This window comes from Chenopodium quinoa, unplaced genomic scaffold (genome assembly GCF_001683475.1).
Source record: "Chenopodium quinoa cultivar QQ74 unplaced genomic scaffold, ASM168347v1, whole genome shotgun sequence".
Taxonomy (NCBI): Eukaryota; Viridiplantae; Streptophyta; class Magnoliopsida; order Caryophyllales; family Amaranthaceae; genus Chenopodium; species Chenopodium quinoa.
In genome coordinates, this window is record NW_018743591.1 from 763,162 (window position 1) to 835,250 (window position 72,089).

Genomic DNA, 72,089 nt, shown 5'->3' on the forward strand with positions numbered 1-72,089 from the left:
ATCTAGAAAGAGTATTAGAATTAAAAATTTAGGTAGTCAACAGATGTAAAATATGAATAATGCTAGTGGTGAGATGTATGCTTGACAAAAGTAATTAAATCACAAAGCATAACACGTATACTATTTGAAGAACTTGCAAAAGTAATTAAATTGGTGTGTCATATTCCGCTGTGAAAACTGACGGAGTTGATCAATTAAACATTGTCTTGTAAACGGGAAATTGAGCTGAGGTTAATAACTTCTTGACTGTCAAATATTAAGTATGACTCAAAAAAAAAATAGTTTTTAACTGTCATTTGGATACAGGTTCATGCTCTTGCTAAGCAATCTGTTGCATTTACGATCTACAATTGATAATCAGCTTTGCTAACATTTCTTTTAGTATTATCTGATAATTTCCTTTTTTATTTAATTTTTTTTCATTCTGCATAGGAAGACCAAGAATGTGAATAGCCAATACAACTCAGACTTGCAAGTTATAGAATTTATGATACCTTTTGTAGAATGGTGATCCTAGACTTGCATTTTCAGATTGATGAAGAAAAAAGGAACAAAAATAGTTTCAGCACCAACCTTGCCTACACTCCTTTAGAGTATCTTAGAATTGGTAATCATTTTTTTGTTCTGGTCTTAACAACTGATTTTGAAGTTGCTGATGTTGTCTTTGCTCATTTTATTATTGTCAACTTTATATACACTAGCCTACTAGCTCAAGAGGTAGAGCATTGTGCAAATGCACAAAAGATGTGGGTTCGAATCCCACGTAGGTTCATTTGTATTTACTTTAAGAGATATTTTATTTACTTCAAACTCAAGCTACACTTATCCAAGAATTAAAGGTATGACAGAAGGTTCTATCACTTCTACTAGATATTTAAGCATTCATAGCAATTAGAGATTGTCAATAAGCATTTATTCATAGCAATTTCCTTATTTTAGAAGTAGAGAAGGTGAATTTCATTTCTATTTACTTTAATAAATATTTTATTTACTTTAACTTATTTTGTATCTACTTTTATTACTAGAAACTCAAGGTCACTTATCTAAGGATTAAAGATATAAACATGTTGGTAAACTAATACCCTGCTTTTTCTTTTTAGCAATGTGCACCCTAGACTGAATAGTTGTGAGTAGATATAATTTACTTTTAAGTAAACACTATTTACTTTTGAGTTAATATTATTTACTTTCAAGTAAATACTATTTACTTTTAAGTAAATACTATTTACTTTTGATTTACTTTTAGCTATTTTGATATACTTTTGAGATGTTTAGAATTACTTTAGAATGTTTTGTATTTACTTTTAAAGGTAACTTGTGTAGGAATCGAACATACATTTCTATGCATCCGCATAGTGCTCTACCACTTGAGCTAATAGGTTTACTTTATAGTCTTTTACTCGTCTTATAAGGATATAAAAGTCTATGATTCTGAATTTTTGTGCTACAACAAATTAAATTTTCTTTAGTCATTTATCATTTCAAGATAATTTATTATTCATATACTTTAAAGCTGATTTGATTTACTTTAATGATATTTTGATTTAGTTGTTAGCATTATTTGTTTACTTCAGAGTAATTATGATTTACTTTTGACATATACTGTATTAATTTACATTTTTTAGTTTTTCTACTTTTGAGATATTTTGATTTACTTTTGAGATGTTTTGATTTACTTTTGAGATACTCCCTCCGTTAATTTTTATTTGCAACTTGGGGGAGTTTTGCGGTTCACGAGGCAAAATTTAAGGGGCAAACATTAGTGGGAGTAAATGAAAGTGATTAAAGTGTTTGAAGAGAGAAAGTTGGCCCACCCACTAGCAAATGAAAGTGATTAAAGTGTTTGGAGAGAGAAAGTTGGCCCACCCACTAGTAAAATTATTAAAATCAGAATTTTTAATTAAGGGTAAATTTGTAATTTTCAGGGTTTTGTGTACTAAAAATAGAAATAAAATAGAAAGTTGCAAATAATGATTAGCGGACTAAAATGGCAAAAGTTGCAAATAAAAATTAACGGAGGAAGTATATTGAATAACTTTAGACTATTTTGTAATTACTTTTTAAGATAACCTATGTAGGAATCGAACCTACACCCCTATGCATGCGCATAGTGCTCTACCACTTGAGCTAATAGGTTTACTTTAAAGTCTTTTTATTTACTTTTTTCACACCAAAAATCGCATGAGCTAATCTGATGTGTTTGGATAAAGTAAAATGTATGGAACCTTAACCGATCCCTGTTGATTTTTTAGTTTCTATCTTGTCATTGTTCCTTTCTGTGATATTCTTTTCGATATCTGATAGCTTCATCTGAAATCTTTCGAATGCAGCAATTGGTTCAGCATTAAAAGTCCACTCAGGGGTATCCCTCTGTCCAAGGTAGATCTCATCTGTGGAGTAACGCAACAAAATTTCAATTAATGAAACTCCGAGGAGTGTCTGAAATTGAGCTGTTATTGTTTTCACAAAGGCTCTTTCAGGATCAGACTCGATCTCAACGTATTCTGCAGTGTCTGAGGCATAAGTATCTTTGTTAGGATCAAACTGGTTGTAATCTCGGGTCCCCAAGGTCCAAATTATTGCAGAGGAAGAACCTGAAAACTTGGCAAAGATGCTTTGGTACTGCACACATAATATCAAAATTGTCAATGTATTCAAAAGTTTAAAGAACTGATAAGTGCATACAAGCACCCAATAGAAGGTGAAAGAGTGAATCTTGAAGGAGCAAAGGCGATATACATAGCACGAAAGCGACGAAGTATCTTACTTCAAAGATGTCAAAGTTACTAGTTGCAAGCTATGCTCTCACCAGTTTTCATACTTCTCAGAACAGTAATTAACAGATAATTAGAACACTAAGCGCTTATTATAATATGGCAAGATGACTGTGATGATCCCATTAAAATGCCAAAAACTGCTCCGTGTTAACAGGCTATCTTCCTCTTTTCCCTTGAGTGACAATAATTTAAAATATTGGCATTCTAAAGCTGCCCTGTCCTAAAATCCTAAATGGCCTAGACTAGGGATCCAATTTGTAAATTACAACCATCCTAATATACAAACAATTCATCATAGAAGCCTCCCGGTACTTTGTGACTAGACCTATTTTTGGAGCTTACAAGCTGACTCAAGATCCCCATTACCCCTCTTTCTGAAAAGCAGTTTCACCACACAGGTTCAACTTTTAAATTTCAACACATAACTGCCTCACATTTTACAGTGGCCAAGTAAATACCTTCGTTTTTGTGTTTTACCAACATCATAAATTTAGAAATGTATATAAGCAAAAGCAGTCTATGACGAGGTTTATTGGGCATTTTAATAGAAACAAGCAACTCAGAGAACAAGAGATATTGATTGAACTGTAATGCATAGAACCATCTAAAAAAGCAGCAGAAAAAAGACATACATTTCTTCTGGCTCTTGGACATCGATCAGTTGTGCTGTTTCTGTGAAATTAGGATCTTGAAGTTTCTCATTCAACTCACTTGGTTGAACTTCACCAAGCAACGCCCCTTCCCTAGAGCAATATTGCCAATAAAAAGGTACAGAATCAAGAAGTAAATCAGTTACCTTTCAGGCCTTAAATAAACAAGTAAATCTGAAATGAACTAACCTCTCGGATACGACTTGAAGCAAGTGCCATCCAAACTTTGTTTTACATCTTACAATTTTGTTTAATGGTGCAGAAAATGCAGCCTCTTCAATTTCTGGTACCTGGTATGAGAATGATGCTTCAAATCAGCTCACTTTCAGATACATAAAAAGCTTTCTCCAAACAAGAACATTCGGAAACATAGAAAGCTTTATCCAAACTAAAACATCCGAAAACATGAATTTTTTTCTTCAAATAGAAAAGTACCAATGACTTTCAAACAACACAGGGTGATAATAGGGCTGAGGAGACAATTTTGAATTTCTTGAGCAAGATATATAACATCCTATCACAACAAATTGAAAACAATCCAAGAAACAAGTGCCTAAAGAACCAGCATACCATTTGTCCTTTTCTGACCCAGCCATGCACCCCGCCCTCTTCTTTTGATAGGCATATAGAGTATTCCACAGCAGCAAGATCACTCAAATCCTCCCCTGACATTGAACAACAGAAATTAGCATAAACCCATCAATCATGTCTGCATACACCATCACTTGATACAATTTCAGCAAAAGTATTCCTCCTGCAACCCTTTTTTGAAGCTCCACTAAAAGGTTCAGATCATTTTCTTTGACAAGCAGGTGCTGCACCAGTATTTCCCCATCACCTCCAGAGCTACTTCCAGTTGTAAATGCTGTGTTAAATGCATTAAAAATCACTAACTTCAATCAATTCAAATTACATCAGATAAACTATACTGTGTAGCCAAAGTAGGATCCAAATATATATAGTTTACTTTTGCACAATTTTAGTTTACTTTAACACATTTTAATCTAATTGAATTGCAATTGATTTAAAATTAAAGAAAAACCAGAAATAGTAAAATCAAACATCAGAAACTGCTTCAATGGAGTATCAAAATTGGACAATCAAACACACAAATCAATAATTTCAAGTATTTATCGAGGCTTTGAGTTTAAAATTAGTTTACAACATTTTTATGTATTCACAATAAAACATCCACAAGATAAGAAAAGATTTGCTTTGGGGCATTTTATCAAACAGTTAGTGTGCATTCACTTGATTTTGCTTAAATTCAGATGAAATTAAGCACAAATCGCCAAATTTCGAGCAAAAATTATCAGAATCGAGCCTTAAATTTCTGCAAATAAAACCCAAAAAAAAGAATCGGGCCTTAAATTGAAAAAACAAAATCCAAAGAGAAGGAATTATAACGTTGAATTGAAATCATTATCAAATTATACCTAATTCAAGCACAATAAACTTCAAACATTATCAAATTTTATAAATCCAGATAAAAAGAACCCTAAATTGACAAAAAACAATTAACGATAAAACCAATGAAAGTGAAATTCATGATTTAATTTTTTTAAAAAAAATAAAGAAAAAAACAAACATTTTACCTCAGAAGCTGCTTCATTGGAGTAGAGAATGATCGAAAGCCGCTTCAATGGAGAATTCAGAGGACTCGTTGCAATAGAGGAGAAAGAAAATGCTTGAGGAGAGAGAAAATCGCGGAGGAGAGGAGAGAGTAGCTCATGAAAGTGAAAATCGCTGATTTAATTTGGGACGTTAGATAGCGCTTTTGGTGTTAGATACGACGGTCTAGATTAGTTCCTAGTTTTTATTATATGATTGGTTCTCATTATAACCGGGTTATATATATATATATATATATATATATATATATATATATATATATATATATATAAGGAAATGAATTATGTGAAAACTAGTCTAAGACTGAAAACTAAAAACAAGCAATTCCATACACTCCCTTGCTTCTTTCTCAGTTTCTCCTTCACGCATTTTCTCTCTCTAAAATTTCAAGCAATTCTCTCTCTCTTCATGTTTTTGATGGAAATTCTATCATCAAATTGGTAAGTTTATGATACAGTACAACTCTGTAGCAGCACACAGAGGTACTACACTGAAGTTATCTCACTGGATCTTCAATGAGTATTTAAGTGATGAAATAGTATTTAAGAGAATGAGAGAAAAGAATAGAGAGAGAGAGAGATAGATAGATAGAGAAAGGAGAATTGTTTTTCGTCTATATTCAGTGATATTCCTTACATCAGCTTAAGTAGTAGCCAATGATTAATTACAGCCATAAGCATAAAACAGAAAATATTCCCTTAATAACAACTTTGCGAGAAAAAGGAACAACTAAGCAAAAAGATTCTAACAGAAAAAGCTTCTAGAAACTTAAAATATTTTCTGATCACATTATTCTTCCTGTATCATACCCTCTCCCTTTTAAAAGACTTGACCTCAAGGCTGTAAAGGAAAACCCGGGAATCGGGCTATGAAATCATCCTTAGGCAGCTAGGTTGCATCATGAACAGGGATATTCTGCCATTGCACTAGGAACTCTTCTGTAGGAAATTGTGTATCTTGCATAAGCCTTGTGTCAAGGATCGCAGCAGGGTGAAGAGTAGTAGCCGTATTTGTAGTAGGCTCATCAGGTAAGGTAGCAGCTATTGGGAGTTGACCATAGAAAGGTTTTAATAGGGAAACATGAAAGACTGGGTGAATTTTAGCATGAGAAGGGAGGTGAAGCTTGTATGCAACTTGACCAATTCTCTCAGTCACCTTGAAAGGTCCAAAGAATTTTGCAACAAGTTTGTTATTGGACCTGTGCTTGACTGATTGCTTCTTAACTTTGCAACTTCAACCAAACCCAATCACCAACAGAGAAGGATCTTTCGGATCTTCTTTTATCAGCCAAGACCTTCATTCTATTCTGTGCTTGCTGTAAATTAAACTTCAGAACAGCTAGCATATTCTCTTTGTTTTGCATACTTCTGTCCACAGCTTCAATGCTGGATTCACCAGGCAAGTAGGGTAAGTAGATAGGAGGGGGCTGGTTGTAAACCACTTCATACGGAGTCAATCCTACTGAATTATGGTAGTGAGTGTTGTACCACCACTCTGCAGTAGGGAGGTATTTACACCATTCCTTGGGCCTGTCACTAGTCATGCACCTTAGGTATGCTTCAAGACATCTGTTGACCACCTCAGTTTGGCCATCAGTCTCAGGATGGTATGCTGAGGATAAAAGGAACTCAATCCCATGTAAAGAAAACAGTCCCTTCCAGAATTGACTGAGAAATACTGAGTCTCTATCACTTACAATGCTTCTGGGCCAGCCATGTAATTTAAACACATGGTCCAAATAATCATGAGTTACGTCTATGGCAGAATAAGGATGCTTGAGTGCCATGAAGTGTGCATATTTGCTCAACCTGTCAACGACCACAAAAATGACAGTCATGCCCATAGACTTTGGCAGCCCAGTGATGAAATCCATCGAAATGTCTGACCATACCAGGTCTGGTATTGGCAGAGGTTGCAGTGTTCCTGGTTTTGCACAAGTCTCATATTTCGAGGCTTGACATGTAGTGCATTTTCAGACAAAGTGGCTAACATCCTTTGCTAAGCCCTTCCAATAGAAAAGTCTTTGCATTCTTTTCAATGTGTGATCTCTGCTTGAGTGCCCTGCCTCTAATGAAGCATGTTGCCAGTTCATTAACCTATTTCGCAATCTTTCATCAGGTCCTATGACAATCCTGCCCTTTTTTCTCAATAGCCCTTCTTATAAAATCAGTCCAGAGGCATTGCTTCCCCCACCAGACAGTGTAGTAAAAATAGCCTTGAAAGGAATGGCGTCCTTCCAACAAGTGTATTCTTCCGATAGAGGGTTCAGAATTATTACAGAGCTAATTCTTCAGTAAGGTCAAGTGATCGGAATGCCTAGGTGGAGGCCGCTTCCGATCAGTAATATCGAGGTACAATTGATATTACAGCTTAATCTTAACTGAACCCTTCGGGTCGAACCCAATCGAATCACCGATCCGAGACGACGAATTAATCCGAAAGGATTTAATGAGTCGATAGAGTTTTACGAATTCAGACGTCGGAAATCGAGCCTAGGGCGTCGAGACCGAGCGTCGCAAAATCACAAGCAACAAGTATGAGCGTAGCCGTAGCTAGGCTAGGCTTGCTCATCGCATGCATAGGCGCACCATGTGTGTGCTAGGCGCACCATGGTGTGTTAGGCACTATCGCACCCTAGGCGTGCCATGGCAGCCCATCGCAAGCTAGCAGCATGCTAGCATGGGTGCCTGGGTGCGCATGGCAGCTATCGCAAGCTCCACAAGCACCAGGCAGCCCATCGCAGCTAGCAGCGTGCTAGCTTGGGTGCTTGGGTGCATGTGGCAGGCCATCGCAGCACGCAAGCTCAAGGCCAGGCACCATCGCAAAGCCAAGGGCTTGCGTGTGTGCCTCGCAGCCTAGCCTTGCATCCTCGCACAGCAGTAGCAATGATGCGTGTGGGCTGGTGCGTGTGTGCGTGCCTCGCACCAAGCATAGCAGTGCTAGGCACTGGCTGATGAGTGTGCGAGGGATGCATGGTGCGCAGCGTGGATGGTGCGAAGGAAGGGGCCAGCATGCGTGGCTCGCTAGCAGCACGCATGTTAGCTGTGCTAGCAATGAGATGCGAGGGAGATGCTGCGAGAGAGATGCATGTGCGTGCGATAGGCAGTGCTAGGCAACCAGCAGCACCAGCGCCTAGCACTAGCCAGCGCCTAGCACAGCCTAGCACCAGGCATGCGAGGCTGCTGGGTAGGCACGTGCTAGCTGGCTGGGCTGGCCAGCACCATGCTAGCTGGCAGCAGCCCAACACCCCTCTTAGGTGAGGTGGTTTTGTGAGGGTGGGGACCAAGGCTTTGGGAAAGCCTTGGGGAGCAAGGCAATGGTCCCCCCACCCCTCCATGGTCCTCACCTAACCTTCTCTCTCCCTTTGACACTTGTTGCATTGTGATTAGATTTATTTATTAATTTATTTTAGAAATAAATTAATTAGCAAATTATACATTCTCCCACATTGGTTGGGGAATGAAATGCAAGGGTTCATTTCCCTATAAATACCAAGCTTGGGTATTGGAAAATGAACAACCTTGAGTGGAATTAAAAAGGCAACTCTAAGAAAGAGTAAACCTTTGATTCGTAAAACTCATAGTTATTTTTTTCGGGTCTTGACTAACCTTCAAGACTTAGCACACTCGGGTCGGGTCGAGGGTACGATCCGTCGGAGATCTCGTCTTTTCGGGATTTTGAAGTAAGAGCTCTTTGGGAGCGAAGCACGCGTCAAAGGTATAATTCTTGTTCTTAATCTTATTTGATTAATTTTATTATGCTTGTTAATTGCTTTAATTAAGGGGCGGGTCTTGGTGGGTTTCCTTCCGCGTAGTGTCAGGTCACTACGAAACCCTACAAGCCTGAGTATTGTCATCAAGTGCATAGCTAGCCTTAATGCTTGCAGCCAAGTTAGAATCGACTAGGGAGATAGCCAAGCAGAATATATCAGAATTTTTTACCCTTGACAAAGCATCAGCTGCCACATTTTCCTTTCCTGCCCTATATTGGATTTCATAGTCAAATCCCATAAGTTTGGACAACCAGAACTGCTGAAATGGTGTTGAAATTTTTTGCTCAAGAAGCCATTTTAAAATTTTCTGATCAGTTTTGATCACAAAATGTGATCCAAGCAAGTATTGCTCCCATTTTTGCACAGCAAATACCATGGCTAGGAGCTCCTTCTCATAAACTGATAATTTTTGCCACTTAGGCCCCAATGACTTGCTGATGAAAGCCAGAGGGTGGTGGGCTTGAGTCAGAACTGCCCCAATACCATATTTTGAAGCATCAGTTTCCACTATAAATGTTTTAGTGAAATCTGGAAGAGCCAAAACAGGTGCAGTAGTTAATGCCACTTGCCCCAATACCATATTTTGAAGCATCAGTTTCCACTATAAATGTTTTAGTGAAATCTGGAAGAGCCAAAACAGGTGCAGTAGTTAATGCCACTTTCAGTTTCTCAAATGCAGTCTGCGCTTCATCAGTCCATTCAAAGGCCCCTTTCTTAAGTAAGGTAGTCAATGGCTTGCTAATGATTGCATAATCTTTGACAAACCTCCTATAGTAGCCTGTGAGACCCAGGAAACTTCTCAAGTCTTTTACTGTTGTTGGACTAGGCCAAGACTTGACTGCATCGATTTTCCTTGGATCAGTTTCGACCCCTTTTCCAGATATGAAGTGCCCTAAGTATTCGACCCTTTTTGTCACAAAGTTGCACTTACTTGGCTTGGCATAAAGAGAGTGCTGCTGCATGATGTCAAAGACTGTAGCCAAGTGCTGCCAATGTTCTGTGAGGAACCTGTTGTACACCAAAATGTCATCAAAAAAGACTAGGACAAATCTTCTGAGCACTGATTTGAAAACTTCATTCATCCACCCTTGAAATGAAGCAGGGGCATTGGTCAAGCCAAAAGGCATAACCAAGAATTCAAAATGTCCGAAGTGAGTCTTGAATGCAGTTTTAAATACATCACTAGGATGTATCCTCAATTGATGGTACCCAGCTCTCAAGTCTAATTTGCTGAAAACTTCAGATCCAGCTAGCTCATCAATCAATTCTTCCAAAACTGGAATAGGAAACTTGTTTTTAATAGTGTTTTTGTTGAGCTCTCTGTAATCCACACATAACCTCCACGTCCCATCCTTTTTGCCCACCAAAACAACAGGGGACGCAAAGGGGCTAGCACTTGGTTGCACAATACCTCTTTCTAGCATTTCCTGGACTAGCTGTTCGATAATGTCTTTTTGTTTTAAGGGGTATCTATAGGGTCTGATATTAACAGCCCTGCTACCAGCCTCTAGAGGGATCCTGTGATCAAAGACACCTCTGCTGGGAGGTAGCTCAGTTGGTTCTTCAAAGATACTGGCATATTGGTGCTTCAATTGCATCAATTCTTCAGGTTCATCCACCCCATCAGACAACTGAAATAAGGCAGCAGCTTCTATTTCATCTACTTGAGACACTTGAATAATGCATATCTGGGCTGCTTCTTGAAATAGCTTGGCAGAAGGGCTCTTGTCACACACTTTTAGTTTCCTGCTAGGCATTCCCTTTAACTCCACCCATTTCTGGTCAGCACAAAACCTCATGGTGAGCTGCCTAAAATTCTAGGTAATAGACCCCAAAGTGCTCAGCCATTGTACTCCCAGCACCATATCACAACTGCCTAGGGGTATGAGCAATACATCAGCCACAAAAGAATGGCCCCCTAGTGTCCATGCAAAACTCTTGCAAGTAGAGTCACACAGTAGATGATTTTCATCTGCTACTGTGACTGCTTGACTAGGAATTTGCTCAATCTTACAACCTAATTCCTCAGCCAGATGACTGTTCAAGAAATTATGTGTGCTTCCTGAGTCTATGAGGACTTGCAACTTCTTTCCTTGGGTTGTGGTCTGCACCCTCATAGTGTGAAATGTCTGATTACCAGACAATGCACTCAGAGAAATATGTGGATCAATTTCAGTATGGGCAAGAGATTCAGCCTGTGCTATGGCTGTTAACTCCTCCTCATCCAGGCAGGGTATTTCCACAGTAAATAGTTGGGCCTCTTTAAAATGGCACTGGTGATTCCTGTTATACGGTGCATCACAGTAGTAACACAACCCTTTGGCCATTTTCTCTGCTCTCGCTACTGCAGGTATGTATTTAGGCTGTTGGGTTGGTTGGATGTGATGTTTTTGTAAGGTTTTAGTGTTTGGAAAAGGGAGGAGAGGTGGTTTGAGGGAGTTTGGGTTGGTTATAGGTTTGAATGTCCTTGAGGGTGAGTATTTTGGCTGGTCAGGGGGGGCAATGTTGATTGTTTCATGCTGATATCTGGCATACTCTATGGCAGATGAAATGGTTTGAGGCTTAAATGCCTTGGCAAAGGGTCTTAGTGCAGGTTTTAATCCACCAATAAAGCTATCAAGCAAATATATCTTCGGCAAAATATGGCCAACTTGGATCATGATGGACCTAAGGTTCTCAAAGTCATCTACATACTCCTCAATGCTACCCTTTTGTTGTAGTGTATTAAATTCCTCGACAACATTAATACCCTTTTCATCCCTGAATCTAGCAGTAACATCCATAACAAAATCTTGCCAGTCTACACTCCCTCTAGTAGATAAATAGCTAGAAACCCAGTTCTCAGCCTTATCCACCATGTATAGAGAGGCTAAATCAACTTTCTGTTCATCAGGTATTTTACAAAGGCCAAAATACTTGCAGCATTTTTTAATCCACAATCTAACATTATTGCCATCGAACTTAGGAAATTCAAGTTTAGGATTATACCCAAGTTTTTGAGTGTTGTTACACTCCTCATGCCTGCTGATCCTTGGATCCACCATACTCTCTTTGAGCTCTTGCATCATCTGCAGAATTTCATCAAACCTCTGGGTAGAAGAGAGATTCTGAGCTTCAAACTTTTGTTCCAAAGCAGCTAGCTGGGCTTCCATGGTATTGACACGATAGGTTACCGTGGGTGCCAGTATTCCCAAATCAGAGTGAGGGCACAGTTTGGCTCTGATACTACTGATACAGTACAACTCTGTAGCAGCACACAGAGGTACTACACTGAAGTGGATCTTCAATGAGTATTTAAGTGATGAAATAGTATTTAAGAGAATGAGAGAAAAGAATAGAGAGAGAGAGAGATAGATAGATAGAGAAAGGAGAATTGTTTTTCGTCTATATTCAGTGATATTCCTTACATCAGCTTAAGTAGTAGCCAATGATTAATTACAGCCATAAGCATAAAACAGAAAATATTCCCTTAATAACAACTTTGCGAGAAAAAGGAACAACTAAGCAAAAAGGACAACTAAGCAAAAAGATTCTAATAGAAAAAGCTTCTAGAAACTTAAAATATTTTATCATCACATTATTCTTCCTGTATCAGTTTATCAAGTTCATCATCAATTTCTTCGATTGTTTAAATGTATATGTTCAATTTATTTTATTATTTTATTTTTTTCGGTTTAATTTCTTCAATTATGGTTCGATTTTTCGGCTTTAGTTTTCACTTTTTGTTCGATTTTACAGCTTAATTTGTTCAGTTGTGTTAGATTTTTTGTGCTAAGTTTTATTAGTTTGATTTCGATTATTTCAACTTAAATTTATCAGTTTTTTGCTCAATTGTGTTAAATTTATTTTACTGTATGATTTTTTCGATTTTTTTTTGGGGATTTCGGTGGTGGTCTAGGTTCGGGGGTTTTGGTGGTGTTGATGGTTGTGGTGGTGTTGATGGTTGTTGGTGGTTTCGGTGATTTTCGGTGGGTTTGTGGGTGGATTCGGTATTTTTGGTGGGTGTCGGTGGTTGTGTTGGTCTGGGTTTGGGGCTTTGGTGGTGTCGGTGGTGGTGGTGGTGGTCTTGGTTTGGGGGTTTTCAATCATATAACAACGTTCATGCTTTTCTATGCTTGTATAACTTCATATTCTATTGCCTCTTTATTTATTGAATTCTAAGTTCTATTTTCTCAGGTTGTATGATTGATTATTTGATGTAATTAATTGAAAACTATCTTTAATAAAGAATACCCATTTGATATTTATTGGTGTTTTAGCTCAAAATTTTGTGCTTTCTTCTTGCCCATTTTGATTTGCGCTTGCATTGACTGTATTTTTTTGTTATAATCTTTGAAGTTGTTTAATTTTTGTTGTCAAATGTATGTGTTAATTCTTTTGATTGGCCTTGTTATAGTGCTTCATAGCCAATTAATGAAGAAAAGAGCAGATCATTGGGCCGAAAAGCTGTATCGACTGCTCTGCTTTGTCTTACTATGGGTGTTGCTTTGAGTGCCATTGATGACCTTGCTATCTACCAGGAATGTAGCAGGTATGATGCAGCTCATTATTCGTTTATTCATGGCCGGTTTGTTGAATTTAGAATTAGAAATGGAGTGAAATTGACTTGTACATGATATTGTACTATATAACAATGTGTGATTCATTTATATGTTTCATTGATTTGGACATTGACATTTCTAGATTGTTAGTTGTTAGAATTCACAAAGAAGAAACTCCTTAGAAATTAATCCTATTAATCAACCCGATACAAAAGTCATCTTTTGTCAATTCTACATTTCTACATACAACATTTTTTTTTTTTTTTTTTTTTTTTTTGTGTGTGTGTGAAAGGTTATTGTAAAATCTCAAACATAAATTTAAAATTTGTGTTGGTTTTAAGCCTCTACGTTTTTGGCACGTTGAAAGCCTATTAGCTCAATTGGTCGAGCACCGTGTAATCACGGGATGTAGGTTCGAATCCTACATAGACTTTTTTTTAATACCCTTTATTTTTATATTTAGTGACCTCTGGATAAATGGTGTCAAATTGATATAATTACTCGAAATTTATATACAGTTATCTTATTTTCGTATATAATGACCTTAGAATCATGGAAATGTTGTAAATTTTGTTTCAGTCACCTTATATTTATATATAGTGACCTTTATTTTTGTATATTGTGACCTTTATGTAAATGATGTCAAAAACGCAGTTGATATAGTTACCTTATTTTTGTATATAGTGACCTTAATGTAAATGTTGTAAAAATTGATATAGTTACCCTATTTTTGTATATAGTGACTTCTGTTTTTAGTTTTCACCATAAGCCCTGTTTTCAGCAGAACCTCCCCGTATATATATATATATATATTGCACATCATTATCACATATAAAATTATGTTTATTGATACTGGGTAGATGTTAGATTACACATAATTTTTATATTATCTTTCTCATATTAAATAATTCAATGTGAAATAAATCATCTTTTAAATACTTTAACAAAAATTTTCTAAAAAAAAAATTAAATTAACTAGGGTCAATGGACCCCATAACTTTGACCAACTTTGACCTTAGATTCGCCCTGCCACCACTAAACGCTAATCTATAAAGAGTTGCAAAAAAATCCACGAATTGAACGTGAAATGCAGGTTAAAAATCTCATCCTCAAATTAAAAAAATCATTATAAAGATTAATCGCAACACTTTCATTTTAGATTCGTTTCATAATAATCACAATACTTTCATTTTACATTTTTTTCATAATAATTGCAACACTTTCTTATTTGGTAAGGACCCACTTATATTTCATTATTTCTCTCTCCTACCAACCCCACTTACATAATTTATCTTTCCTATTAACAACTAAAAACACCTATTGTTTACACAAATTTCGAGTCTAGATAAATAAAGACGAGAAATAAAGTAACAAATGAATTTATATTAATACTTGATTTGGTACAATCTTTGTATAACAGTTTATGATATAATAAATTAAGTCCTCTGATTTTGTTCCGCACCATGATGATGACACGTGTGTGACACTTGTAGGATGACGTTGACTTGAGTTTGAATGTAAGATGACGTTTGATGATGTTAACCTTGTAGGGTTTCGTAGTGACCCGACACTACGCGGAAGGAAACCCACCAAGACCCGCCCCTTAATTAAAACAATTAACAAGCATATTAAACTTAATCAAACAAGATTAAGAACAAGAATTATACCTTTGACGTGTGCTTCGCTCCCAAAGAGCTCTTACTTCAAAATCCCGAAAACACGAGATCTCCGACAGATCGTACCCTCGGCCCGACCCGAGCGTCCTAAGTGTTGAAGGTTAGTCAAGACCCGGACAAAATAACTATGAGTTTTACGAATCAAAGGTTTACTCTTACTTAGAGTTGCCTTTTTAATTCCACTCAAGGTTGTACATTCCCAAATACCCAAGCTTGGTATTTATAGGGAAATGATCCCTTGATTTCCAATCTCCCATCAATGTGGGAGAGTTGGTAAAATGATAATTATTTAATTCCAAAATTAAATGATTAATCAATTCAATCACAAATCGACACATGGCACAATAATAGAGAAAGCCAAGTGAGGACCAAGGCTTGGGGGGACCAGTGCCTTGATCCCTAAGGCCATGATTTGGTCCCCACACTCTATGCACAAAACCGGGTCAAGGAGGGGGCTAGCTGGCTGCCAGCTAGCGTGCCAGCTAGGGCTGCCAGCTAGCAGTGCCTTGCTGCCCAGCACCCAGCCAGCCAGCCAGTGCGTGCTGCTGCTGGGCTGGTGCTTGTGTGCTGGCGCTGGGCGCTACTAGCACATAGTGCTGGCACTGGCCCCCAACAGCCCACGCACACTCTCCTTGCGCGCCATTGCTAGCACAGCCAGCATGCGTGCTGCTAGCGAGCCACGCATGCTGGCCCTTCCCTCGCATTATCCTACGCACCACGCACGTAGCACCCTACGCGCCATGCACCACGCAACGGTCGCACACGCATCAGCCAGTGCCTAGCACTGCTATGCTTGGCGCGAGGCACGCACACACATAGGTGCGCTGTGCTTGGTGCGTGGCCTGCGATGGTGCCCACACACGCAAGGCCAGCGTTGCTTGCTAGCTCGCTGTGCTTGGTGCTGCCATGCGAAGGCACGCACACAAGCACACAGCTGCGTGCTGCTGGGCGATGGTGCACACGCACACGCACACACGCATGTGCCTAACACTGCGATGGTGTTGTGCGTGGTGCTATGGTGCTGCGATAGCCTGCCATACGCACCCAGGCACCCAGGCTAGCACGCTGCTAGTTGCGATAGGCTGCCTTGGGCTTGTGGTGCTTTGTGATAGGCTGCCATGTGCACGCCTAGGTTGCGATGGTGCGCCTAGCCATGCTAGGTGCATTCTAGCTCGAACTAGCCTAGCATCCACATGGTTAGACCATTGTGGTGCTACGGCTACACTCGTACTTGTCGCTTGTGATTTTGCGACGCTCGGTCTCGACGCCCTAGGCTCGATTTCCGACATCTGTATTCGTAAAACTCTGCTGACTCATTAAATCCTTTCGGATTAATTCGTCGTCTCGGATTGGTGGTTCGATTGGGTTTGACCCGAAGAGTTCAGTTAAGATTAAGCTGTAACATCAATTGTACATTGATATTACTTATCGGAAGTGGCCTCCACCTAGGCATTTCGATCACTTGACCTTACTGAAGAATTAACTCCGTAATAATTCTGAACCCTCTATCGGAAGAATACACTTGTTGGAAGGACACCATTCCTTTCAGGAAGGACACCATTCCTTTCAAACCCGTATTCAAGGGCTTTGTTTGAATACACCTGAATGAGAGCTTATGAAGCTTAATCACGTGCAAATGTGGTTGAGTGTATCTAAACTAGTCGGCACGAATTTGATGTGCTTTTTGACTTATTTCAGAGAGAATTCCGGTTGAGTTTTTTGAGCTCTTGGGAATAATGATTTCTAGGTTTCCTCTACTAAAGGAGAAAGGGTGTATTTATAGGAGATTAGAACCCCTTAAGTGGACTTAGTAGGTTTGGGTCTGGCCCATTTTATGACTTAGAAGTCTTTTAAACTGGTTCATTTGATTTATTTTATAACCCAAATTGTATTTGATTAATTCGGATTATTATTTGGGTGGGCCAAAAATAATTATAATGGATCATTAACATGGTTGAACCCAAATTAATTTATTTAAATTAATGTAAAACACTCATAAAATTTCTATGTCTACATATATATCAACTATACTTTATATAATTAAATCCGCCTTTTAGTCCCCACCCTATATTTTTTCTAATATTATGTGCAACACCTAGTATTGCGATTATTACGAAGACGAGAGAATAGTTAATAGATACTTGTATGAAATATGTCTAGCTTTGTTGTTCAAGGTCCCCTTTTTTAAGTTTTCGTTCTGAGTCCCAAAAACTTTCGAGACACTGATGGGTTTTTCACAAAAGGTTTGCTCTCTCGCCTTAATTCTTTAGGTTGTTAATTGTTGGTAACAATCCAAATTATCAATTTCCATAAATTAAAATGTACATTCTTTACATATATATATAAAAAAAATGCAATATCTTTAAACGTACTATAATACCCTCATATCTACTTTTATTCCTCAATCTCTCCTTATTAACAAATGTAACAAAGTACATCCATCAATAAAGTTGACAATGACATATTATAAAAGTATCAAATTTCTAATTTTTTTTTTTAAATTAGGGCGGCTAATGCACGCGATGCGCACACCATATATAGTTAAACGTGTCTATGGAGTTCTTTCACTTTGACTTTATGTTACAACTTTAGTTGTTGGTAGTTTTTACTGAGGGAAAACATGTAAATAAATAATATAAGGGCATAAATGTTTGCACTCTATTATTAAAAATATATATAAAAAAAAGAAGAGGTAATTAACATAGATTAGGGCAAATAAGTAAATGAATATTTTGAAAAGTATAATTGTTCAAACACTTTTCATAAAAGTTATCAAGATAATAATTAATCAAGCTTAAAACATAAAAAATAGAGCAAATACATTTACTTAAGGGTAAATATGTAAATATATATTTTTAGAGGCATAATCGTCTCAACACTATTCATAAAAGTTTAGTTATACTTTTAAAATAAAATAAAAAATTTATAAAGTATAATTGTTCTAATACTTTTCATAAGAGTTATCAAGATAATAATGAATCAAGTTTAAAACATTAAAAAAAAATAGAGCTGATACATTTAATTAAGGGTAAATATGTAAATAAACATTATTAGAAGCATAATTGTCTCAACACTGCTCATAAGAATTTAGTCATACTTTTAAAATACTAGGGTAGCTAATCGCGCGTGCTATAACTTGCCATATTCGGGGAGGTCTTTCGGTTTGACCTTAAATAACAAATTTAGTTGTTGACAATATTAATGGAAGATAATGTGTAAATAAATATTGTTAGGAGTATAAATGTTCGCACACTAGTTTTAAGAGTTCAAAAGAAGTGGCAATTAACATTATTATGGGCAAATAAGTGAATAAACATTTTAAAGGGTATAATTGTTCAAACACTGTTCATAAGAGTTATCTCATACATTTTAAAAGGTAGGGATGATAAAAAATAAAAATAAAAATTAAAAAGTACTATTGTTCAAGCATTTTTCATAAGAGTTATCAATATAATAATTAATCAAGTTTAAAACATAAAAAAATATAGCAAATACATTTAATTAAGGGTAAATAAATATTTGGGCATTATCATCTCAACACTATTCATATGAGTTAGTCATATACTTTTAAATATACTTTTAAAAAGGTAGGGATTAAAGCAAAAAAGTACACCCACACACACATGCACCAATTCTACTTTTTGTATTTCTAATCATTATGAATTCTAGAAACACCCAATTAATTTATTCCGTGAAATTTTAAAAACGGTTACATCAATAAGGGATGAAAAGAGTATATTTTTACTGTATATTTTTTTGCTCCATGAAAACGACTTTCAAATTCTAACCTTTTGAAAACCTAATTGGTTTATTTGGCATCGTTGTAGTTTTCTGTTTTTTGGTTTTTTGTTTTTCAAAATTATATGATATATGTTATATAATAAATCAAAAATTAGTCGAACTTATTAAAATCATGATAATTTTGAAAACTGACAACAAAAAAGTTGAAACACAATTTTTCTTGTTTTTAGTTTTTGGTTATTTGTTTTTACAATAATAGAAAACTAAAAAGAAAAACAATGCCAAACAAGTTCTTTATTTATTTATTTTTCAATTGTTGTCTACTAAATCATTCAATGATATTGCCTTACACATGAATCACACAAGAGGTAGATTTGCAGTTGAGGTATGTATTCATGCTCCAGTTATTGAGACTATTTCAAAAGCAGTATACACCATTTGCCTTATATGGCTCTCTATAACCAACAAATGAATTAGAAATGAAAAAAAAAAATGTTACCCTGTATTACTACCATTAATTTTTTTCCTGATTGATTCACCCCAGAAAAATACACTTGCGTTTGGTCAGTTTCGGTTCAAGCAACCCCATAACTAGACGGTGTACACCGTGTTAATTAACGAAAAGCTAGTTGACCGTATAAGATCAGTTTAAGGACATTCCTGGACGCGCAAAGAGAATGACATCTTACAACAAAAATTGGCATTTTGCACCAGAAAGCAACAATAGAACCTTTTTCCTTCCTCTAGGTGACTTGGAACACCCGAACTGTTTGCATCCAGGAGACAATGCCAGTATAAATGACAAAATTTCCCAAGTTTGGACGTAACGAGGCATTTTTTCCTGAGATATGCAAGTTCTTCGTCGCTGATTAGTGGTTAGCAGTTCAGTTTTCATCTGCGACATGTAGCAGGGAGTTAATTATCAAAGTTTCAAAGGCCAAACATAATATTCCATCATAATAGAAAAGTTCCCAAACAATTGAAAGATCTCTAGTTTACCAACAATACATACAGGAGAAAAAGAAGCATACACCAGTGTGCTTTTGACTACTGCCAATTGTTACATACACATGTTACAGGCTCAATTTACAAAAAATTAGACTATTCAATAAATCAAAGTTTAGCCACTTTCAGAAATAGTTTTTAAAATTTCCATTTGAAATAGTTTAGCCCTTTTACTTTGAACTTTACATATCCCAAGAAGCTTTATATCACAAGGAGAAGCTTTATATCACAAGGGTGGAGACTGTTAAAACTCTTCCTTTAGCTGAGCATCAGCCTATGGACCTTTATTGGAACACTTTCTTTTCTCCCTTACATATCAATATATAATTATATATTTTGACAGGAAACATCATCAATGTAAATGTTCAATACTAAGGCATAAATTACAAGCAATAAAACCCTGTATTATCATAAATGGCATTTGACGATAACAAATATAGTGCAATTATTATGCCCGTACCTTCCTTAACATCATTATGTACAAAAAAGCTGGCCGCAACAATAAGATAGCACAGCACAAGCATCAAGCCTTTAAAATAATTTGAAGTTCCTTCCTGAAACAGTTGACAAAATAGATCAGTATCAATCATCCAGCATTAGATTGTGTGCTCCTTGTCATTGTACTTCAAATTATTTTCTACTGATACACCCACAGCTAGTTAATAGGCCGATTAGTAGAATAACAATCAGGACCATTTTGGTAGATGTTATTTTCTAGCACAAGCTTTGAGTTTTTAACTACCACGACAATTACTGTAGAATGGAATGAAAGATTAGCTTTTTACATTTACATACTACCACAAAGTTCTTATTGTTATTGAAGCTTTTCATCCAAATTTTGTGGTGATAAAACTTGATTAGGAGAATAAATAAATAGATTAAAGCAGATGGCAAACCTGAAGCATAAATGCAACCACTAGAACTGTCACAAAAAGAGTAGCAGTCTCGAAAAGTTGAAAGTTCAGATCCATGGGCTGGCCCATCATCCAACCAACTATCACACAAAAGGGAATCTGCAAAATCAAGGGTACCATCATCGTAAGTAATCCTCCCCAGAGGTCTGTAGTTGAGTAAAGATACTTTCTCACTTTATGAGTCAGTTCTGCGGAGACACGAGCTTTTCCAAAAAAGACCAAATAAAACAAACACATAGCCATCCATTGATGCAGAAACAGATAGGCAACTACTGAAAAACATCAAAGTGAACCCACAAAATCACTGAGTCTTAGACAATCCGAGTAGTGGCTATAACAGGAGACCCTTTGAGGTAGATTATCAATTCTTTTAAGCTTTTATATGGAGCATTATTTGACTAGGTTGAGCAATATCTATGAAATGCTTACTAATATCCAACAGAGAAGTATAATCCAGAATTTAGGAATCTCTTCTTGCAAATGAAATCTCCTCATAGTATACAAGATAAAATCATCTCTATATATGGCATGTGCACACTATCATTAAGTACACCGGAACCTTCAAACCCAATTTTATTTTACAAGCAAAGAAAAATAACTCTCCAAGTTAACATATATAGTGACTTCTATCAATAAACTCAAAAATTGTTTTTCAAGAATAAAAGATCATTAAAACACAAGAAAATGATGTCATAAGAATTTAACAAGATTACAGATACTCACATGTTCGCTAGACTGAAGTGACACGTATACCATAAAACATATAAAATGGTCTGTAACAAACTAATCATATCCAATTAGTAATGTCAACTTACCACAAACATTGATATTTGTGTAGAAGAGCCAATTGCTACTCCAAGACTGATGTCCTACATAATCCATAAAGAAACCTTTTAAATACAATAATAATCAACATGATTCACCCATACAACACAAACAAGCCTTCTATTAAAGAAAAGAAGGCAATATAGAGTATCATCGTGAGTTATTAAAGTCAGTAGACGCACAAGATGGAGCATAGAGTGAGATTCAGAACTTACAAGCTTATCCTTTACAGCAAACATGATTGCACTAGCATGCTCAGCAGCATTCCCCACAATCGGAAGTAGAATCACACTAATAAAAGCAACGGGCATATTCCACGAGTCAGATGCACCCTGAAAAAGGTTCAAGTAAAATAAAAATGTTGTCTGGCTGTATCATTTTCCATCAGTTCAACAATTCCGACATTACACACCAAAGATCACAAATGAATCTCTTAGAAGGATTGTTCTTTATGGCAGAGCTTATATGCATAGAATCAAATCTTCCTACAAGACTATTCAAAACATGAAGACAACTTACAGACTGATGAGACTCACATGTTTGGGCATGATAATAATGAAACCATCACATTCAAATGCAGAGGTTTTAATTACAAAGAACTGCGGCAAGACCAAGAAGAGCTTGATGGAGGATCATCAAACATAGCTTCGTTCAATTATTTTAAAGACATACTCCACTCCCTAGATGGAATTTTGCAGAGCTCATGGATTTTCAAGCAGGGTTTTTCTTGGAGAGTCTATTCCCAAACAGTTGCTTTTCTAGTCAATAGAGCTCTTTTATGTTGCTTTTTTCTTATGATTTCATCTTCTCATGCCTTCCCTTAATCTACAACTTTTCACAACTTATTTAAAATGTTTTCTCTTATCAAGTCTGTAACAGTGTTATCTCAGCAGTAAGGTATTTCATTGCACAATGAGGTCAATGTTGGCCTGGGTGGATGTTATCAAAGCGATGCAAAGACCTATCATCGCTTTTTTAATTTTTTTAACCATAGAAATCCAAAATTGAGTGGCTGCATTAATTTCCCCAGACTGCACTGTCTGCAACCTGGTTTTACGCAGAATCTTTTCTTTTATAAATTCCACCACAATGAGGGGCATGCCTCACGAAGGTGCTATGTTCCTAGGTTCTACACTTCAGTGTGCCTTGAGCGTTCTCAAGGACTGATTATGGCCTCCTCAACCAAGCCTTCAGCACACCTTCACTAGTGTGCAATTGTAGAATGTGCTAAATTGGTAGGAAATGAAATTGTGCAGTAGTGATCCAAAGTGGACATCTAATGAACCTGTTGCTTTAGTCTTAGAGACTCTTGGGTTTTTCCCATTCACAAAGAAGGGTGAAATTCTATGCTGCATTTCATGGGAAGATTGAAGATTGGTACACGGTTGGCTAGCATCACATTTTGGACGCATTTCATGACTATTTTGGGCGTGTGGATCCTAGGCCATTTACTATCTATTATTAACTTATGTGCTAGTTAATGTTGCTGAAATAATGCCAAGAATCTAGCTCTTGGCCGGTTGTAATGGGGGGGTTATCAATAGGCTTTATTATGCTTTCATTACTTAGCTTAAATCAAGGCTTAAATCAAGGAGGAAACCATTGGCTGTTGGCCTTTCATTCTTGGACGGTTTCCTTGGCTTTTGGTGTGCTTTTGCTGCTCCTTTCCTCTATAAAAGGGAGAGCAAAACAGAAATTAAAAGGCAGTTTTGAGATTTGATAAAAACCTTGTGTTTATAGCATTTTAACTTAGAGTTTGTCTCAAGTTCAAGTGTTCCCTTATTGCTTTGAGTGAGTCTTGAGTGATAAGCTTAGGAGAGATTGAGTGAGTCTTATCTCTGGCCTAAAACCCCAAAACTTTGAGTGTGTCCTTGAGTTTTGGCCCTTTTATCTTGTTCCATGATATCTGAGTATTCTAACTATAAGTATTTTTAAATCCATCAACCCATATTCGGGAGGGGGTATTTAGATTTACATCAAGTAGATAGTCCAGATGGAAAACTACAAAAGGCAGAATTCTTTATGCTTACATACCCATTATAGATACAAACACACATTGATTTGGTATAAACCTACCAACTCCCCACGACCCCAGTCATCCCACCCCTGTTTCCCTACTAAAGAACAAGGTTTTGAGCCCCACCTTCCTTCAAAATCAGCAGGCCATATCCATGAAAGCCATGCACCAGTAAAAATAAGAGCTAATATTACTTTCATGAAATATATATAAATAGATGTAAAGAATTACCTGTATAGCATCAACGAGATATCCAGATAATATTGACACCCATAAGGTCAAAATAGCAAGCCAGGAAATTGCTTCCCAGTAAGTTATCTCCGGAGCTTCCTCATCATCAGATTCTTCTACAGTATTGACCACATCCTATATCATTTACAGGAGTTAGAATGTGAAAGGTATCATAATAACCTTAGTATCTTCATGTAAGTAATAAACAGAATAAGTCTTTCAGACAATCATAAATCTAAGGCTGTGCATGCCTAAGCCTTCCAACCCCACCATAGACACAGAAGCCTTGATAAATATGCACGCAAAAACAAATATGAACATAAGATAAAGAAATACTTGGCCAGCTACCCACTAGCATGTAGTATGGACACAGAATATCTCCTCAGTCCTACATCCCATTTATCGGTTTTTTTGCACAGACAAGATTTATCAGATAATGAAATTTCATCATCAACTGCAAAAAAAGGAACATAGATATTGCAAACTTACCCCATCAATTGGATCATAGAGATTGTGTTGACTTCTTAGCTGAAAGTATAGGTAACTTGCATATGCCACCAGCATGATACCACTACTAAATCTTGAGAGGGAAAGCTCTGATTTGCCACGATGCACCTCAGTATGCGTAAAATGGAGCACAGCTGGAAATGTTATACCCATCACAGCCATTAACAACAAGCCAGAGTTCATTACAGCTGCAGACTGCAGCAAAAGTTACACTAGTTATCAATACATTGTCTTGAAAGATACATCTAAGAGATAAACTAATACATCATATTTCAAGTTTATAATCCACTTGTGAAATACCTTGTCAAAACTCTGAATTTTTGGATGATGAACAACCCCACCAGTGAAAAAGGCACATCCAAGAACTAATAGCATATTCGACAAGATGGAGCCCAGTAAAGATTGTTGAACCACTCTGATCATACCAATCTTCAATGCATATATAGAAATAATCATCTCTGTAGCATTGCCAAATGTGGCATTTAACAAACCTCCCACTGCATGCCAATAACTCTAGTTAGCCCACCAAGTCTAATGCAGTATGAATATACAAGACTCATATTGCTCTCCCAACAGTATACTGAAGCCAGTACAGAAGTATGAACCAGAAATGACCAAACACCAAAAGAAAATGACGAATTTAATACTACTTTTATTTCTAAAGGTTCTTAACACTTTACCTTTTTCATGATTGCCAATGTAAAACTTTGATTATAAGATCACTAATTATTAATTTGTAAAATATACAAAGAATTGATATTCTGGGAAAAAAAAAAAAAAAGATTGAGATGAATCTATTAAGACCCCATGTGAATTTTTTTTTTTTTTTTAAATTATTTTTTAATGTATAAATTATATACGATAGTCAAAATGAAGTTTGTGAATAGTGCCAGAAATCGAAGTCTTAAAAGTTTTAGACATGGAGCCATGGAGTAAATATCTTTGAAGGTGGAAATTACAGTTTTTAATTACCTGTAGGGCCTGTATAAAAAGCAAGCTGCCTGCATCATAAATCAAGGAGTAGCATCCATTAATAATCAATTATTTGCAAAATTGAGGAATTAGTGAGCTCAATAAAACAGAACAAGCGTACTCTGTTGCATAACCCAAACGCTCGGCCAAAGGGGTGATGCCTAACAAACTTAAAAAGAAGATCCACCCCTGAAATCCATACAAGTCCCATAAGTAATATCAGTATACATACCATCACTATAACAGAAAATTTGACATGTCAAGTGACAGCAATAATGTCACTTTGGATGTACTCAGGAAAAGCAATTACATAGACAGTAACAGTGGAAGATTGCTTTTCATACAATACCTTCAACTAAAAACAATAGTAGCAAGTCCTACTTTTGAATGTCCAGAAAAAGTTATCAAAAGGAAAGGAGAATGTCTTTGTTGTAAATGAATGACAAAGGGATGTAGTGAAATCATGCTAAATTTTGAATTATAACAATGAGCCATTGGCACAATGTAACAATTTATTTTGGACAAAAGCACGGACTAACATGAAGAAATGTACTGCTTACATGTTTATCAGTCAAATAGTGTAGCAATATTGCCAAAGGGCCAAACGGTAGAAGCACATTTATTTTAGCTTTTATTACAACCGTGTGTATACTTCTAAAAGGGCTGACACGCAGCTTCTTTAATAAATGTGAATTTGGAACTTCTCTTGGAATCGTAGAAGATGTTTCAAATTCTAGAGGGTGCAACCCCTTTTTGCTGGATTTTGAAGAGCTAAGCGGAATATCCTCACCAAACTCAAGGTCTGACTTGCCATCAACTGATTCCATCTGCAAAAAGCAAATTTGACTGATTTAATCCAGGTGGATGATGGGAAGAACGCAACATGTTGCATTACAACAAAGGCAATGCATCCTAAATATCTTAAGACATTGATTGTTCCTAGACCTCAGCGTAATGAGATCGAATCACAGTCATTCCATAATACAAAGCCCATTTTGTAAGGGATTAATAACTTGTACTTCTATTACATACGAACTATATTTTAAAATCAGATAGTGAGTCTGTGACACCTGTTCTAGACTTGTTATTCTATTGTAATTTGGTTTTTTTTACAAGAGAGTATCATTTGATGTAGTAACAAACCAAAGTAAATATTATAGAATGCAAATTAAGATACAAACATTGGCATTAGAACATTAGTTCACCCTTATTAAATAGGTCATGTGTGCAGTATAAAGACTAAGGAAAAAGTATGCACAAAGGAAAGACATACATTGATCAACTAACATTGAACTTAAGGTATCGAATGCAATGAAGTCTAAAGGGCTTCCTCTCACATTACAAAATTATCCTGAAATTGTACTGACAAGCATCGTCTGACTAGATATCATATTAGTACCTCAGTACACAAACATGTTCCTATATAACTGCTATCCAGTAAACAATCAATTAATCAATCAAAGCCTTAATACCATAAGTGGGGTCGGCTACATGAACCAAAAGTGATTAATGGATAAACATCCGTTGACAATCTTATCAATCGGGCAAAAGCATACATCTGACATACACGTACAGTTACATTCCACAGATACAAAGAATACACGAGTTGAGAAACAAACTGATACATCAAACAAGCAATCCAAACGAAAGAGAGATTATCACATTGCATACGACCGCAAAACATTGAAGTCATGGACAAGAATTAGATCGATTGCAACATTTAAAAGCAAATATCTAGCAAAGTCCGTCCAGAAGTTCATTGTTACAGCTTCAGACATACTATTGTACAATAAACTTCAATGTCATACCATTAATGTGATAGCTATAGCCTATAGCAAAGTCAGTTGAGAAGCCCTCAAATTTTTATGAAGTAAATGTACTACACACTTCAGTACTTAACACTGAACCAAGAAAAACCCACAAAAGGAATAAGCAAATTCCATTCTTAGTTATAAAGCTGAGTATAATAAAGTCAATGTTGATCAAATCTAGATACCCTAAATCAAAATCAGATCAACTTGAAACACATAAATACAAAAAACCAAAGTCAAATTTATTATTAATCTGACCAAATCGTGAACTATAATATATATATAAAAATAAAAATAAATAAAAAAAAAAAACAGAAAATAAAATTATAAGAACAACTTCTACTACCTCTTTACCAAATAAAACTTGGTGGGTGCTTCAAAGTTTTGATATTTGACAGCTCTCTTGTTTCTTCAGTAATAAATATTATGCAAACTTCAAACAACAAAAATCCCACAAAAAATGTCAGAAAATTAAAAAGACCCTTAATTTTTTGATGGGTATTTTCTTGTTTAATTGAATCAATGAAGTTGAAAATAATAGTGAAATAAATTCTAAGATTTGAAAGAAATAGAAGTCGTTGGTAATGAAGGAAGAAGAAGATGGGTAGCTCTGTAAATGTGAAGCTTCCACGAAATAACACCCATTGAAATTGAATTGAATTATTAATAATCAAAGTGGGTTTGAAACTAAGTACAGTATTTTAGATTATTTTTAGTAATTAAAAATATTTAATTAAGATTTTTTTTAGTTGTTTAGTCTTTTCTCGTCTAACTTTGACGGTTATTAGAGCAAACTTTAGGACCATATTACTAGACATTTGGGAGGCAATAGGGATCTCATGGATGAGAGCGAAACGGCTATATTTTTTAATTTCAATTTTTTTTTAGTTTTATTTTTTGTCAGAACTTAAAGGTCAATTAATGAAGTCTGAGCTATAATTAATAATGAAATGAAATTTCGTTCTTAGTAAGTAGAATAATTTATTTTATTAATATAATGTGTATGATTTGATAAAAATATCAATAGAGTAATGTAGGTGACGTTATTATTATGGAGCTATGTGGTATAAAACTGTTTGATTAAATATTACTAATATTAGAGATTTTTCTTCAAACTATTAATTCATGAAGCTTCAGGTATAATAAATTTGCAATACATGAAGCTTCAATTCTTAGGAATAATTCGCATGGAACATATCTTCATTAAAAATTAGTAAAAAGATATTCAATGTCTTAGTCATTAAACACCTTGTCTCCCTCATTATTCTTGAGGCTTTTTATTTCGTTTTTAGTTTTCCTTGAGGTAGCACATTTGAACAAGAATGAGAATGATGTTTTCAACAATTCCGCTTCACCATGGTAATATTCTCCAAAATGGATAAACCAGAATATGTCTCTGAATTTTGGCCAGTAAACCTATGCAACACCGCTTACAAGGTTATATTCAACTATTCAAGTGCCTAGTGAAAAGACTCGGATGTATTATCGAGGACCTTATGGAGGATAATCAAAATGCCTTCATTTCAAGTAGTTCCATCACGAATAACTGCTTTATTGGGCATGAGATTTGGGCCGGCAAAAGTTGACTTGGTTGAAAATCTAACCTTAACCTAACCCGAAATAAAGAAATGGATTTTGATTTATATTTTCCACTCGTTTAAGTAATTGGGTCAACATGAACCCGACCTAAAACTAAATAGGTTGGGTTTGGATAAAAAATTTCAACCCGAAAATAACCCACTTAACTCGTGTAATTAATTGAGTCAAGTCTTTGTTGAAGTCAACCTAAACTTAACCCATTTAATTCGCTTAAGTTTATTTTGCTTTTTTGCGCAGCCTTTTGATTTTAGATGTAAGGTCAAACTCAATCAAACAAACCCTTCATTTCTCAATCCATCCAGATATGTAAATTTTCTCTCTCCTCAACCCTTCTTTTCCACAATTCTTCCGCCGCTTCTCTCTCTCTCTCTCTCTCTCCCTCTCTTTCGCATCACTTTATCAACAATAATTTGTCTTCCCCTTATCTTCGTCTTTCATCTAACATCTATCTAAAGCAAAGCAAATTCTATTCAGATTATTCTCCATCTCTATATTATTCTATGTTCTTAATATTTCTTTGTAGCTCTTGTTGTACCTTCTACCCTGTATTTTCCAATTTTATGGTTACATTTTCATATAAAGTATTCATTTTAAGTAGTTAATTGATGAAAAAAAGTTGTACAACGAGTATAATCATAAAATTGTATAGCGATTGACGATGCAATTCTCAAGTATGTAGATATGCCAAACTTTTTTTTTTCTTTTTTTTTTTTTTAATGGGAAGTAGTTCATCATGATTGTAATTTTCCTATTTTGTAATTTGGTAGTTGTAAGGTAGCGCCATTTGATGAGTTTAATTGCTTTATTTTGTTCTTAACATGTTCTTAATGGATAAAAAAATTAAACAAGTTGTAAATCATGTTCGAGTCACCCACATTTTTGAACTAAAAATAAAATTAGAAATAAACAGGTCAGGCAAGTTGGGATCATGTCAACCCGTATAATTAAATAGGTCTGGTTCAAGTTCGAATTATTGCTTGTTTATGTAAACATGTCGAGTTCGGGTTTTGGATGCTAACCATTTATTTAAACAGGTCAACTCAAACTGACATAACATGACCTGGTTGCCACCCCTACACGACGTGCTCCAAAAGATAAAAAAAAAAAAAGAACTCTAAAGAGAGAAATAATTTTGAAAGTATCTTCAAAGCAAATTCAACAAAGCTTATTATGATCAAATCAGTTGGACCTTCCTCTTGAAGAAGTCCTTTTTAGGAAATGAACTTCTCAAGAATCTAGATAGATAACCTATGTTATGATGTGTCTTTATACTAAGGTCTTATACAAAATCCTGATTAATGGAGAACTGTCCCAAAAGATAATCCCAAAAGCAGGGATTAAGCCACGGAGATCGATCCCCCCTATCTCCCTATCTCTTCACTAAATTAAATGAATGGAATTCCTTTTAAAAAAGATGCATTTCCTGCAAAGTATTGGCGAGCTGAAGGGTATCAAGCTTTCATACAAAAACCTGGCAATCAATCTTGTTTCGGGGTTTTCTGTGTCCCTTGGGAGAGTTACAACACCAAGACTGGATTCTGGACGCCTTTACCTGCAAAACAACGGAGACTCCGGTTGGGCGGAGTTCCGCCTCCAACGATCAAGTTAGAACGTGTTCGGATGATGTAAAAAGTGCGTAAAGTTAAGTATCTTCTCGGATTCCGAGAGAATATCTGCAATTAATGATTGCTCTGTTTTTGTGAAAATTTTTGAAGGTGTCCCATGATGGGAACATCTCCCTTTTTATAGGGTCTCGAAATACGTGCTGCCATCCTAGGTTACAAAAACCTAGGAATGGTGGGCTATCTCGGGAATTGGGCCAGGAAGGCCGCCTTTTTCCCAATGATTGGGCGTGCCACGTGTCAAGAGAGGATTGGTTCCTTTGAACCTCTCTTAAGGTGACACGTGTCACCATTTGATTGGTCCACGTGGCCTAGGGTATTTTTACCCAAAACATTTGCCCTTCATGAGTGTGACGTGGCATGCCACATGGCACCTGTGACACCTGTCGGGCGGTCATTTGGAGAACGATTTTTAACCGTTCGTCTTCCAGGGAAATTACGGGGATGCCCCTTGAATTACCCTTCTATAAATAGATTTTTACCCCTCCCTTTTTTGGACATTCCCAAAACTAAGAGAGAGAGACATCCGTTTTTAGAGAGAAAACTCTGACAACCGCCTATATATCTTTCAAGCAATTGCCTTTGTTTCACTACCCACAGCCGGTATACGCCTGAGCATCTTCCAAAACTTCCTCGTATTTCAATCTAGATACAGTCGGATCACCGTCTGGGTAGTTTGTAAACAACTCTTCCTTTTCCAGGGGGTACATCCGGTTTACTGTCTTTGCACCTCAACAAAGACCTTCACCAGAACCGTCTGAGTACCTTTCAAGCGAGCTCACTTGCATTCCAAGTGGGTACAACCATTCACCCGTGATGTACACGTTTTATACATTGATTTATCCCGACTTTACATCATATTCTTGCTCGGTTTTAGGCTCTTTAGAGCCGTTTCTCGCTAACAATCTCTTCTCTAGTGTGTTCGATGTGTTTTTGTAAGTTTTACAGGAATTTGGAGTTTCTTGAATGATTCGGACACGTTTCAATCGTATATGGAGATGTTAATGAAGCAAGGATGGAGAGCCAAGCTAAGAACGAGCTATAAAGCATTTAACCTTGCTGTGCCCGGTTAAGCCATGCTTGCCCGGTTGCATCGGGCATAGAAGGGTTGCTGTGAGCTGCTAATTACGAAGAATTAAAGCAAGCTAAGCCATTTATCCCACGCGCTCGATCGGGTTATGTGTGCCCGGTTGGACCGGGAGCGTGGTGGTTGAAGCAGCTGCGAAGATACGAAGCAGAGCAGGCAGCATTTGAAGAGTGTGCCTCGCGCCCGATCGGGCAGCCATCGCCCGGTTAGATCGGGCGCCGAGGAGAAAGTCACAAAGAAGCAGCGCAATATTGAGGTTCCACCTGCCCGATCGGGTGGTGCTCGCCCGGTCAGACCGGGCAGGGTTATGCGCAAGTCGGTTTTCTTATTTTCGAGATTTTATTTCATTAAGGGTATAAATACCCCTTGCAATCATCATTAGAAAACAATTAGTTAATTCCTTAAGCTTTATTTCTCTCTCTAAAACCCTAGTTACTTTCTTTCAAGCATTTTAATTACTTCATTAGATTTGATTATTGTTCATCAACAATTTGAGTTGTTTCAATTGAAGCATCATTGGTATTCATCTATTTCTCTTCTCTTTCAATTATTATTGTTTTTAATTATGTTTTCTCCATTGATTATTGTTTTAGGGTTTGCTAATATGTGTGAGTAGTTTTTATATTCTAAGATCTAGGGTAGCCCAATTGTGATTGATGCATGAATTAATTCTTTAAATTCTCTAGTGACAATTGCGATTATTTATGCTAATTTGATTGTGATTATGCCAATACTAGATTAGAGATAATTAGTATTGTTATTATTCCATATTTTAATCACAACGAGAGTTGGGTTTTAACTGATTTGAGTAAATCAATTTAGGGTTTGAGATTCATCACGAGAGTAGTTGAATTGATAATTGGGAAGCGAAGTAAAGTGTTTAGTGTCTCTAATTTGCATGATTCCATGAGAATAGGCTTGATTGTAGTTAGAGAAGCCATTGATACTCGAGAGAGGTCCTTGGTATTGATTAGGGTTTGCTTTTCCCCATGTTAATTGGATTTGTATGCTAGGGGTAGATAGATAATTGCATCGATCGTAATTGTGGTGATACTTGATCTTGGATGTTTTAGTTCATTGTTTTATCACATTCTTTAGATTTATTTAGTTCTTTATATATTAGTTTCTAGTACCATTCACCATTGATTTGATACTTGCTTAGTGATTATTTGAGTCTAATTAATTCGATGAACCTTAGTCTCTTGGGATTCGATCCTTACTTTCCCGTCTACATAGTAGTGGTCTCGTTAGGTTTATTTTTGTTAGGTACGCGACACGCCTATCAACCCGTCTGAGCATCTTGCAAGCCATTGTTCAGTTTCCGCCTGCTAGTTCAGTCGGTCAACGCTTGACTAGTTTGCAGCTCATCTTATAGGTACCGTCTCACCTCTTCTCAGCTCTTTCATATATTTTTGTTTGTGTACATATTTCCCAATAAATGGATTCCCCAACAGCACACACAACACACCACAATTTAGAGGGCAGCCGATCCCCTGGTACGGCTGAGTCTAGGACAGGGGGTGCCGCCTCTGGGTACTGGGATCACTCTTGCTCATCTCCCAATCCGACCGTCTCCGTGTTTGTGCTGGACACTATGGCTCGGACAAGATGGACGGTTGTAGATTCGGAGTATAGGGAGGAGAACTCGGAAGAAGTACCGCCTGAGGAGGAACAAATAGAGATGGCAAGGGGATCTCCTAGGGGTACCCCCAGCACTCCTTATGATGGAATCCTAGGATCTGATAACGGAGAAGGTAAGGCGGGCTAGAAGGGAGGCGTCTGAGTCCCATAATGTAGCTGAGTATCACATGGTAATTCATGATCTTGAAACTAAAGCTCAGCTCCTGTCATAGGCGGACTCCATCAAACAGCTCCAGGCTACCCTCTATGGGTCAAATCTGAAAGTCTCTAACCTGCAGGACCAACTCGATAATGCTGAGTTGGAGCTGAAAAATACCTAGGCAAATCTGAAGCTCCTAGAGGAAAAAGGAGAACGCCACGCTCAATGTTGACGTCAACTGTCTACAGAAGGAGATGACCGCCTCCCGCGACAACTTTAAGGCCACTATAGCGTCCGAGCAGAATCGGCTCATTGAGGAGAATGAGCAGGACTGCGAGGACTGAATGAAAATGGCCTGGTTGCTTGTGTATCCAGAAGCGGATTATACCATCTGGGAGTTGGTCAACAAGTACGCTGATCTTGTCATCTTGGCAAAGGAAGAGGGTCAGCCGGGGCTTGAGCCCTTCGAGGAATGGGTCCAGAAGGAGATGGCAGCTGCCGAGGAGGATGAGGAGGCTGATGAAGATGCAGAAGAGGAGGAGGTAGTGCCGGTTAATTAGGCTCAGCCAGCAAAACCTGAAGATGTGCCCCCATTCGGCCAGGACCAGCCTGAAGATGTGCCTCCGCCTTAGCCTTAAGCATTTGTCTTTGCTTCCGGCCTGCGTGCCGTGTATTTCATGTAATTCTTTCAACAATATTATTACTTCCCCGGATGTTTATCTGGTTAACAATTGCTCCCGGCCTTTTGGCCGATTTTTTATTAATGTGATTAGCCGATCGTGTCGGTTTTGCCAAATTTGCTTCAATTTCTTCAAGTTTTTGCAATTTTTCAATATACATATTTTGCTAAGTAGGCTGATACATGCAGTTTACCGGATGCAGCAGGTGTATTTTTCCCCTGGATGGGTGTTTTCTTGGTAATTATCCCAACCCAAGCGGGCAGTCGTCCAATAAGCATCCGGATGGAACGTCAGACGGTCATTGACCGCATCTGAATCAACTCAGTATTTAATTCTAAGTTGGAATAACGGGCGGTTTTCTCTATGGCGCTGGATTCCTACTTTGATTTTTCGGGTTAACCAGCTGTGAATTACCCCTTGGGATAATCAGTCTTTGTCGATTGTTTAATAGCAAGCGACCATTGGCCGTGTGTAATATAAATCTTCAATTGTAACCGTTTGTATTACTTCTGAGCGAAGATCAGTTATATCCAACCAAGATACTAGTTACCATTTGCTATAGAACACGCGGTAATTATAGTTATCCAGGTTTCCATTATTCAAACGGCTGCGAGTTGCCTTAATCTAGACAATCGGTAGGGCCGTTTGTTTTCAAGTTTATAGAACAATGTGCCACCCAAATAGGAGATGCTCTCTACGATCAATTCACCCGGATGAGCATCACCGGTTGCCTACTCATGTTGGAGTAGGCGGTTGTCTTAAGGTTATCTGGCCATTGGCCTCATAGGTAGCTGCTAAGTATTGGACTTAGCTTGCATCTACTCATGTTTGGAGCAAACATAAAATTTTTACGGGTCCGTTTGTACATTGCACAAATACGTGAATATAAAGCATCTTTTCATTGATAAACTCTATTTACAAAAATTTACAAGTCTTAGAAGTAGTACTTTTTTAAGTTGTCTACATTCCAAGTTCGGGCTAGCTGCCTGCTGTCTGGAGTTTCCAGGCGGTAGGTGCCGCCTCTCACTTCTTCATAGATCTGGTAGGGACCTTCCCAATTGGTAGTCAATTTTCCTTGCTCATTGGCCGTACCGGTTTCCCTCCATTTTTCGTAACACAAAGTCCCCCACTTTCAAGGGTCGTTTATGTACTTTTTTGTTGTAGGCTCTTGTCATTCTTAGACGGTAAATCTCATGACGCAAGGCGGCATTGCCCCTGCGCTCTAGGAGTGAGTCCAATGCTAGCTGCATGGCCTCCTAATTAGCCTCTTCGTCATAGAGCATGATTCGAAGGGTTGGCTCATAATGCTCAATAGGCAGGACGACTTCAGTGTCGTATGTCATGAGAAACAGGGTTTCCACGGTTGCCCCTTTTTCAGTTGTTCTGATGGCCCATAGGACATGAGGTAACTCATCTGCCCATAGACCACCAGCCCTTTCAATTTTCTTCTTCATGTCATTTGAGATGAGCTTGTTGAAGGCTTCAACCTGGCCATTTGCTTGGGGACGACCAATTGATGCAAAGCAATGTGAGATCCCTTGATCTCCCAACCAGTTCTTGAGGGTAGGTGTCTAAAGCTGAGGGCCATTGTAAAAAACCATAGACATAGGTACCCCAAACCGGGTGATAATATTCCTCCAGATGAAGGAGATGACATCCTTTGTCTTTATGCCTTTGACCGCCTCTGCTTCTACCCATTTGGTGAAGTAATCAACGGCAACCAGATTATACCTCAGACCGCCTGTAGTAGGAGTATATGGACCAAGAATGCCCATGCCCCATTTGGAAAATGGCACTGGGTTGCGAATAGCCGTCAGATCAGTAGCCGGTCGGTGTATGAGTTTGCCAAATTTTTGACACTTGTCACACTTCACCATTTCCATGGCATCTGCCTCTAGGGTGGGCCAAAAGTAGCCTTGCCGCCTGACCCTTTTTACTAGAGTCCTGCCGTCTACATGTGATGCACAAAAACCCGAGTGCAGATCCTCTAGAAGCTCTTTCCCCCTTTCTGGGGTGACACATTTTAGTAGGGGTTGGAGATAACCCTTCTTGAAAAGTTCTTCGTTATGAATCTTAAAGCTTGCGGCATGTTTTTTCATTGCAGTCGCTTCTGAGTATGCATCCGGCAGAGTGTCGTCTGCTAGATAAGCCCAGATGCCATCCATCCAGGTTGAGCTTTGGTCTAGAATTCCAATGAGATCTTGTTCAATACTTCTCTTTTCCATAACTTCACAAAAGACTGACCTAGGCGTATCACAGGAGGCGGATGATGCCATCTTAGAGAGAGCATCCGCCTGATTGTTTTCTGATCTGGGCACTTGACTTAGATGAAATTCATCAAGTGTCCCGCCTCATCTTTGACCGCCTGCAGGTATTTGATCATAGCCGGATGGGTGGCCTCATAGTCACCATGGTATTGGCTAATAATAAGTTGTGAATCAGAACAGGTGTCAAATTTTCTAGCCCCTGCTGCCTTACACATTCGGATACCGGCTAGCAGGGCTTCACATTCCTCCTCATTATTTGAGGCTTGAAACTTGAACTGTAGTGCATATTCATACTTGTCTCCTTCTTGAGACTGACATATAACCCCTGCACCACATCCGTTCATAGTAGAGCTCCCGTTTACATACACTTTACAAACCTGGTCAAGATTCTCTTGCTTAGCAGGCTTTGTCATTTCGACAATGACGTCGGCTAACGCCTGACCCTTCACTGCCTCCTAGGTTTGAAAGTGATTTCAAGACTTTGCATTTCAATAGCCCATTTGAGCATCCTGCCGGATGACTCCAAAGTTGTCATTGGCCGCTTGAAAGGTTGGTCTATATAGACCACAACCGGGTGTTCCAAGAAGTAAGGTTTTAACTTCTTGATTGCCATGAAGAGAGCAAGGCCAAATTTTTCAACCATGGGATACCGTAGTTCAACATTCCGAAGAACTTGGCTAATGAAACAGAGCGAGAGCTGGATGTCATCTCTCTCAGCCAAGAGAACAGCACTGAGAACATGGTCTGAGACGGCCAAGTACATGTAAAGCACCTCCTGCGGTAGAGGACTGCCAAGCCTTAGTAATGAATGCAAGTGCTCTTTCAATCTCTGAAATTTCACCTTAGCATCCTCCCCCTATTCAAATCTTGTCTTCTTTTTGATTGCTTGGAAAAAATAAAGGCACTTGTCACCTGACCGGCTGAGGAATCTCCCCAATACCGCCAGACAACCGATTAATTTTTTAACCTCTTTAACAGTGTGGGGTGACTTCATGTAAATTACCGCCTGTACCTTTTCTGGATTGGCCTCTATCCCCCTTTGATCAATCAAAAATCCGAGAAACTTCCTAGACTCAACACCAAAGACACACTTCATGGGATTAAGCATGACCTTGTGCCGCCTGAGGGTGGTGAATATTTCTCGGAGGTCAACAAGGTGATCCTTCTGTTGCTTGGATTTGACTATCATGTCATCTATGTACGCCTCTACATTCCTCTCAATTTGATTAACGAAGACTGTGTTAATCATCCGTTGGAAAGTAGCAGGCGCATTTTTCAACCCAAACGACATCACAGTATAACAGGATAACCCTTGATCAGTGATGAATGTCGTCTTCTCTGATCTTTTTTCCACAAGGGTATCTGATGAAAGCCTGTAGGCGTCCATAAAGCTCATCAAGGCATGACCGGCTGTAGAGTCGACCAGACTGTCGATCTTTGGGAGCGGATAACTATCCTTCGGACATATCATCCCTCTCAAATTTCAGCAGCATGAGGGATGGGATGATGACAGCCTTGGATTTGTTGAGGGTTGGACGACCCAATATCAGATTATAGGCAGTCAATTCTTCAACAACCAAGAATTTGACGACCATATAGCGTCCTTCCCCCTTCTCTCCTAGCCGGATGGGTAGGTCAATCCTCCCCACCGGATGCACTACTCCACCCCCAAAACCAACCAAGGGGTGAAAGACTTTGTGCATGTTGTTGGGCTTGTACTTGAGCTTTGCCAAGCACTTGTAGCTGATAAGGTCAGACGAGCTCCCGGTGTCAATAAGGATCCAGCCCACTCTTTGGTTGGCGACCTTACATTCAATGACTATGGGGTCATCATGTGGCCGCCTAACCTTGCCCCTATACTTCTCAGTGATGATGACCTCAGGAAAGATGTCTTTTGATGCCTGGCCCTCATCAACTGAGTTGACATTCAGCCGCCTGATATAGTCTTTGGTGCCCTGGATGGTTGAACCCCTTCTAGCAAAACCACCTGCTATAGTATAGATCTTCTCTTCGTTAGTGTCCGAACTAATAGCAAGTTGGTCTGCTTTTTTAGGCGGCTTTCCACCGTTTGTTTTCAGGGTCCAACAACACCCCTTTATCAGCCAGACGGTCCAACAACCGTTTGAGGCTATAACAGTCGTTGGTGTCGTGGCCTATATCCTCATGAAAATGACAGTATTTTTTTTAGTTCCGACTTTTAGCAGAACCTTTCATTGCAGCCGGTTTCTCAATTGTCACCCGGTCTTTGATCACCATGAGGATGGAGTAGCAGTCCTTGTTAAACTCGTCCTTGGGGACATACGGTTTTAACTCTTTCTTTTTCTTTTAGGATGGCTGATTAGATATATCTGCCACCCAGACTTCTTTTCGTTTCTTGCTCTCTTCTTTTTTAGCCGGCTGAGCAGACCGACTCTCTTTTTTGTCAAAATTTTTAGGGTCCGACGGCTTACTGATGGCACACAACTCAGTCACCTGTATATAGGCTTCCGCCTCCATCAAAGCTTCTTAGAGGGTAGTAACCCTCTTCCCGACGAGATCAAACTTAAAGGTCAACCCGTCCTTCAGACCCTTGAAGAAGTCTGTGTAGGCCACTTCGCCAGACAACCCTTTAATTTGAATTCTCATCAGATTGAATCGCCTGACGTAAGACCTTAGCCCTTCTCTGTCTCCCTGCTGTATAGCACCCAAGTCGAGACTTGTTTTCTTAGCAGGGATGTTCATAGTGAAGTTTGAAGCAAACAAGACCGCAAGAGTCTTGAAGCTATTGATGCATCCGGCTGGCAGGTTACCAAACCATCGTTGGGCTATGCCCTTCAACGCTGCCGGGAAGCATCCGCACCAGGCGGCATCATCCAACTCCTGTAAGTACATGAGGTTGGTGTAAGCCATTAGGTGGTCTTTTGGGTTGGTGGTACCATCATAAGTACCTACCAACATATTCTTAACCTTGGCCGACTGCCCGCCTCGGTTATCTCCTTAGAGAACGCAGAAGCTTGTTCCCCAAGTTTGCGTAGACAAAGCTGCCAGTCCAAAGGTTGGACATTCTGTGCCGCCTGACCCCCAAAGAGAGCTTGCTGCATATATGGTTGCCCATACGACATGTATGGCTGCTAAGGCACATACGGAGCCGAATGGATTATCTGAGGGCCAGAGTGGACGGACAGGTCGCCTAACTGACCCTCTCGGTTTGATTGCAAATACCTCATCGAGGTATTCTGAAAGCTGTCTGGGTAAGTTGACGTTGAGGCCGACTCAGACAGTTGTTGACTTTTCTTTTGCTAGATTAACATCCGGGCATCTGAATAAGTTTTTTTTGATCCACCCGGCTGAACTTGCCGGATGACCTTCCTCTTCCCTATTTTAGGAAATCAAACTTTGGACAAATCAACCATGGGCCAGTCCCTCTCCTTTGGTTTAGGATGAGGAGTAGGCACACGATCTTTGACAGGCTTCTTCTTCCCTAAAGGAGAAGGTTTCTTGGCCTACTGAACCCTGCTGGTGCCAGCCGTCTTTTTGTCGATTATGTCCTTGATTTCCCTTTTGAAACTTGTCATTAATTTTATGAGTTCGTCTTTATTAATGGGGGCTGCGCCTGCTGCCGCCTGGGGTTGTCCAGACGATTGTCTGACACTACTAGAAATAGGCCATATTTCGACGGAATCGTTCTGACGGACTGAAATTCCCTCGGAAAATTCGAATTTTCCGACGGAATTTGGATCTGTCAGAAAATTCCGCCAGAAAATGTAGAAAAAAAAAATCCCTCGGAATTATTCTGACGGATTTGTTTTCCCTCGAAAATTTCACCCTCCGACGGAATATTCCGTCGGAAAGTGTAACTTTCGAGTGAAGTATTTCCGTCGGAGCCAAAAAAAAGGCGTTTTCCTTCCTTAAGTCAGATTCAGAATTAGGAAGAGAGAGAAAGGGAGAAAGAGAAAGAGAAAGAGAAGAGAGAGATAAAGGAAGAGAAAGAGAAAGAGGAAGAGAGAGAAAGAGGAAGGGAGAATTCCGGTGTGACGCCGACCACCACCGAGTAGGCTCATCTCCGCCGCCGTGGACCGGTAAGCCGGTTGTTTGGGTTTTTTTTTTACTTGGAAATGAAAACTAACTTAGAACTTCAACTAGGAGCAACGACCACTCCATTCCTATGTGTCCCCGACCACCGCGAGTACCCTCAGCTCCGCCGTCGTCGACTGGTAAGGCCGTTGTTTGGCCGTTGTTTTTTTTTTTGGGTTGGAAATAAAAACTAACCTTAGATTTCCAACCAGGACCAACGACCACCAGTCGGCCGCCGACCTGCGACCCAAACCACCACCGTCTACCGCCGACACAATAAGTTCATAAACCCTCCTTTTTTTCATTTTTTATATAAATTGACAAAGGAATTAAATGTTTCATTTGAATTATTTGTAGGATTTGTAGATTTACTTGGTTCTTTGGCAATAACAAGTGCAGATCTACAGGTTAGAGACTATGTAAAACCTAAAATTATAAGTTTAATTTATACTTGGCATGTTAGTCACTAATTGTATTTAGATATATGTTAGTTAATTATTGTTTTTAGTATAGTGAATACAATTTGTTGTATTTATATTTTAATATGTTGAAATATTTGAAATGAATGTGTTTTATTATATGATATGTTAGTTTAGTTTAGTTATTTTAAGTTTAGTTTTTAATTGTTGTATTATAATATGTTAGTTTAGTTTGATTTAGTTTAATATAATAATGTATGTTAGTTTAGTATAGTTTAGTTTAGTTTAATAAAGTGTATGTTAGTTTATTTAGTTTATTGTTTTTGTTTGATATAATATTTAATAATTATGCTCATTTATTTTCTTAGTTTAGTTTAATTATGATATATATCTATTTAGTATAATGCATGTGTCCTTTACTTTATATATTTTGTAAATGAATCATTTGCATAATCATATGCCTAGATACCCGTTCAAGGCATACACATTAGGAGTATGTCTTGAATAGTCCCCGGTTGGGACCGTCCTTGTACGCTTATTCTCACTTAGGCGGTGAATGTATGCCTTATTATTGATTCTAGGGAAAATCTTGCCTTTTCATTTCTCTACAATGTTCTCTGGGTACATATGTAGGTGTGTTTAATCGCCTACATCGTGTACTTGGAGAACTGTAGGGAAATGCTGGCGGATTTTCCATAGAATTGAAAACCTGGCTTACATTCACTAGTGAGATTAAACGTACAAGGATGGGTTAGGTTGGAGTGATAAGGACCCTTTGGAAGCATTTCAAATCTCATTTGCATTTCCATAACGCTTTAATGGATAATGACTACGAAATACGGTTTATGACTAATGTGATTATACATATGCGTGAGTTGTGTAGAAGTTGTAATCATGAAACGAAGAGAACGTAGCTGGATGTATGAACGGAAGGTTGGGAAAAGTATTAATCCAGAGTTCGTGAAAGGGGTTGATGAATTCATTGAGTACAGTCACAGATAATCCCGAGAGTAGTAACCCGAATGAAGTTAGGTGTCCATGTGTTAAATGTAAGAACAAACGGCTTTGGGATGCGGATACGGTTAAAATTCATCTGTACCGCAGGGGTTTCATACCTAACTACTATGAGTGGATGTGTCATGGGGAAGGGTTTCCGGGAGCTCCTGAACGGCGGTCCAATGAATATCGTGAAATGGTTTTCGATGCTTTTGGTCATAGTTAAGATCAGGGGCACTCCGAGCAGGCTAGTGTTTCATCGGAGGAGGAGCCTAATGCAACAGCTAAGCATTTTCTGGATTTGTTGCAGGCTTCTGAAAGGCCATTATACGAAGGGATTTCTTTGTCTGTGTTAGAGATGGCCGCTAGAATCACTAGTCTAAAGTGTGAGTATAGTTTTCCCCACATATGTGTTGATGGGTTTGCTTCTTTGCTAAGTGAAGCGATTCCGAACAACAACCATATGGCTGAGACATTCTATGAGGTGATGAAGATTGTGAAGGGGTTGGAACTGTCTCATCAAAAGATTCATGCATGCCCGAAAGGGTGTATGCTGTTTTGGAAGGATGATGCTCAACTATCTGCATGTAGGGTGTGTGCCAGCGACCGATACAAGCAGACTTCCAAAGGTAGCCTAGTGCCTTAGAATGTTCCGTTTTATTTCCCGATCACACCCAGGTTGCAAAGACTGTTTGCAACCAAGGACATCTCGGAGGAAATGACATGGCATTCGAAAAATCCCCGAGTTTAAGGCACAATGGCACACCCTAGTGACAGTGAAGCTTGGAAACACCTCGATAGTCGCTTTCCAAAGTTTGCCTCCGAGCCTCGTAATGTGAGACTTGGCTTGTGTACATATGGTTTTACTCCGAGCCTCGTAATGTGAGACTTGGCTTTCTAGAGTTTGCCTCCAACCCTCCCTTGTCATATTTGGAATGCAATTACAGAGATCAGCCAATTCTTCCGCGACTTGTGTTGCTATACAACATCAGTTAGTGACATGGAGAGATTGGAGAAAAACATAGTTAAGATCCTTTGCAAGCTTGAGAAGGTCTTCCCTCCTACATTCTTTAACTCCATGGAGAATTTACCTATACATTTGCCATATGAGGGGAAGTTATGTGGTCCTGTTCAATACAGAGGGATGCATCCCTTCAAAAGGTAAATCAAAGACCCTTTCACATCCTATGTTTTACATCCTATTCACTGGCATGACTTGTTCAAACATTTACATAACTTATAATTGCAGGTTCCTCAATCATTTGAAATGGAAAATTGGGAACAAGGCTCGAGTTGAAGGGTCCATATGCAACTCTTATCTCACTAAAGAGATAGCAAACTTTTGCTCCAATTACTTTCAGTCGATAGTTGACACTAAAACACGAGATCTCGGTCGAAATGTGAATGCCGACGTCGACTCCACATTGGACGATGCTGAAATTCCAGAGTTGTTCAAGGAGGATAGCGGTCGTGTGTCAAATGAGGGTAAAACTCGGTTCTTAGATGACAAAGAACTCGAGTTTGCACATTTGTTTGTGTTACGAAACATCGGCATTCTTGGCGACTACGAAAGGTATATTTGGTTTAGGTATGCAGTGTATTCATATTTACGAACAACTACAATGATTACAATGTTGATTTACATTGTGTCTTTGGCCTCGTAGGAAGTTTGAGGATTACATTCTTAGAGCTCGACCTTATCTGCGTAGAGAAGAAGTCATGGAGAAATGCGAAGCTGAATTCTATGATTGGTTTCATCACAAGGTGATATAAGCGGTCTAACCGTGACATAATTATGAATTTTACTTCTTGCACTTCAATTCATGAACTGTGACATTGATATTCAAAACGTTCATAGGTGGTTGAAGAGAATCCAAATTCGGATGTCCTGCGAGCGTGGTGCATGCGTCCTTTTAAGCGAGTTCGAACTTGGAGGCAGATTTTTGTCAGTGGATTTAATTTCCATAGACATGCCCATGGCAAGCACAAATCTACAATGAATTATGGTGTGTGTGTATCCAATGAGGATGGTGGAGAGTACTTTGGCATTTTAGACGACATAATTGAACTTGTCTACACTGGTCCCGAAAAACAGTACAAGACAATTTTGTTTAAGTGTAATTGGATGGATTGTGGTAGGGAATGAACATACATGAACAATACAAGCTTTTCGAATTAAATCATACTAATAAATACCCCAAGTATGATTTATTTGTCTTACCTTACCAAGTGACTCAAGTGTACTACGCATCATACCCTAGCTTGAAACGGGAACGAGTTCAATGTTGGTCTGTGTTTAAAACACATGCAAGGTCAGTGGTTGATGCTCCGGTGGACTTAGAGTTTTTGCAAGCACCATCCCCACAAGTACATGCAACACTATGCCCACCAAATGACATTCCAGACTACGTCAGAGATGATGATGAGGAAGATGATGACGATGACTTTAATTATTATCTCAAGCGATGAAGATGATGAATCTAGTATCGAATCTAGTGATAGTGACGAGGATGATGACATGGATGTATTATTAGATGATAGTAGTGATGACTCTAGTAGTGATGAGATTACTGAGTAGGAGAATATGTTAATTTCTTTTAAGAATGTGCTTCTTATTGTAAAATATAAACGAATTGGTCTTATGTTAAATTTTTCCTGTTTGTATAAAAGGCATATTACATTGCACTACACTTGTCATTTATAATATCATGTCATGTTACTAACATGTATTTCAGGTGGTCATGGCCGGAAAAAAAACTGGAGAATCGTCGAGGAAAAGAAAGGCGAAAAAGAAAGCTGCCGCCATTTTCATCGACAACCATGATGAGGAAATGGTCGATGTAGAGGCACATGATTTGGGTGCCGATCGGCCGCCCCTCTCCACCCCTACTGATGATCAGTCACAGGATGAGTCAGAGCTACCGGTTTTGGACCCTACTATGCTCTGGTACGCACATATCATGATATGGAGGATCAGACACAAGACTTATGCTATTATTTTCAAAATTGTAACCTATTTATTACTTCTAACAAGTATATATCATGTTGTTTCTCGTTTCATGTAGGTTTGATGATCACAAGGTGAGGAGTGCGGTATCCGGTACGATTACTGGATACTACCAAGCCCCTTGGAGGAACTTTGGAGAAGTAAATGAAGCTACGAAAGAAAACTGGTGGAACTTGTTTAGCATATGCTATTTTTAACTTAGTTAATACATGTTTTATTAATTGTATTGATTTAGTTGAGTTTATAACTTTTATATTTTATCATTTGCAGGCACAATTCAGATGGGCACCTCCGTTGAACGGGCAAGTGAAGGTCACATTTTGGAGGAGGGAAGCAACACGACCGCGTGACATGTTCCACACAGTCATGCACAAGATGAATGGCGCCAAGCCAAGTTGGTTGAATGAGGAGGTCCACCAGAAGATGATGGACATTGTTGCCACGAATCCAACGTATAAGAAGAGGTCGGCCCAAAACAAAAAGAACATAAGGGGCGGTTCAATGGAAAATCCCATCGAAGGAACCCACTTTCAGGGTTCTTTGTCAGCTGTCCAACATGCAAAAAGGATGGTAAGTTTGTTTATAAAGCAAGTATAATAGCAGGCATTGTGTGTTACAATGTAACGGGGGTGTGACATATTTAACGTTGTTTTTCTATTTTGTTTTATCAAAGGCGGCGAAGAACAAAGGCCAGCTACCAATAGCTCCTGAGCTGTTTCTGAAGACGCACTTCAAGGAGCTTCCTGGGAAAGGCACAGTGCTAGTAAACCCCAAAACTTAGTTCTGGTGCATTTTTCATGAATATGGTTCCCAAAACTTAGTTACTTTGTTTTTTTTGGTCATTTCAAGCCCTACACACCTAAAACTATCTATAGTTGACATGTTATGAGAAAAAATGAGCTCACTTGCTAAGAAATTAAGAAAATGGGCAAAGTAGAAGTCACCTAGGCCACACTTGGTGCATTTTTCATGAATATGGTTCCCAAAACTTAGTTACTTTGTTTTTTTTTGGTCATTTCAAACACTACACACCTAAAATTGTCTACAATTGACATGTTATGAGAGAAAATGAGCTCATTTGCTATGAAATGAAGAAAATGGGCAAAGTAGAAGTCACTTATGCCACACTTGGTTCATATTTCATGAATATGGTACCCAAAGCTTATTTATATAACTTACTAACTCATTTTCTCCTTTTCATATGTATATCTTGTAGGAGGCCTACCAAAAGAAGGTTGAGGAGGCAAGCACTCAAAGGACTTAGAGGAGTCCGAATGAGCTGTACTGGGAGACCGTGGGTGGTCGGAACAAAAAGAGGCGTGTGAAGGGACTTGGAGGAAGTGCAGACCTTTATTATGGCAGCCAGATGGGTCGACTTTCCACATCTTCCAAGCAGTACACGCCCTCCCTTGTTTCTCAGATGCAGGATCAGATGGATAACAGGGTGCAGGCTTTTCGGAGTAAAATTCGGAGTAAATTGGAAGTCGAGATGGAAGCCCAACTTCAAGCCTCACTTCAAGCCCAAATAGAAGCCATGGAGAGGAGAAACCACGAGAGGTGGGAACAGTTGATGAGTCGTTTCCCTAATGACACATGTTCTGTGACCTCCTCATCGAGACCCCAGGGACGACAACTCGGGTAGTGGCAGAGCAGGGCAGGGTACTTCGGCAGTTGCTTAGCTTTATTTTATGTAGTGTTTATATGTACTAAATTTGGATTACGTTTTATGGTTGTATACAACGGAATTATTAGTATATATATAAATATTTTTGTAAAAATTTTAATAATTTAATTTTGTCGTGATATTAGGTGCAGGAGGTATAGGTATCAAATGGTAGCAATTTCCCGCTAAAAAAAACAATTACATTGTCTAATTCCGTCGGAAATTCCGTCGTAACTTTCCTACGGAATTTAATTCCGTCGCAATACACAATACTTTCCGACGGACTATTCTGTCGTAAACTTCCTACGAAATTATATTCTGTCGCAACTGCCCACGTTCCGACGGAATAATCCGTTGGAAACTTCCGACGGATACAAATTCCGTAGGAAGGTTCGAAACCTTCCGACGGAAAATTTCGTCGGAAGCTTGGCTTCTTGCGATGGAATTTTCCGTTGGAAGGTAACCCATACCGATGGAAACTGTTCCGTCGGAAACTTGCGACGGACTTCCCAATTAAGTCAAACTTGACTCCGACAGAAATAACTCCGTCGCAAGTTCCGTCGAAATTGAGCCTTCAGATGGAAATTCCCTCGAAATATCGCGAAATTCCTACAAAATGTAATGCGACGGTGCGTTCCGACGGAATTCCGTCGGAAATGGGCATTTCCGACGGAATTTCAGGGTATTCTCATTAGGAGGTGGTACAGACTCATGTGAAGTCATCTTAGAAGTACTCTCCTCACAGACGGCGCCAAATGTTTCGGGGTTTTCTGTGTCCCTCGAGAGAGTTACAACACCAAGATTGAATTCTGGACGTCTGTACCTGCAAAACAACGGAGACTCCGGTTGGGTAGAGTTCCGCCTCCGACGATCAAGTTAGAACGTGTTCGGATGATGTAAAAAGTGCGGAAAGTTAAGTATCTTCTCGGATTCCGAGAGAATATCTACGATTAATGATTGCTCTGTTTTCGTGAATATTTCTGAAGGTGTCCCATGACGGGAACATCTCCCCATTTATAGGGTCTCGAAATGCGTGTCGCCATCCTAGATTAGGGAAACCTAGGAATGTTGGGCTATCTCGGAAATTGGGCCAGGAAGGCCGCCTTTTTTCCAATGATTGGGCGTGCCACGTGTCAAGAGAGGATTGGCTCCTTTAAACCTCTCTTAAGGTGACACGTGTCACCATTTGATTGGTCCACATGGCCTAGAGTATTTTTACCTAAAACAAATCTCTTACCGTTTCTTCGCTGATAATGCCCTATTCTACTTCCTTGAAGCGAGTATTAACAACTTGGGTACTATGAATAAAACTATGGAATAACTATGTGCTCTCTTAGATGAGATGATCAATCTCAATAACGTTCTAGTGGTGGAAGACAAGGAAAAAAAATGGGAACTTATTTAAGTTGCTCTATAGATGTAGATGGGATCGAGAACCACGACAAGTATTTTAATTTCTAAAACTTAGTTGAAAAGATATCAACCAAATTTTCTTCGTGGAAATTTCTCAATATCTCACAAGTAGGGAAAATCATTCTTATTATATTAATGACATCCTAGTTGCTATGGCGAGTCATATTCTAAGCATTTTCCTTATTTCGAAGAACATATTGAGAAAATCTAATCTATCTTTCTGAAATTCCATTGAGCTTCTCTAGTGGAAAGAAGATTGATCTCATAGAAGAAACCATTGGTCCTTGATGTACACAAAAGTGAGGGCCACTAGGAGGTCAATCGCACGTCCGAGATTCTGATTCTGCTTTGACCCTTCTCAAGGAGGGAGGAGGTGATGACATAAGAAATACCAATGCCTTAAATCACACTCTTGTTTTTAAACAAGTTTTGAGAATAAAAACCTAACTCTGTAACTACAAGTCAACGAGATATGTGAAGCAAAATACAAGCATGATTGGTTTAAAAAAGCAAAAAATTAACTAAGCTTAAGTAACACCCAAAAAGTATTACATAAAGTGGTAAAAGTGTTATTATAGACAATATATAACACTTTAGTGGATGATATATCTGCCCATCTTACCTACGGTCTTATGTAACCCTTTGGGTAGTAATGTATGGTAACACTTTTAAAAGTGTCACTAATAACCCCTCTTATGTAACACTTTTTTATTATATTATTAGTATCATTTTTTAAGTGGTACTTTTTATTTCTTATGTAACATTTATTTATCTTTAGTATCATTTTTCAATCCTATAGTAACACTTTATCAGACATTGTGTATCACTTTTACGAACTAATGTAACACCTTGTTGATTATTAGGTAACATTTTTCAATCATTTTTTAACATAAAATATCACTATATTCGACATTATGTATCACTTTTTGTAAACTATTATAACACCTTGTGTATCAATAGGTAACATTTATTATTATTATTATTATTATTATTATTATTATTGAGGAGAAGAAGGAAAAAAATTGATATACAATTAAAAATAAATTATATTGATTTTATATATATATATATATATTTATATATCTTATGCAAATATATTAGTGGACTTTGAACAAAAATATATTATACATCGGTGACACTATGTAAGTAACCATACATTATTCTCAATGATGTTTATACAAAAAAATAGAGCAAAGATCTAGTAGTTCTTAATTGTTCCGATCCATTTTCAATCGTATTGCTCCATGCAAGTGTATATGTCTTTTGATCTCTAAATGCACCACCCATCAAATTCATTCATTTCTTATAAACTCCGTATATAACTATTATAATACAATAAGTCAATAATCCACACAAAAACATCAACATGCTTATAAAGGCATGAACCAAAAATAGAAATGCAGGTGAAGGCCTACATATTAATGCATCACTAGTATTGGAGACTTTTTTTTTTTTAAAAAAAAACAAATCACTAGTATGGATATTACAACAGAGCTATGTCAATCCATATATCTAGCCTATCTTCTTTAACTTTGACATTTTTAGTTAACTTTAATGAATAAAGGTACAAGGGTTAAATTTGTTTTGTGCAAGTAAGGAACTCCAATATTATTAGAATTAACTTCAATAAATACTCTAATTTCTTTGTGAAGGAGTTGTGTCCTCAGTCGTTTGTGCAATTACTAAATATATAAGTTAGGATTAATTATGGAGATAAATAATTTAGTCATTTTAGGTGGTCATAGCGTTTTGCTAGAAACCAACTATGATCTGTGGGTTTATTATAAAGCCCATTGCTAATTTGACTGAATCCTAGGAGGTCACACAATAAAGTATTGGTTTATATCAAAATCTATTAAGGCCCAATAGTGGGCCTTGATGGCAGATTATTTGTAATTAGGGTTTTACTTTTATATGTGGTTGACCTATAAAAGTAAGTTAGACAACCCTAATTAAATACACTGTTATTTTCTGCCTCCTCCCATCAAAAGTAAGAAGAGTGTTACATTCATTCCTCTTCCGTACTAGCATACGTGGGGATCCAATCCGTGCTTGTGGACTGATTAGAGGAGCAACACTTGGGCTCAACATCTCCGCGGTAGAAAGCAAACGAGGAATTCACGCATCAAAGGTTATAATTTCTAACCTTATTATTGATACTTATTATTATATGCATATGATCCTGTTTAGATGTTAAGAATATGATTCTTGAAATTCCGCTAAGCACATCTAAACCCCTTCAGTGGTATCAGAGCTAGGTTTCGATCCTGGGACCTGTGGGTGGGAGAAATATAACTCTCGAAGAAATTCGAGATGAGCAACAAATGGACGTGGTTCACACCATGTTAGAGACGACCCGACAAGACGAAAGTCAAGTTCAGGAGATGATGCATTCAACGCATGAAACTCCTACCGTCCCACTTGATCTGATTCATGCGAACATTCACAAACAGTTGTAAATGATTCTTCTGTTGCTGTAGCTCCACATAGGTCTGATAGGCCAAGAGCCCCGTCTAGGAAATACGTTGATTTCTTGATGACGGAGAGCTCAAAGCTTTTACTATTAGAATGCGAAGAGCCTACCACCTATAAGCAAGCTATGATGAGTCAAGACTCCGAAAAATGGCATGAAGCCATGAAATCCAAGATGGAATCCATGTCTGAAAATCAAGTTTGGAATTTGGTTGATTTACCAAATGGGGTAACACCTATAGGATGCAAATGGGTTTTTAAGTTGAAAACAGACAAGGATGGGAACTTAATTATTCATAAAGCAAGGCTGGTTGCAAAAGGATTCAAGCAAATTCATAGTGTTGACTATGATGAAACTTTTTCACCGATAGCGATGCTTAAATCCGTTTGGATACTTCTAGCGATTGCTGCATTTTATGACTATGAAATTTGGCAGATGGATGTGAAAACCTCCTTCTTGAATGGTTTCTTGGAGGAGGATGTGTACATGACACAACCAGAGGGTTTTGTCGATCCTGAAAATCCTAATAAGGTATGCAAGCTTCAAAAATCCATTTATGGATTGAAGCAAGCATCTCTGAGTTGGAATCTTAGATTTGATGAGGCCATCAAACAGTTTGGTTTTCTCAGAAATGAAGAAGAAGCCTGTGTGTATAAGAAATTTAGTGGGAGCAGTGTAGTCTTTTTGGTCTTGTATGTGGATGACATACTTCTCATTGGAAACGATGTTCCTATGCTACAATCTGTAAAGGTTTGGCTTGGAAAGTGTTTTTCTATGAAAGACCTAGGGGATGCAGAGTACATTTTAGGGATCAAAATCCATAGGGATAGGTCCAAAAGGATGCTAGGTCTAAGACAAGGTACTTATATTGATAAGGTCCTAAGCAGGTTTAGAATGGAAAACTCTAAGAGAGGTTTTCTACCTATGCGACATGGCATCGTACTTAGTAAGACTCAGAGTCCATCTAACTCTGATGAACTAAAATAGATGAGTTCGGATCCTTATGCTTCGGCCATAGGATCCATCATGTATGCTATGGTTTGTACTCGCCCAGATGTCTCATATGCTTTGAGCATGTGTAGCGGATTCCAATCAAATCCAGGCATGACGCACTGGAATGCTACTAAGAACATCCTAAAGTACTTAAGGACTAGGGATGACTTTCTAGTATATGGAGGTCAATGAGTTAGTTGTTAAAGGTTATACTGATGCGAGCTTCCAAACCGACAGAGATGATTACCGCTCACAATCAGGGTACATCTTTTGTCTTAATGGAGGAGCAATAAGCTGGAAGAGTTCGAAACAAAGCACAGTAGCAGACTCTACAACGGAATCAGAATATTTAGCAGCAGCTGAAGCAGCTAAAGAAGTTGTTTGGATAAAGAAGTTCTTGACGAAATTAGGCATTGTGCCTAGTGCTATGGAGGGAATTGAGTTGTATTGTGATAACAATGGGGCTATTGCACAAGAAAAAGAACCAAGATCAAATGACAAGTCCAAACATGTAATGAGAAAGTATCACCTCATTCGCGAGATTGTAGACAAGAAAGATGTCAGGATCTGCAAAGTACATACAGATGCGAACATTGCTGATCCATTGACTAAACCTCTATCACAGCCTAAGCATGATAGCCATACAAGGGCTATGGGAATTAGGCACATTGGAGAATGGTTGTGATTATGTAATAGTTTTAAAATGGTTGTTTTTTACTATTATGTTTCTTGATATTATGTTTATGAAATAAGTATTTCAAGTTCTATTATTTAATTATGGTATAGTATTAAATAAAATGTCCAAAGTAATTTAAAATTTTTAATAGGTTCATCAAATGCGTGATTTGGTGAATGAAACCCTATTAAGTGAACATAATTTGTAATTACTGCTTGTCCCTAGCTTGAGTCATTAAACTGGACATAAATGACTTGTTACAAGACTAGTTTGTAAGTTGATTGATAGCGCAGTTTCATGGGCTATAGAAATATAAGGATGTTTAATCAATTACATGGATATGTATTGAGAATACATATTGGACAGACCTACATGAATTTCTTAAAGTTGCTTCAAGATTTTCATTATTATATTTAGTGAATTCCTTAGACATGAGTATAACACTACTCTCATGCGATGATTAGTATATCTTTAACACTGTTAAACGCTGCGCCGTAAAAGGAGGTTATAAAGGCAGTCGTTGGGATTGCTAAAAATTAAGTGGGAGTTTTGGTTATACAAGATTGGATAAGTCCTCCTATATGATTAGGATTGGTGTTCTTAGGCCTCTTGAATAGTGAAAAGCTGGAAATGCATGGCCGTGCTCAAATGGATTAAGTGGTTAATCATTTGTCTTGACAGTTTAAACTCGGAGTTCAAGAAACAATTTGAATATTAGTATGGATAAACATAGAGACGTTATCATACTATCAAATTAGACATTAAGCGACTTAAAGTATTTTAACATTGCACACTTTCCTTCGGACAAGTGGGAGATTGAAGGAGTTGTGTCCTCAGCCGTTTGTGCAATTACTAAATATATAAGTTAGGATTAATTATGGAGATAAATAATTTAGTCATTTTAGGTGGTCATAGCGTTTTTCTAGAAACCAACTATGATTTGTGGGTTTATTATGAAGCCCATTGCTAATTTGATTGAATCCTAGGAGGTCATACAATAAATTATTGGTTTGGATCAAAATCTATTAAGGCCCAATAGTGGGCCTTGATGGCAGATTATTTGTGATTAGGGTTTTACTTTTATATGTGGTTGACCTATAAAAGTAAGTTAGACAACCCTAATTAAATACACTGTTATTTTCTGCCTCCTCCCATCAAAAGTAAGAAGAGTGTTACATTCATTCCTCTCCCGTACTAGCATACGTGGGGATCCAATCCGTGCTTGTGGACTGATTAGAGGAGCAACACTTGGGGCTCAACATCTCCGCGGTAGAAAGCAAACGAGGAATTCACGCATCAAAGGTTGTAATTCCTAACCTTATTATTGATACTTATTATTATATGAATATGATCCTGTTTAGATGTTAAGAATATGATTTTTGAAATTCTGCTAAGCACATCTAAAACCCCTTCACTTTGATCCTGCATGTAAAAGTTATATATCCTACAAGACCATAAGGAACTACTACTTTACTTTCACATACAAAATAGAAATAAAACTTTTATCAGTGACAAAGGGAGTAAACATTCTCCTATGAGGCAGACAAGCAAAAGCAAGCCTATCAAAGAGATTTTATAAGGAGATTTACCAAACTGTAACAAAGATTTAAGGAACCCTATAATCACTTGTATTAAAAAGACAAAATAAAAGTGGCTGCAAATGAGCATTAAAGATTGATGTTCTTAAATAAACCAATAAGGACTTACTCTCTTTGTTCTTATTTTTTTTACTTTCTTCCTAGATACTTTCTGTTTATATGATTGATGTTCTAAGAGCACTCTCACTCATGGGCATTTTTTTGCCCATGAGGAGAATTTAATGGAAAAAAGGTTAAAATTGTATCTCACATCACTTATGAGCATTAAAAAAAAAATGCCCATGAGGGAATCCTCAAATGGCCATAACAATAAAAAAAAAATATTTGCTACAGTAGACGTGGGCCATGGAACTAAATCGGCAAAAAAAAAAAAAAAAAACTGCATATGTTAAAAAATAATGTGATGATGGTAATGTGTAGGAGAGAGAAAATAGGAGAGAGAGTGCTGTGAGATTTTTAATTTAGCCCATGAGTGTCTGAGAAGTTGTTAAGAAAAATTCTCATGAGAAAAAGTGAGAAGGAGGAGTGAGAAAGTGGATAGAGAGATAATGACATTTTTTTTTATTTGCCCATGAGTGAAAGTGGTCTTAGATAAGAAATGCTGCAACATACATCAAATACTATATTGTCTTATTTATTATATTTAATGATCTTCAAAATATACATTAGTTGCACCTTTTCAATAAGATTTCACACTAACACCTAGGACAATATATCTCTCTACTCGAGCAATGAGCTGATAGATGAAAAAGGGATTAAGAAAATAATAAAATTCTATCAAGTATTGAAGTCTCAGTTAAAGTACCTCTAATTTTTTTGTAAGGCATTTCTTTTGCGGATATAAGAAGAGCTTCGATTTTGTAATCTCCCATTACTTACATCCTGTCATCACTGCATACAACACAGAATAAAATGTGTCAGTGTTCATATACAAGGAAGAAAGCCCCATCAAAAGTGAATAAACCAGCCAAATCAGTATTCAAATATAATGAAAATTGTCTCCATACCAACCACTATCTCTACTCACCGAACAGATCATAACATAATAGCTTACAATTTGACCTCCATAATCCTTTTATATATTTCTTAGGTTTTTTTTAAAGGTATGTAGCATATCATTCATCTCTCTAGAAGCAGTTAACAGTAATTTGTATCCCACTATCCCCTATTTATGATAGATAAAGAGTGTCATCAACAAAATTTCTATAAAACTAAATGCCCACACCTGATCAACTTGTTAGATAGTGAATTAAATTAGCATGCAAAGCTTCAAATAACCGACCAATTAAGAACCAACCCTACACAATCCCTTTTTTCTTTATTCACATCCCTCACACAAACAACATATACAGAATAATACTAAAGCAACCTCGATCATAATTACATAGAAAAAACTTACTTCATCCTTTTTTGATTCCATAACATTTAATGCTAGGTAAGCTAAATAAAAGTTGTAATACCCGCATTTTTATGTATTTTATAAATTATTTAATTATTTGTAAAATATATTTTGAAGGGCTTAATTATATACTCTAAAAGGCTAAAGTATTTTAATTATCAAGTTTTATAAAAGTAAAATATATTTTGGACTAAACGTTTATAATTTATTTTGACTCGTTTACAAAATCGTATGTAAACTATCCCTACATACTCCTATTGGACATATCCCATTTCATTTAAATAGGCCCAATTCCCTCATTTAAACCCTATAGGTCAAATGATTCTTGACTTAAGCCCACTTACTTATTAAGCCCAACCATACTCTTTCTTCTCTACTCTATAAATACCTCCTAAAATCCTAAAATTTGCCGCACAAAGAGGCTCAAAATCAGATTTTTGCAAAGTAAGTAATTTTTTACTTATTTTCTTTCCATTTTCCTTATCTTTCTTTCTTTTTTTTCTTTTTCTATTTTTCCTTATTCTTTCTTTTTCCTCTTTGTTTTCCTCCTGCTGGTCTTGCGTGAGTGCTCCACTAAGCTGCCACGTGTCACGCCTTCCACCTCACCTCGCCGGAAAAAACACCGGCCACCTTCCGTCGGCAGTCCAGCCAACCATCCGCCACCCACGCACGGTCTCTTCTCTTGTTTTTAATTTATTTATATAGTATGTATTTTGAGTTTTGATTTTAATTGTTTAAACATGATTAGTATGTTTTAAAATTGTGTTTTGGATGATTAAAGAGTATAATTTCATATTATGTAGTGTTTTAATTTCAAAAGTATAAGTTTTGAAGTTAGGGTTTGAGTATTATTAAAGATTTGATTTTTAGGTTTCTAACTTGAAATTAATTTGGGGGTTTTGTATACCCCCAATGTTTATAATTAATAATTAGCTCTAAAGATTGTGTTTTTTTGAAGTTTTAATGAGTTTTGTTAATATAATATTGTTGGAATTTTTTAATTAAGCACTACTTTGTGGTTTTTGCGAAAATGGTTTAATTACCCATAAGTAGAGAAGTTTTTAATTGGTTTTAGTAGAATTTTCAGATTTATTTTAAGGGTTTAGCTTAAAAAGTATGCTGTAATTTTTATAGAAACACTATGAATGAGTTTTTACTTTGTGATTTTAATTACCCACTTAAAAGAAAGAGTTTTAAAGGTTTTAAACCAAAAGTGTTTTTACTTTGTGATTTTAATTACCCACTTAAAGAAAGAGTTTTAAAGGTTTTAACCAAAATTTCAGCCTTTTAGGAAGGTTTAAAAGTGTTTAAAGTTGCTGGAAATTTGTGTAATCAAGTGATTAATTGAGTTATGCACTTGCTATTGTAGGAGACTTTAAGTTTGAGTGATTTCTATCATTGTGGCTAGTTGGAAAGACGATTGAAGGTGCGTATGCGTGTAAGATGTGTTAACTATGCGTAGTACCATGTTAGGAAGAAGTTAAATTTGGTATAAAGTATGAGATTAGTATCATGTTAAGTTGATGTGATACTTGAAATGATTGATTGATTATCCATGTCTTATATATAAGCATGTGAGCATGTTGAAATTATTATTATGAGCTTAATACAAGTTGAAAGAGATTGAATCATGTATATTATTTAATATTCATTATCAAGAAGGCATGTATTTATTATGCTAAGACTTATATATGATTAAAAGAGCTAAAGTTATATTTATTGAGCATAATTCATGATTTTATTCTGTTGAGTCGAGAAAGTTAGTTTATTTATTTACTCACCCATATAAGTTGAGGTCGAGTCAAGGAAGTTAGTTTATTACTCATTCACATAAGTTGAGGTTGAGTCAAGGAAGTTTATTAGTGCATTTTATGCACCAAAGTAGTAATAGTGAAATTTTGTGCACTAGGCAAGGAACCCTATTTAAAATGAATAGTATGTGCTCGCTAATTAATTCAAGAATGAAATGGAAGTATGTGTTGGTTATTGTTATGTATGTTTATTTTTATTGGTTGGAGTCATCACAAGTTAAATTGGTAAATCACGTAAAGTGTAAGAGGATACGCATCAAAGCTCTTGGAACATATATACTTTGAGTATGAACACATCGGGGGAGTTATGCGACTTTATATTTGATCATAACTTCTACATGGACTTTTTATTATTATTAATGTGTTGGAATTCCGTCACAAGTATGGCATAGTAGGTTTCAATTGGGGTAGCTCCCTAGTTGGAATCTCAATATTTAATGGGCTATTCTAAGAGAAGGAAACTCGTTAATCGCTATTTATTAATAAATAAAATAGATTCATGAGTCAAAGGTAAGTTGACTTGTGTTGTATGACAAACACCTTTTATTTGTTTATTTATTATTGTCTATTTGTAGGATATTCATGTTAGTGTGATTGTTCCTATGGTGCATATGTACTCAGCTTTTGCTGTTCGTACTTTGTTGTTTATGTTTAGCTTTTCTTTGTACTGGCCCCTATGATTCATTTTATATGGCGAGTAGTGAGGTTGAAATAAAGAGAAGTACAAGTAGAAGGAGCATATCAAGCATGTTGGGATTGAACGAAGAGGGTTATATGTTTTTTTGTTTATTATTTATTGTATTGAATTAATTATGTAATCATTGGCACTAACATATAATTATTGTTTTAATATTGTATCCTGGTTTTTAAGAGCCTTAAATGGTTCCAAGTCATTTGTTTAATGTAAGTTGGTTTTAAAGTTTGAGTTTGTTTTATTAAACTTTATTTTATTTGAGTTTTCGAAAGTTAGTCTTTCGCTGTGTGACTTTGAAAAGCCTTAGCCGTTATCACAGTGGTTAAATTAAATTTTATCACGGGCAAAAAGGGTAATTTAAAAGGAGGAAATTTCCAGAGTATTACAAAAGTATCTTGCAAAAAATAGGATTTTATTATGTTGAATGCAAATAAATACTGGATGATTTGTGTAGCAGAGAATAATGTTATTGTTGTGAGCTGTCTTGCTACAAATAAAGAAGAAAAGACTGTAATAATGAAGGGTTTAGAGTCAGTAAAGATTGCTTGACAATGCTATGGACAGTGTCTCGATCATTAAAGATTAAACTATGTGATTTAGGTGGTTTTATTGAGGAACCCGTCATAGCAGATGGCTTTCGTGAAGTTAAATCTTCCACGATGATTGTTTCTATTGGGGGTTAGTGTGAATTTTGTAGGTTGCTTTCAAACTCATTTAAATTTTTTCTTTAAACTTTCTAATGTCCACAGCCAATTTCTTAAATCTAATTCTGAAACAAAACAATTCAGATTACAAAGTACTCCCATTGAAATTATTGATTAATATAATTGTAGTGTTAAAAAAATTATTGTCTTTTATTCTATAGTTATTTTTTACCAGTTACTTGTTATTCCTATTCATTGTTGTGAGATTTAGGCTCTCAACAATTCTTACACTTCAAGTCCTTTGCAGAATATAATTTATTTTGGGATTTACTGTATCTTGCTTATTGGATTCTGCTATTCAGCAAAAAGTGATATATGTTATTGCATTGATATTTCCAAAACCGTGGCTTAAGGCTTTGTCTAGTTTCTAATTAAAAGTCATAGCCACTAATAAACAATACATATCAATATACAATCATATGAAAAGCCTTATTATTTCAGCTTTGAATTACAAAAGTGGTTAGTTTCCTAGTTTTATTAGACTATTCCAAATAATTTCATGTATACCCAACTCCTAATTCACATTAATATTATCATCCAAGTCATGATATGACACACATGTAAATTAATTTGATATTGTGTCAATATAATTTGGATGTTCAAAATAAACAATCTGATTGCAATGCCCAACCCAATTCAATTTAAGAACCAAAGTTGTATAATACATTAGAGTACTAAATATTAAACTTCCCACAATTTCAAGATCAACAATGCAACTCATTGACAGCTCAATTATCAATACAAATAGTGAGAACTCCACTTCCTAAGCAAGAATGATTATATCATAGCAACAAACTACATAAAAAAAATATAAATATACCATATAAATATTTCAAATAATATGACAGATCAGTGGGAGTTTGAGCATTGAGCATTCAAATAGACATTGCAAGTTTGAATTTAATGCTAGCACAAGCTGTAGCAAAGTAACTACTTCCATCTTTCAAAATTTCAATTATTTTAACCAATTCAATTCATTATCTTCAACTAAAACATATTTAATCCCTTCCAAATGGGGAGCACCAGTTTTGTTTGAAAGGAAGAAGGACGGAACATTAAGGTTGTGTATTTACTACGGAGAATTGAATAATGTCACTATAAAGAATAGATATCCATTGCCTAGGATCAAGGACTTATTTGATTAACTTAAAGGTGCTGGGATCTTTTTAAGGATTTACTTGAGGTCGGGATACCATTAATTGAGGATTGCTGAGGAAGATATACCAAAGACAGCCTTTCGCACAAGATATGGCCATTATGAGTTCACTGTTATGCCTTTTGGACTCACTAATGCGCCGAAAGCTTTTATGGACCTCATGAATAGAACTTTACAGCCATATTTGGATAAGTTTGTTGTGGTGTTCATAGATGGTATTTTGGTGTACCCGAGGGATAAAGAAGAGAACTAAGGACATCTAAGAAAAGTGTTGGAGATTTTTAGAGAAAAAAAGTTATACGCCAAATTTTTAAATGTGAATTTTGGCTTGAGAAGGTAGCATTCCTTGGCCATGTGATATCAAAAGAAGGAGTTGCAGTGGACCCATCTAAGATTCGGGCAGTTTCTGATTGGCTAAGACCAAAAAGTGTAATTAAAGTGAGGAGTTTCTTAGGGCTTGCTGGATACTATAGGAGATTCATGCAAGACTTTTTGAGGATAGCTCATCCCTTAACAAATTTGATGAAGAAAACTACTAAGTTTCAACGGGATGTGAAGTGGGAGCAATCTTTTCAAGAATTGAAGCGAAAACTCACCTCAACACCAGTTTTAACCTTACAATCAGGGTGTGAAGGGTTTGAATTATATAGTGACGCATCTAAGAATGGCTTAGGGTGTGTACTTATGAAACATGGGAAGCTTGTAATTTATGCAATATGCATCAAGGAAGCTCAAGCAATTCAATATGAGCAGAATCACCCCACTCATGACTTGGAGCTAGGAGTTATGGTATTTGCTCTCAAGATTTGGAGACAATACTTGTATGGTGTGAGATGTGAGATGTACACAGACCATAAGAGTCTTAAATAAATATTCACACAAAAAGAGTTGAGCATGAGGTAAAGGAGATGGCTTGAGGTGATAAATGACTATGACCTAGAGATTTTATATCATGAAGGGATGGCGAACAAGGTAGCTGATGCTTTGAGTAGGATGACGAGTCATATAGTGAACATAATGGTTTTAGCCAAGGAACTTTGTGAAGATTTTAGGAATTTGAACTTGGAAGTGATGGAGTATGGTCAAGTACAGTGAACACTCAGTTGAATGCAATGTCAGTCAAACCTACCATATATGATAAGATTCGTGAGAAGCAAATGTCAGATGAGTGGTCGACCAAGGTGAAAAAGATGAAAGAAGGAGCAACAACTAAGTTTGATATTGATGATAGTGGGACAGTGAAATACAAAGGGAGATGGTGCATTTCTAAAGATGAAGATCTCAAAAGGAATATTTTAGAAGAAGCTCACAACACCCCGTACTCTGTACACTCGGGAGGGGATAAGCTCTATAAAGATCTTAAGCAACATTTTTGGTAGCCGAACATGAAGCGTGAAATAGCCGAGTTTTGACAAAGTGCCTGAAATGTCAGAAAGTGAAGATACACATATGAGACTTGGAGGGAAAGTGTTATCTTTAGATGTGCCGATGGAAGTAGGAGTCTGTTTCCATGGATTTTGTGATGGGATTACCGCTTACAAGGGAAGTAAAGAATGTTATCTGGGTCATAGTTGATCGTTTAATGAAGATAGCGAGGTTCACAGCTATAAAGGACACTTGAAATGTGAACCAGTTGGAAGATACCTATGTGAAATAAATTGTGACGGTACATGGAGTTGCTAAGGATATCATTTCAAATAGAGATCCATGATTTTTATTAAAGTTTTGGGGAACTTTTCAGCAAGAATTTAGCACTATTCTAAAGTTAGCACATAGTTTCACCCTGCTACAGATGGACAAACAAAAAGAACAATTCAGACTTTAGAGGACATGTTAAGAGCTTGTGTGATGGACTTTGGTAGATCATGGGATGAAAGACTACCGATAATTGAATTCTCTTATAATAATAGCTATCATGCAAGCATAGGAATGTCACCTTATGAAGCGTTATATGGGAGGAGATGTAGGGGTCCCTTGTTTTAAAGTGATATGAGTGAGTCTTTGACTTTGGGGCCATAAATGATTGAAGAAACAACGAAGCAAGTTAGGCTTATCCAAGCAAACATGAAGGCAGCTCAGGATCGATAAAAGTCATGCAGACCAAAATAGGAGAATAGTGGATTTCGAAGTCGGGGAAAAGGCTTTATTTAAGGTTTCACCAACAAAGGAGTCATGAGGTTTGGTAGAAAAGGGAAGTTGAGTCCTAGATACATTGGGCCGTATGAGGTATTGAAGAGAGTTGGAGAGGTGGCATATCAACTAGCCTTACCCATGGAGTTAGCCAATGTCCATAATGTTTTTCATGTTTCTCAACTTCGAAAGTATGTTCATGATCCTACCCATGTCATCCAACCCGAGAGTATTGAGCTAGATGAGACCTTAACTTTTGAAGAACACCCTTTTAAGATTCTTGACACCAAAACGAGATGTACTCGAAACAAGGCGGTAAAGTTAGTTAAAGTGCTATGGTCTAATCAAAATTCAAAAGAAGCAACCTAGGAAGCCGAGCATGATATGAAAAAGCACTACTCAGAACTTTTTGAGCAAGTACGCTGAGTTTTGGGGCCGAAACTCTTTAAGGGGGTAGAATGTAATACTAACTTTTCTTTTTGTCATTGTGTGAGCCTTAGTTTGAGAGCTAACTTTAAAGTTCGATGACGAACTTTCATTTTAGGGGAAGTAGATGTAATACCCCGAATTTTTTAGTATATTTTAGTAATAATTTTCTAGTATCAATTTTAAAAATTGATAGTTAATTTTCAAATTAGCATTTTACAATAATAAATTTTATGATAATTATTTTCTATTTTTGAAAATTAAAAAAAAAAAAAAAAAAAAAAACTGATTTTCGATTTTCATGTTCCTTTAACATATAGTAATACTTTACGTGTAAGTATATTTTCAGGAGCAATGTACAATATTGCTAACTTAGACCAGTCATCTGTTTATTGTAGACGATGGTTGCGTAGGTGGTTACACGAGAAATTACTAACTGTTATATTCGCGCTCTTGAGGTAATTTTCAAAGTCTATCATTTTTAGAATCCCGTTAGGAATTTATTTCAATTTATTGTGTGCGAACTATGTGCTTATGTGATTATATGTGACGAGTGTATTAACGTACGATATTCTGAAACCATATTTTGAAACTATTTAATTATATTTTGGGAAACTATTTAATTATATTTTGGGTACTAGTGTAAGTATTTTCGAAAGTTTGATTAATTGGTATCGTATGAATTTCTAGAGTAGCTAAAATCTTGGAAATGGATGATTGATTATATGAATTTGATGGTCTTCAAGGCCTATTGGGCAATGAGTTTTATGTGTAAAAAAAAGTGTTTTCAAACTAAAATTATTTATTTTACGGGATAGAGTTGGAATTACTCAATTTATCTTATTTTGAGAATTTGTCTCTCTTTTCTTGTTTCTCATTTATTTTGCAGGTTGGTAAGAGGGTACTCGGTTACGTGTGAGGAGACGTTAGAATAATCACGTAGTCATGAAAATTTAGTTTAATTATGAAATTATTTGTTTTTCCTGCAGTTTTTCTATTCTAAAATATTTTACAGTTTGGATGTAATGACTGTTTTTTTTAGCCGCCACTTAGATCACTTAGCTTATTAAACTTTATTTTTGTTTTGTTTTGCATTTATTTTATACGAAAAATAAGTGTCGTAGCAGCAACACTCCCAAGGTTAGATAGTTGGGTTTTAAAAGTTAAAAAAGGTGCTCTAATTGTTTTGAAAGACTTGAATTTTGGGGGTATTACACATAAAACTCATCTTTTATTAAATCGATTTATCAATTCCTTTTTCCTTTTTAATAATGAATTCCAACTCAAACAGACTGTTAAATCAATTCCTTTGAAACATGATAAATCATTCAAATATGATATTAAAACCAATTCCTCGAGTAGATTTAATAAAACACTAATTCCTCAAACTTTGTCTCATAATTCATAATGTTCAATTTAATTCAAACATCATTAAATCATATAAATCAAGCACTTTGTTAAAGTATCTAGCCACCTAAACGCAACTTGATTCCTTTCTTAGCAACACACAAAGAATTCAAGCACTCTTGTCAAAAACACCCTACAAATATAACCTTAATTAATATAAGGTCATCAAATAATCACAATAATTAAATTAAACTCCCAACTTTATGTACATAAACCATTAATAATTCTTTTTAATAAACCTTGAATTTATATTTGTTTTTAATTTTTTTATGATTTTATTTAATTAAAGCATTAATAATAATTTTATGTAAAACCATATTATAATAATAATAAAATTTATTAAGAGAAGAGAAGAAGAGAGATTGAAACCGAAAGAAGAAAAGGAAGAGGAGTGGTTGCAAAGCAGCAGCACTAAGGAAGGTGGCTGCTGCTGGTCGCGGGTGGCGGCAGTGGTGGCAGACGGTGGTTATGGTAGTGGTAGCATAAGAAACCGAAAGAGAAAGAGGGAGGAAAACTGTGGGTTTAAGAGAGAAAATAGAGGATTTTTGCGTCAGTTAATGCATTGGTATGAGGGGGTATTTAATTTATAGGCTCAAGTATGTAAGAATTAAGGCAATATATTTGTAGGAAGAATTAAGACAATTTTGGTTTATGGAATTACTTGGATAAGTGAGTTTAATTTTAAAGAATGTTTGATTTTTGGTGATTAAGTAAATAAGGAATTATGGTACTCCCTCCATTTCATAATATTCATAACACTTTGACTTTTGCACTATACATATGGTTACTTTGACTATACTTTTAATCAATATATAAAAAACATATATTTCCATGTAAAGTAATTTTGAATTAGTCTTTATGTATATGTTCATTAGATCAAGCTTTTATACGTCTTAATAATATATGATTACAAATATTAATGGTCAAAGTTGTGCATTGACATGTGTGTCGGTCAAAGTGTTGCAATTATTATGAAACAGAGGGAGTAAGTGGTTGATCATAAAATAAAAGATGGCAAGTAAGCTTTCTTGAAGGATAATCAAAAGGAATTTAAGGTAAGGTAATGCATGGTCATATATTTGCAAAATTGGAATAAGAGAATTTAGGAAAATAAGAAGATTTAAGGAGGATAATTAAATCACAAAATTTAACAAAATAATTAAGGAAAATTGAAAACTAATAATCTCACCTTTGGCTTTTCTGCTCAAAACAATCTCATTTTTTCGAAATCTAGAAGCAATCCGACCTTTGACCTCCATCTGCTCAAAACGAGCCTTTTAACCTACAACCTGTTTAACAGGTTTATTTTTTTATTTATTTTTATTTATTTTTATACTTTTTTTCTTAAAAAAAAAAAATCAATCTCCCACCTTAGCACACTCTACCATGGCTACCCACCATAACCACCACTACCCTTCCATAAGCACCACCACATCACCACCTAACCCCCACCCCCACCACCTTCTTTCTCTCTCCTAACCTCGACCACCCCACCACAGCTAACCACGACCCCAACAACCCTGAAATCCGACCACCCCCATCCACCCACAAAACCTTCTAATACACCAACCACCTTAAAAGCCCGACCACCCTGAAACCCACACCATCCCAGCCAACCTGAAAACCCTACTGCCCCAGCCAACCTGAAAACCCTACTGCCCCAGCCAACCTGAAACCTTGACCATCTAAGCCACATTGAAACCTGGCCACCCCAGCCACCTACAAAACCCGCCCCTTAAACACGACCTACCCAGCAGGTAAAGCTGGACACCGTGCCGGCCGTGCCGTGCCGACCATTTCCACAAGTCAGCCCACGGTGGCATGGCCCACATGCCTAGCGTGTCGTGTCATGCCGGCCCCCCGTGCCACCCATTTATTTTTTTTTATTATTTTTTTTAATATTTGCTTTATTATTTTGTTAAAAAAATATTAATTTTATTATAAAAGTATCGTGCCGCCCGCCATGCTCATGCCAAATTTCAATTTCCTTGTTCACGGCACGGCCCACCGGCCGTTCCACGTGTCGTGTCGTGCCGCTACCGTGCTCGTGCCGGGCTGGGCCATCTTGCGTGTCGTGCCGGGCAGCCCGCGTGCCAGCATGGCCCAAGCCCCGCAAATGCAAGACCTTCAACGTCTCACACCCTCGATTACCGAACCGACCCCAACCCCGTAGCTTAGACGGGGCTAGACCAAGATTACTTAGAGTTTACGAACTAAGGTTTTCTCGCTTTAGGATATCCCTTAGAGTTCACCAACTCAAGTGAAATTCCCAATACCAAATGATTGGTATTTATAGTGAATTGTTTCCAAGAATTCCCATCATCTTTCAATGTGGGATAGTTAGTAAAAGGCCAAAAGAAAGAATTAATTTAATTCTAAATTAAATTAAAATGGCAAAACAATCATCAAACAAGTGGCACAAGGAAAGCAAGGGAGTAGGTGAGGACCACAAAGGGAAGGACCACCTTCCCTTGCTCCCCAAGCATAATACTACCATGTGGCGCCAGCTGGCCCTCAGCCTTGGGCACCAGGGCGCGCCTTGTTGGCGGCCTGGTGCTTGGCTGGGCCTGCCAGCCAACCCGCATTGATGTGCGGCCCAGCGAGCTTGCCTTGCATGCTGTTGTGGGCTGCTGTGCTGGGCGCGACATCCGCTAGTGAGGCCTCAGCAAGCCTTGCTTGGCTGCTGGCCTTGTTAGTGCTTTATGTTACATGCTTGGCCTGCTGGCCTTGCCTTGCCCGCAAGGCTTGCTCGGCTAGCATGCCCAGCCATGCATGCGATGCACGCTAGGCATGCGACCAAGCCTTGCCTTGCCTTGCGGCAAGGGCTTTGGATAGCCATGCTATCCCACCTAGCCCTCGTATGGCTAGGCCATTTTGAGGCTAGGATTTTTACATGCGTTGAATTTTTGTTTGACTGATTTTTCCGTCTTGTCGATTCCTAAATACGACTCGACTTTTGATGCTCAGTTTCGACGCTCTAAGCTCGAAATCCGACGTCTTAGTTCGTAAAATCTCTATTGTCTCATTTCATCCTTCGAATTAATTCGTCGCTTCGGTTACACGATTGGGTATGACCCAAAGGGTTCACTTAAGAGCAAGCTATAATATCAGTTATACATTAATAAAACTGATTAGAAGCGGCCTCCAGCTAGGCATTCTGATCACTTGAGCTCACTAAATAATTTTCTTTCCTAATTAATTCCGAACCCTCTATCGGAATAATACACTTGTTCGAAGGACACCATTCCTTTCAATCTCCCACTTGTCTTTCCGAACAAGTGTGTTATTTGTCTATAGCCCATTTCCTATATGTCACTTAATGCCTCTTCATGAACTATAAGGTAAGATTCTTCATCATCCTTATTACGTCCAGAAGTGTTTCTCGATTTTCGAGTTCGACTGTCAATAAGCAGATGATTTCTAAAACCCATCTTAGCACAACCATGCATTTTCATAGTCTCGCTCTTCGAGAGGCCTTGTAAACAACAAAGACTTATTCCCTATTGTTAATAGGGGGACATTCCCAGTCTTGCATTGTTAGCTTCCCTTACTAAATGTCCCTAGCTGCTCGAGTGTTGCCTTTATAATATAGTTTATTTTGATCATTAAAAACAACAAAAAATCAACATACCCCTTGTTACTTTGCAATAGATTCTTAATTTCACTTTGATTGTGCATTTCCGCGTTTCCTTGTGGTTCGACCCTAGCTTGCCACTATCTTGTGTGAACTTGATAGAGTACGATTAGGAATATAAATTGTTGATTTGATTAGGATAGTAGACACGGCTTATTATCCGGAAATCAGTCATTGTCTGTTGCTAGAATGGATCCTATGAGGTCACACACAAGGGTATTGAATTGAACAAGTATGAAGCCCATTAATGGGCCTCATGAGGTAATGACAAGCCATGTGATTAGGAAGGCTAGAGGAGATTGGATTGGATAAGGAGTTTGGGCTTCACATGGACTCTAGTTACGTATGGGATATATAAATAGAGTCCTTGCGTAGGTTTTGACGACAAGTCACAATAACCATACAGTGAATTGTGAAGCAAGGTAACCAAACTCCCTAACCCTAATCTCTCTCTCACGCACGCCCTCCTCTCTCATCTCTTCCCTCCTCTCCGTACGGTACGGAGGCCAGAAGGTGGTGGCCGGTGGTGGTGTGGTGGTTCGTGGCTCATACATTCCTCTCCTCTCCGTAGAAGGTTGATTAAAAGGGTTCAATCACAACTAACTAGCATTAGTAGAGGCTCAATCGTTGCTCGTAGACCAAGTAGAGGAATCACATTTGGGGTTCTAGTTCTTCTTATTGTTCTTGCTCGATCACACGTGGAATCACGCTTCAAAGGTATAATTATATGTTCTTGTGTGTTATACATAGATCTTGGTTATTAGATGCTTTGAATATGATTCACGCAATTCCGCTTGTAGTATCTAAAGTCCTACAGCGCCTGCCAGCACTGGCAGCGTCGCAGCATGCCTAACATGCTTGTGTGTCGCTAGTGCTAGCAGCTCGTTGGTGCGCGTGCGTGTGCTGGCCGCAGGCGCTGCTAGGCAGCCTGGCAGTCGTACCCACGCAACGCGCATCACATGCTCGCACACACTTGCATGCCCGCACTCCCTCGACAACAACATGTGGGTTGCGCAAGTAGCCTTGCTAGCCGAGGGTGGTGCTCGAGGCTCGGGGGCCTCGTTTCACATGCTCATGCTTCGGAATTTCATTCCAATTTTTGGTGTGTGACTTTAAAATTAATTTTAAATTGATTTTAGAACTAATATTAAGCAATAGTGAAAATAAAAACAAGTCCAACTTAAATAAATTCAATTTTAGTGTACAAACAAAATTAATTCAAGAAACATTCTTTAAATTATTTTTTGCTCAACTTGATGCTACAAAAATTGAGGCTATTCTCACAATTAATAATCTAACCAACATAAATTAATAATGAGATTTGACAAAAAATAGTTGAATAAATAAATAATCATCCAATGAAATAATTGATCCAATATTTACTTATGCACATTTGAATATTGTAACCTTCCAATATGAAGAATAATTATATTTCAAGCACAATTATGAACATTTAAGATTTTAATCAACTTCAAAAATGATTAAAACCAAAAATTAGTTCATTATGTATTTTAGAAATTTAAGATTCAACCATTTAAACCATTAAAGATTGAATATTTAACATTTTAAGGGGCTTCAAAAATCATCTTCACCATAAACTTTCACACAACAAGCAATTTATTTACAAGAATGTGAAATTTCAAGTTTATGTGAAATTAACAGCTCACCAAATTAAGCAACCAATATGACTTCATAAACATGCTTAATAAGGTGGAAAATTGCAAAAGATTAATGGTATAATCAAACACATAATCAAACAATTGCATGTCATAATTAATCAAGGTTTAAAGAGTTAAAAATTTTCGCTCCAAATGAAAAACCCCTCGAAAAACCACTTTCTGGGTGGATTTTGGCTTCTGGAAGGTCATTTTTAACCACTTTGTGAGTAAAGATTGATTAGAACGTCGATTCCACCCAAAATTCACTATTTTTGAGCCGAAAGCGGGGTTCGTAGACCAAAAATAGCAAAAATACGATTTTTATCTAATTAAAAACGAGATCCTTATCTAATTAGGATGCTAAACTAGAAATTTAAATCCATTGAAATCACCTTAATTAATTTTTGGTTGTAAAAATTAAATGCAAGAGGCTCTGATACCACTGTTGGGTTTTGCGGTGTCCGACACCGCGTGGAAACAGAACTCGAAACCCTGATCACATGCATAATAATTACAACATAAACAAAAGCATGCAAATAAATAAAACATAAACATATAAAGAGCAGAGAGAGAAAGAAGCTCACCCTAGACGCGTGCTTCACTCACTAATCGAGCTCGGACTTGGAAAACTTCAAGCCCCGCAAAGGCAAGACCTCCGACGTCTCACACCCTCGATTACCGAACCAGCCCCTACCCTGTAGCTTAGTCGGGGCTAGACTAAGATTACTTAAGAGTTTACGAACTAAGGTTTTCTCGCTTTTGGAGATCCCTTAGAGTTCACCAACTCAAGTGAAATTCCTAATACCCAATGATTGGTACTTATGGGAATTGTTCCTAAGAATTCCCATCATCTTTCAATGTGGGATAGTTGGTAAAATACCAAAAGAAAGAATTAATTTAATTCTGAATTAAATTAAAATGGCAAAAAAATCATCAAACAACAAGTGGCACAAGGAGAGCAAGGGAGTAGGTGAGGACCACAAAGGGAAGAACCACCTTCCCTTGCTCCCCAAGCATAATACCGGCACCAACCATGTGGCGCCAGCTAACCTCAGCCTTGGGCACCAAGGCGCGCCTTGGTGGCGGCCTAATGCTCGGCTGGGCCTGCTAGCCAGCCCACATTGACGCGCGGCCCAGCGAGCTTGCCTCGCATGCTGTTACTGGCTGCTGTGCTAGGCGCGGCATCCGCCAATGAGGCCCCAGCAAGCCTTGTTCGGCTGGTGGCCTTGCTGGTGTGCCATGCTGCGTGCTTGGCCTGTTGGCCTTGCCTTGCTCGTAAAGCTTGCTCGGCTAGCACGCTTAGCCATGTCTGCTATGCATGCTGGGCTTGCAGCCAACCCTTTCCTTGCGGAAAGGGATATGGCTAGCCCACCAAGCCCTCGAATGGCTAAGCCATTTCGAGGATAAAATTTTTACATCGTTGACTTGTTGTTTGACTGATTTTTCTGTCTTGTGATTCCTAAATACAACTCGACTTTCGACGCTCGGCTTCGACGCTCTAAGCTCGAAATCCGACATCTTAGTTCGTAAAATTTCTAATGACTCATCTAATACTTCGAATTAATTTGTCGCTTTAGTTCGGTTACACGATTGGGTGTAACCCAAAGGGTTCAGTCAAGAGCATGCTGTAATATTAATTATACATTAATATTACTGATCGGAAGCGGCCTCTAGCTAGGCATTCCGATCACTTGACCTCACTGAATAATTAGCTTTCCTAATTAATTCCGAACCCTCTATCGGAATAATACACTTGTTCGAAGGGCACCATTCCTTTCAAATATGGGATTGTTTTGAGTAGAAAAGCAAAAGGTGGGATTATTAGTTTCCATTTTTCCAATAATTAATCTTGCTTATCATCGTAGTTGGTCGAAAATATTGAGCTTAGTTAGGCTCAATATTTTCGGACCTTCTATGTTAATTGGGACCAATTTTTTTTTAATTCTAAGGACCAAAAATTATTGTGTAAATAATTCATTTTGTAGAAAATAATTCATTAGAAAGTCTTTACTTTAAACTAACCTAATTAACTAAATAATTAAAATCAGATTTTCTACCTTGAGAAAATCCGAAAATATATATCTAATTAGGACTAAGGATTTTCGGACCTTTTAATTAAAATAGGAAATATAATTAGCTAATTAGTATACCCAAAATTATTTTGTTAAATAATAAATGGATAATTAATCTTATCCAAAAATCCAAAATCAGTATTGAGTTTTAAAATATATTTGGCGCCAAAATTCAAATACCATTTGTCTCCAAAATTCAAATAATAAAATAAACGGTTTTTTCACCGTATACCACTGAGTTATTTCGTAATTCACCATATACCACACAAAATTTTCTAATACACCAAATACCACTCAGATAATGTACATTAACACAGAATGCCTTTTTTGGTAACTGCTGTCAGTCCGTCGTTGACGTCGTAAGTAATTAAGGTTAATTGTGCCACGTGGCTTTCACTTATTGGCTTTTATTAATATTATCTAATTAATTACTTAAATAAAGATTTAAAAATAAATAAATAAATAAATAAATATTAAAAAAAAACAGCCACCACCAACGTCCTCCAGCCAGCAACCACCCTATCCCGACATCCCCCGCCGACGGCATGAAATCTGGCCAGAACCCCCCTGATCGGCGCGGAATCCAACCAAAACCCCCCGCCGGCACTCCTCCCCTTCCCCTGAACCGCCGTGCCAGCATCTCCCACGAAAACCCTCCCCTGGCAAGACCACTGGACCCCTATCTACAACCCCCACAGCCACCAATCTCACCTGACCTCCTAAAACCAACCACCCAACCACCCTGAAACCCCCAAAAATTGACCACCACGAAATCCCTAAAAATCGACCACCGCAAAACCCCCCTGAAACCCACCCCGAAATCCCTAAAAATCGACCACCGCAAAATCGGGAGTTTTAGAATAGTGGTTGGGTCGATTTTTGGGGGTGGAGGTGGGTCGCAACACCGGCACAGGGGGGATTGGGGGAGAGCGGCGCAACATTGGGGCAGGTGAAGGGAGGGGTAAGCGTAGCCGGCCGGCGGCAGGTGGAAGTGGTGGTTGGGGTTACGGTGGCCAGGCAGGGGATAAGGGTTTTCTTTTTTATTTTTTTTATTTTTTGATAATTAATTAAATAATTATTTTAAAGTTAAATAATTTAAAAGGCAACCAATTACAAGCTGCCACGTGGCACAATTAACGTTAATGACTAACTGAGTTAACGGAAAGGGCATATTGTGACATTTATGTTAAACTGAGTGGTATTTGGTGTATTAGAAAATTTTGTGTGGTATATGGTGAATTATGAAATAACTCAGTGGTATACGGTGAAAAAACCGATATAATAAATTACTAAAATACCCTTGTTATAATTATTATAAAATAAATCTCAAAAACTTGGGGTATTACAAATAATGACGCCCATTTACTAGCCACCAGGCTAGGAGAGGGCATTAGATTGTTTTCTTTTCTTGTTCACTTGGTTGTCAAAAAAAATTCTTACAAATATATATATATATATAACCTCATTTATAATGAGAATTGAGAACCTTTAACAATCATAGCATGTAGACGAAATGAACTAATGAGATATTATCTAACACAATATCCTAAGCCCTGATCACTATATATTTTATTTCGAAAAACAGATAATAATCTCTATTC

The 72,089-nt window shown here is 37.5% G+C and overlaps 1 protein-coding gene, 1 long non-coding RNA gene and 1 pseudogene across 2 annotated transcripts; 1 reads left to right on the top strand and 2 right to left on the bottom strand.

Moving 5' to 3' along the window:
* Positions 1 to 2,072: 2,072 nt before the first annotated feature.
* On the bottom strand, positions 2,073 to 5,254 carry LOC110682709 (annotated as a pseudogene).
* A 13,904-nt stretch (positions 5,255 to 19,158) lies between these two features.
* Positions 19,159 to 28,090, bottom strand: LOC110682708 (vacuolar cation/proton exchanger 3-like). The gene is made up of 12 exons (XM_021859036.1): positions 27,418 to 28,090; positions 25,821 to 26,087; positions 25,382 to 25,449; positions 25,261 to 25,289; positions 24,589 to 24,785; positions 24,271 to 24,483; positions 23,782 to 23,916; positions 21,749 to 21,865; positions 21,524 to 21,577; positions 20,691 to 20,807; positions 20,255 to 20,348; positions 19,159 to 19,684 (listed from the first exon to the last, which is right to left on the bottom strand). Exons 2-12 carry the CDS (start codon positions 26,085 to 26,087, stop codon positions 19,674 to 19,676), a joined length of 1,302 nt encoding a protein of 433 aa, XP_021714728.1. The 5' UTR covers positions 27,418 to 28,090; the 3' UTR covers positions 19,159 to 19,673.
* A 26,933-nt stretch (positions 28,091 to 55,023) lies between these two features.
* Positions 55,024 to 57,487, top strand: LOC110682710. The gene is made up of 2 exons (XR_002503447.1): positions 55,024 to 55,468; positions 56,166 to 57,487. It is a non-coding gene; the product is annotated as an uncharacterized LOC110682710 (long non-coding RNA).
* Positions 57,488 to 72,089: the final 14,602 nt, after the last annotated feature.

What these genes read in the sequence shown, in the direction of transcription:
- LOC110682708 (XM_021859036.1), bottom strand. Translation starts at nt 26,087, where the DNA reads ATGGAATCAGTTGATGGCAAGTCAGACCTTGAGTTTGGTGAGGATATT. An exon ending in TTTTTATACAGGCCCTACAG is followed by an intron (nt 24,786 to 25,260) that starts GTAATTAAAAAC and finishes ATTGGCATGCAG; the next exon opens with TGGGAGGTTTGTTAAATGCC. An exon ending in AAATTCAGAGTTTTGACAAG is followed by an intron (nt 24,484 to 24,588) that starts GTATTTCACAAG and finishes CTTTTGCTGCAG; the next exon opens with TCTGCAGCTGTAATGAACTC.